Source organism: Folsomia candida, unplaced genomic scaffold, assembly GCF_002217175.1.
Source record: "Folsomia candida strain VU population unplaced genomic scaffold, ASM221717v1 Fcan01_Sc016, whole genome shotgun sequence".
In the NCBI taxonomy this organism is placed as follows: Eukaryota; Metazoa; Arthropoda; class Collembola; order Entomobryomorpha; family Isotomidae; genus Folsomia; species Folsomia candida.
The window spans coordinates 2,090,227-2,162,315 of NW_019091208.1; the positions used below are offsets into that span (position 1 = coordinate 2,090,227).

The following is a 72,089-nucleotide window of genomic DNA, read 5'->3' on the forward strand; positions in this document are numbered from 1 at the left end:
TGTTCGCAGGCGCAACACAATTCGGGTAAATTAACTGAGGACATATAATTCTATGCCTTTTTTACAGGAAGATGCATTATGTAAATACGTAACTTGACATACGTGTTATTCGAACGAACGAGTTAAAATTAGCCGGATTTCACTCTATTCTCTACCTATCAAAAAGTTATAATTTCTCGGAATGGATAAGCAACATGAGTTTGCCGTGCAAGAGAGGGATCGCATACCTGTGTAGACACTCTAAATTATTCAAATGCATGTTGAGCGAAAGTGAGTTTATTTACTTTCTTCGAAACATCATGCCCCTTTCTACTCAAAGTTGAATAACTTGTCCAACACACATCCGTGTTCTTTTAATGAACGAGCTAAAATTATCCGAATTTCCACTTTATTTCCACAGTCCATGTTCAATTAAGTTTCATTCGTTGGGTGACACATATATTGACATGAATTTTACTGTCGTTAAATACAAGATTGATGTAATGCAATTAGTATTTAAATGTCCCCTCATTCGCCACAAAGTATCTGCACCTAAAAATAGCATGTTTTTAAATCTCGATTTTAGTACTTTCAGACCCATTTCGATAGGTAAATAAATTTATAATTGTTTTAAACAGTGAAATCACTTTTAACTGGAAGCTGAATATCTGCCGTGTTTGTGAAACATGATTTTACTGTTCTAAACAAATTATTTATTTCTTTATTTCTCGATAAAACCTTGTCAAAATAATTGAGTGTAAGCGCTAGACGCTTTTTATTTCCTGGAAGTTGAATAACTTCACATATGTATCAATACGTCGAATGAACGATTTAGAGTTAACTACACTCACACATAAGCATTTTGCCACTCTGTATACCTGAATTAATGATGAATGAATAACTCAAATTCAGACATATGCATGTACATATTTCCCTTCCACTTTATGCGCCTCTGTTCTCCGACATATCGCGACAAATTTTGCTGTTATCAAGGAAAGAATTGATGCATTACAAGTGCCTAGCACCATCATACATACAAAGTCGATAGCAATTATGTTCGTCTTGAATTTGCATGTTTTACTAAATTTCAACTACTATAACTGCGGCGATAACAAAGTACAAGAAATTCCGAAAACTGTTCGATACCTTCAATTTGATAAATTGATAATGGTTCTACAAGCTTGTTAAATCAGGAAAATCGCCAATCGGGTAGTATATTGATTACCTCTTCGATTAGGACGCCTCAAATTCCTAGTAAAAAAATTTAGTGGATAAACTAATGTGCATGTCTGGACAACGAATGGCCGATGGAATTCGAAATAAAGTTAACCATCTCTTCGCTTTTTCACTAAGGCTTCCGTGTAATCCGATGATTTAATAAAATTCCTATTTAAATATCAAATCTCCCAAAACTCCGATTTAACCTTCTGTATACATCTTTAACAGGTTATCCAACCCTATAAAAGCCCGTCGCATTTTACAGAATGATTCAACCTTCACGTATGTACACTGATTCGGGCGATCGACCCGTTTTCCCAATTACGTTGCCGTGCAATTACCTTAAAAAAAGCTTGGTCAAAAGATAATTTTAGCCCCAAAATCAAAATTGGCTCAGGCTATTTCCATTCCTCAGAACGAAACCGATTATCCCCACGATTAAACAGAAGTCTCCATCCATTCTTCTAGTTCTGACTTATAAATAGTTCATTAATACTTCTAAGATACTTGACTTAACAATTATCCCCAGTCACGTTAAAACTCAGTGTGGAGGAGTAAAATTAAGTTGTCTTTCCAGCTTGGATTTTGGCATAAAAATCATAGCTGTGTCATTGACACAACTTTTATGCCATCATTTCCGTTGAAATTTCCTAAATAGTCGCCTAATTGAAACTCTGTCAAGAAAAGAGTGGCAATAAAATTACGGCCGAGCAGCCTAATCACCTCGCTGCACGATTTTAATAACCATCCCTTTTAGACAGGAGTTAGTTAAATCAGCCGGAATCCGGCTGCCGGATTACAGTAATTCATTGAAACGACTCAATTTCTTGTATTTTTATTACATACATAAATATCGATTTGTTGACTGTTTTCTTGGAATTTCTGCTCTAAACGATGGTGAAAACTGTGTCCACTTTCATACAAGGATTTAAAGCAGCCTAAACATTATACTTTACTCGATTTTAGTTAATACCCTGTCCTGCTAAATACAAGGTGCATACAAACATAGTCAAATTAAGAACCAACCAGATTACGATAATTGAAATGACGATTTTCCTTTTGCTTTTGAAATAAGATTGCTGGTTTCCTAACTTTATTCGCCATTTAAAAACTGGTTTCTCTTAGAAACGCTGGTGAAAACTAGGGTGTCCACTTTTTCCAAAAAGCTTTAAAAAATTCAAACTTTCAAAATGGATAACTTTTTAAGAAAACTTGCCAGCCCAACTTTTCACTCAGAAACTTCCTATCTTCCCGCGATGACCTCGACCACTAAGTGGTTGGTAAAGTCGTTTGCCATCCCGATAATTTCAGAAATTGGAGGCCAGGGTTACTCTATCATTAAGAAACCAAAACATTGGGCCATCTACTTTTTGACCTCTTTAATATATTTCTTGCACAATGTCACGTATGCGTACTGGTTTTACGAAAATATCTACAAATCAAATGGGACCGAAAGTCTTCAGGTTTGGCAAAAAGTAATTTCATTCTTCTTTCTTAGTAAGCACAGTATGGTAATTGGGATCCACTTGTGTCTCCTCTTCCGGAGAAGGGAACTGCTTCAAGTGATGAAAACTTGTACCTGGATTGAGACGACGTGCAGGGGTGTAGGTGGGTAGCAACTTTGCAACTTTATAATTTTGTTCGTAGTAACCGGTCGTAGATTCAAAATTTGTAACTTGACCGTTTGGTACGTTAAGAATTTTTAATTTGGTCGAACAGTACCTTCAGAATTTTTAATTTGACATAACCGTATATTGAAAATTTTCAATTTGACGGAACCACACCATCAAAAATTTTAAATTGCCCGAAATGTACCTTTTAACAATTTTAATTTAACAATCTAAAATTTAAATAATAGACGTAAGACACAAGTCTTTACTTGTATACTTTTTTTTATGTATATTTTGATAAAAGAGAGGATTCGTCTAATTAAATATCAACCACTAGCTAATTAATTGGCTCTAAAATCATAAATCGTGCAAATTTCAGCCGGTGGGAAGTCTCATCTTATCAAGTGGCAAATTTCAGGCTAATCAGTGAGGTGTTAAATTTGACCCTTTAAGATTTTACAATTTTCATTTCTAACCGCACCGAACCCGAGCCATTGTTTACAAATATTTTATCCGGGGTTCGTACGGCGCCAGAATCTTGCTTATAATATTCTCGTATCTGACAAAAAGCGACCGGAATCTTGCTTTCAAAATTGTTTTTATCTTCAGTGACCGTACCCGAATTAACCCTTGTTAATTGTTCAGTCCAACCGAAAGGTGCAATATAGAGTTCGAGCACCCTTCGGTTTCGAATAAAACAAACAATAAAAGTTCGACGACAAGTGTGGAAAGTAGTTACTGATTTTGAGATTTGCATTAAATTTCAGGGGCATCAGGATACACGAAACTCAGCATCCTTTCCCACCTGGATGCTTCAAAGTTTTCATTATTTGCGGTCCCTATTGTGCTCGGAACGCTGGGATTGTTCCGACCCTGTATGCCACCCTCAATCGCGAACACCTTAATCCTCGAATGTCGGACTGGATGGGGTGACCAGGACGCTGAGTTGTGGGTCCGTCTAATCAATGGTCTGGTGCAGGGGTCCGTCGGGCTATCGGTAGCAGCAGTTATTGTCACCACGATCAAAAGAATTTTCCTTTATCCGGCGGTAATGGTGGAATTGTGGATCAAAACGATTGAAAGGTGAGACTGAACCTTTAAACTGTAACGACGAAATAGTCGTTTTATAAGAGATGGTTTAATTCGGGAGTACCACAAAAGTCGTCCTGAAAAATCGTGGTCATGGCGCGGAAGGAAGACAATTGTCGTTTCTAGGAGGTCATTGATTTTCACCATTTTCTCTCCGCGACCTAAAATTTATTGCAATTTTGAAGGATTTCTCCTATGACAACACAATGCTAAATTCGAAGATCTTCTTAACAAAAATTTGGATATTTCCCTATACAACTCAATGTTAAATTTTTGATTTTGCAGTTTTTCGAGTTTTATTAAAAACTCCTGAATTTCTCCTCCTGCGTCATGACCACAACATACTTATGACGTCCCCGATTTAATGCATTTTCTTGCCGTTAATCATACACGTTAAAGGGTTAAAAGTTCCCATGGATCACGTGTGGTGACCCAGTCTGATAAAGCCCGATCAACAACATGAAATGTCAACTGTTTACATTGTGGTCGCTTATTCATAAAAAATGTGTTTCCATGTTATTAAGAAAAGCTAGATGATCGATTTATATACAAAGTAAAGGAAGTGGAATTTGTGTCGTTGTTTTTTAAATTCACGACAGGTTTTTGATTGAAAACGAAAATCCATCAAATTCCAATCTCACAAATTAAATCCCTAACTTTGTAAAACCATAATTCAGATTTGGATAATGGCAAAGAACGTAAACTTTTATGAAAAATTTCTCTTAGCGGTGGCTATCCTATCTTACCGTTCACTTTAACATGGATCTGATCCGATTCAAAAGTCGGATCAGGTCCAAGTTATATACAGAAATGTTACACTTCAATTGGCATTCATCTTAATTTTTCACCTTAATCAAAATGTTGCAATATTTAGAAAACTGGATCATGGCTTAGCGGGATTTCGTGTCGCCCAAGTATTCCAAAACCTGACCAACTCCGTCATGCGGAAGCCTCTCAACAACCTCTTCGTCTTGCTGTGCATCGTGTGCCAAGTAATCTCGCTCTACGTGATCATCACATCCTGGGCAAATATCTCTCTTGGCGTGTTCGCATTCTTCTACTTGATGGGATTCGATTTCTTCATAATGATCCATGTCACGCTGCATTCTCAGAGCAAATCGTATGTTGCGAGCTTAAAGTTTGCAGAAAATATGAAAAGTCTACAGTCCCGAAATCCATGGTTTAGGAAATTTTTGAAGTCGTGTCCCCCCTTAAAAGTGGGGATGGGCGATGGCAAGTTTTTCGATGCGTTATCAGCATTCGTCATTTTCCAGTTTTGCGTTGACAGGCTGATTAACTTGTTGCTGATGGAGAAATAACTTGATGTTCGGGATTATAGCAATGAAAATTATAGCGTATTGTATGTGGCTTAAGTCAATGTAGCTTCATTCTTACATTGAATTCGAATAAATGCTGATCCTAAGCCTAATAAGCTTAATGGATAATTTAACTCACAATGCAAGTCTTTTACGTGTACAATTCAGATCTCAATGGGACCAATTTTATTTTGTTCACCACAAAAAATAAGCATACCCGTATTTTTTCATTTTTTCTAATGCGCTAAATTGAGCGCTTGGCGCGAATTTTAAACTGTTTTCCAGCCAAAACCTCGATTTTTAAGAATTCTGTAAATTTTCTAATTTTCGCGCGAATCTAAAAATTTGAAAACATGTCTCTTCAGAATGACGTAGTTTTGATTTATAAAAAATCCACTTGCAATGGTTTTTGAAAATTTAAAAATTTGAAAGAGTTTGTAATTTTAATGAATTTCAAAAACTGGCAAAAAATTCTGAAATTTAAATTTCAAGACAATTGGATTTTTTATAAGTCAGGTAAATCATTCTGAAGAGAAATGTTTTCGAATTTTTGGATTCGCATCAAAATTCGAAAATTTACAGAATTTTAAAAAACCGAGTTTTTGGCTGGAAACCGTTTAAAATTCGCGCCAAGCGCTCAATTTAGCTCATTATGAAAAATGAAAAAAGACGGGTATGCTTATTTATTGTGGTGAACAAAATAAAATTGGTCCCAACCAGATCTGAGTTGTACACGTAAAAGACCTGCATTGTCAGCGCAGCTAATTCTATGCCTCTTTTTTACTTGAAGATGCATTACGTACGTATGTATGTTTGTAACTTGACAAACGTGTGCTTCAAAGGAACGAGTTAAAATTAGCCAGACGAAGCTCTATTCTAGATATCGAAAAGTTATAATTTCTCCGAATCTATAAGCAACATTAGTTTGCCGTGCGACAGGAGAATTGCATACACTCTAAGAAATTGGGTGATAGGCTTTGTCACCGTGCGGGTGGAGATAGCAAGGATCACCGTAATGGTGGTGGTAAACCTATCACCGAAATTTGTCACCATTGGTAACAGCCACTACCATCGTGTCCCTCTGCAGGTGGGGGCTTGGTTTGTTATACATATGTATTCCATGCATCAGGCACAAATAGAGCAGGAGACTAATTGTAAAATTACAAAATTTATATGTAACATGCCCAAATAGTTCTCGTGAAGTTATTGGCACAGGTAAAAAAATTAAAACGTTAAAATTCAGGTAATTTTGGCCAAGTTAATTTTATTTTGTTTCGAGTTGGGGAAAAGTTCGGACGTGGACACCGAGATTCGCCTGGATGACGAAGGAGAGGCAAACATTGACGAAGTATTTTGGCGAGGTAACGTTTTCATAAAATTTCTTTCTTTTCAACCGGTACATCGTTAATTAATATATTTTTTATCTTACTGTTCTAATTTATAATTTAATTTCTTATAATCCGCCAACTGTAATCCATAACTGACGAATGTGTGACGAATTTGTACTTCAAAAAATTGAAATATTTAAATAAAGCAATAAATTGTGATAAAATGTATCATTTTTGTATAAAGTAGAGATATTATTTATATTTATCTCATCACCAGACAGTGACAAGGCGAGCTAAATATGGTAGTCGTGTATCACCGAACGGTGACAGAAAATGTCGATTATTCGGTAGACGTCTACCACCACGATGGTGACGGCACTTTTTATCACTGCGCGGTGGTGAGTGACCACCATTGTGGTACATATTGTCACCGCTCGGTGATACATAGAATGGTGTTAAAATTTCTTAGAGCGAGAAGCAGCCGAACGTCCAAACTTGATTCGTTTAATTCGTTTTCCTTTGTTGGCTGATACATCACTTTTTACAGGAAGCTGAATATCTGGCGTGTTTGTTAAGCATGGCGTTCCAATGCATTATTTACATATCTCTCGATAAAACCATGTGAAAATACTTCATCGTAAGCCCCATACGCTTTTGATTTCCTAGAAATTTATTAACTTCACATTCATACATGTACGTCGCATAAACGAATTAAGGTTAACTACACACCACTCACACTCACACATTTTGCCACTTTACATGAATTTATAACCCGAATTCAGACATACACGTATTTCTCTTCCACTTTATTTGCCTTTGCTCTCGGACATGATTAGTTTTGCCGTTGTCAAGTATAAAATTGATGCAATATGTACGTATGTTCGCCTAGAATTCGCATGTTTTGTTAGATTCAGATTGTTATACAGGGGGGTTTAAATGTCAGGCTACAATGAAAAATTTTTCAATGGGAAAAATTCGTAAATTTCCATTAGTTACGGATTTGAGGTTGAGATTTTTATTAATTTTTACCATAACTTATCGAACACTGATGACAAAATTTGTAAAACATTGAATTTCAGAGGCAAAATTTCTGTAACTAATGGAGATTTGCGAATTTTTCCCATTGAAAAATTGTCCATTGTAACCTGACATTTAAACCACCCTGTATATTACTGTGCCGCTGACGAAGTACAACAAATTCTGAAAACTATTCGATAGTGTTAATTTGATAGATGAATACAAATATAATCATTCTGCACTCAAAATAAGGTAGTTATGAATCATTACCATGCGGAATGACTATGTGGCTCTATCACGTCGGTTATGATTTGTCGTAGAGATGGTAATAATAAGTTCAGGGAAATTCAAATTCATTACCAAATATTAAGGAAGTGAATACCATCATGTATTAAATTTGAATTCCCCTGAACTTATTATTACCATCTCTACGACAAATCGTAACCGACGTGATAGAGCCACATAGTCATTCCGCATGGTAATGATTCATTGCTACTTTATTTTGAGTGTATTTGCTCGTTTAAGCAGTAAAATATCTAATCGGGTAGTATATCGATCGACTACCTATTCGAATCGGACGAATCAAATTCCTAGTAAAAAACTTTAATTGATAATCTCATTTGCATGTCTTGATAAAGAATTTCACATAGCGTTCGAAATATGGCCCAAAAAGGCCAATATTCTCCTCGCTTTAGCCCTAAAACTTCTTTATAATCCAATTATTAAACAAAATTCCTATTTAAATATCTAATCTCCAAAAACTGTCCGATTTAACTTTCAGTCTACATAATTTACAAGTTATCCAACCCTACATATAAAAGCTAGCCACATTTTACAGAATGCTTCAACCTCATAGAATCGACCCGTTTTCCAAATTCGTTTTAATGCGATTACCTTAAAAAAGGTTCGACTACCTGACCAAAAGATAATTTTAACCCCAAAATCAAAATTGGATTAGGATATTCTCCTTCCACATAACGAAACCGATTATACAGTGTCGGGCAGATGTCTACGTCCACATAGTCGCGTCAATTTCATTTTCAAATTGTCACTGAACTACTGAACCAATTTTCATCATTGATATATCAAATTCTCACAAATTTAACGTAATTTCATAAAACATATGAGTTATTTCTGAAAATTCTGGGAAAACTGAGAATCATAGTGCAGAGCGAGAGAGGATGAAATTTGAGCGGACAAAAGTCTACGTCCACTTCACTTTAATTGTCAACAACAAAAATCTCTCCAATTTATAAAATCAGGTAACTTAATAAATCTATCAATAACATATGCCGCATTAATTTTTAAATAATTTTCTTCCAGAAAAATATGATGGCGTCGACACGCAAGGAAATTCCTATCGCTATTCGAGATCTTGTCATTCAGGACTGGAAGGGTGGACAAAAAGGGGGGCTGTCGCAGAGACAAATAGGGACCAAGTATAAATTAGCAAGGACAACCATCCAGACAATCATTAAGAACTTTAGAGCTAATGGTTCAGTCCAAAACAAGGTCAGAAGTGGTCGAAAACCGATTTTGGCTCACCGAGAAGTACGCCACGTGCTCAACAAAGTCAACGTTACACCCTCACTTAGTGCTCCAAAGCTATCTACCGAGATCAAGGAGATGTTCGGCAAACAGGTTAGTCCTATGACCATCCAAAGAACACTGAATAAGGGAAATTTGAAATCCCACAGAGCAGTCCGGAAGCCTCTTATTGTACCGAGGAATGCAACCAAACGAGTGAAGTTTGCCAGAGACCACATTTCCAAGCCACAAACATTCTGGGACATATTTTATGGACTGACGAGTCAAAGTTCAATGTCTTTGGGTCAGATGGGCGTCGTAGAGTGTGGAGATATCCAAAAGAAGCTTTGAATCCAAAAAATCTCAACCCCACAGTTAAGCACGGCGGCGGGTCGGTAATGGTGTGGGGATGCATGGCTTCAAGTGGGGCAGGAAAAATGGAATTTATTGACGGAATTATGGACCAATACAAGTACCAGGGAATACTTGACCGTAATATCCAGGAATCTGTTCGAAAACTTGGACTTGGACGACGATTTGCCTTCCAACAAGACAACGATCCGAAACACTCTGCCAAGTCCACCATGGAATACTTCAAGAAAAAAAATTCCGAAGCTAGAATGGCCTCCCCAATCTCCAGACTTGAATCCCATTGAGCATCTGTGGGACCACATTGAAAGAGAAATAAGAAAACAATCTTTTTCAGGAATTCCGGGCCTTAAATCCAGAATTCGTGAAGTTTGGGAAACCATTTCTGAAGATGTGACCAAGAATTTGGTAAACTCAATGACTTGACGCCTTGAAGCCGTCCTTAAAGCGAACGGAGGCCCAACCAAATATTAAAAATTAATTGTTATAACATTCCTTATAAATTACAGTTTTTTTTGTATGTTTTCTCTGACTGGACGTTGACTTTTGTCCATCCAATTGTTTTCATTTTGAATTAAAATACATCTCTGGCCTAAAATAAATTTTTTAGCGGAAAACTAATAATGTGCTATGAAATTACGTTAAATTTGTAAGAATTTGATATATCAATGATGAAAATTGGTTCAGTAGTTCAGTGACAATTTGAAAATGAAATTGACGCGACTATGTGGACGTAGACATCTGTCCGACACTGTATCCCCAACCATTAAAAATTCGTGTTAGAAGTCTCTACACTCTTAGAAAACTGGTATTCAAATAAGGTGGTAATGAATCATTACCATGCGGAATGACTATGTGGCTATTTGTCTTAGAAAGGGTAATAATAAGTTCGGGGAAATTCAAATTTAATACATAACGGTATTCACTTCCTTAATATTTGGTAATGAATGTGATTTTCCCTGAAATTATTATTACCATTTCTACGACCAATCGTAACCGACATGGTAGAGCCACACAGTCATTCCGCATAGTAATGATACATTACTACCTTAATTTGAGTGTGGTATTAAAATTAAATCATTACCGACCGGAGTAAATACATATGTGATTCTACCAGCACTGGAATCAGGGCTGTTCAATTACAAATGGAAGTAATTAATTCTTAATTCTTAATTACTCCGTCTGCGAAAATTGGAATTAAGTACTAACTACAAATACTTCTTTGTCCAGTAATTGAACTTAATTATCAATTACAATTACTTTGCAAGCATGTAATTGAATTCAATTACCAATTACTTATTAGTAATTGAAAGTCAATTACTTAATAATCACACTTCAAATTAATTAAACGCTATTTAAAGGCTAACTTTCGACCAAAAAAATCATTTTCGAACAGGATAAAACTTTTATAAATATCTTGGTACGGCAAACAGTTCATTTATATGATCCAAAAGTTTAAAATTGCCGCGGATCTTTACTCCAGAGAGATAATGGCATTTTCTTTCACAATTATAACATTAAAGTTGTTAATGCGTACATTTCTATCTATTGTATTTTACCTGACTAACGACATTGCTTAGGTAATTTTTGCAGCCCATGGAACCTAGCCAGTTGAAACAATTGTAATATAAAATTGTAATTAGCTTGAAGTGCAAAAGCTTAATGGGAATGATGACCAAAGTGTTCACAACAAAAGATATGTAAATATTTACATAATTCGAGTTCTTCGGGAGAGGGAGACTTGTCGTATTTCATTCCAAGTATGTTCGATTAAGTAATTGATCAAAGTAATTGAGTATTCAATTACTAATTACTACTTGGCCAAGTAATTAAGTACTTCCAATTTTAATTACTCCAGGTCCTTCAAGTACTTAAGTACTTAATTACTTTGACAAATACCGGAGTAATTGAAATCAATTATCAATTACCAATTACTTCAAGTTCGGTAATTAAGTAAGTAATTAAGTACAAAAGTAATTAAGTACCACAGCCCTGACTGGAATTATCCTTCAGTAATGAAAAATTTACCACTCTGGAACAATTTACTACCAATCCGATAGAAAATTCTTACCAAATCAATACCAGTACGGAGTAACTCTACTAGAATTTAGTAGTGTATCCATTCCTCTAATTCTTCCTACTAGTTCACTAATACTTTTACGAAACTTGACTTAAAAATTATCTAGCTATATTTAAAAGCACGATAAAACGCAGTAAAATTTTGGATGCTTTATTTTAGCATAAAAATCATAGCTGTGTCAATAAAAGAACTTTTTAAGCCATAATTTTCCCCGACAGTAACGAAACTGTTGCCCAGTTGACGGAATGGCTTTCCACGACTTGCCTAGTCACCCTGTTGCACGATTTAAATAAACGTACCTTTTAAACACGAAGTAAAATCAGCCGGATTACAGTAATTCATCGAAACTACTCGATTTTTTGTGTTCAATTTTGTCTTTTTATTACATTCATATGTATCGATTTGTTGACTGTTTTCTAGGAATTTTGGCTAAAACATAGATATAGAGTAGAATAGATCAGGCTTCTTCCATATAGTCAATGTTAAAAACTCGGCAATGTTTTTGAGGTGGGACTAAACCCTGCCCGTGTCTACAAACCAAACTTGTTAACCTCCGTATTTTATTATTTGACACCACTTATTTTTATTTTGGCGTTTGAATTATTCACTTTCGTATGATTTAAACGCCAAAATAAAAATAGCAGGTGTCCAATAATAATTTTTTAATGGTGTGCAAGCGTGCTAAGCATTCCATGCGCTACCGTGCAACCATGCGTTATCCCCAAATTATCCCCAAATTCTCCTCCATGCCGAGACGTATTTTTCAGAAGTAGCCGAATCTACTCTACTCTATATCTATGGGCTAAAATTATCTCTTCCATTTTCCCCGAAGGATTTAAAGCAACCTAAACATCATGTTGCTTAATAATCGTCCCTGTTAAATACAAAGTACTTTCATTCTCAAATCGAAAATCAGCAGGATTGTGGTAATTGAAATGACGCATTTCTTGTTTGAATAAGATGACTAGCTTTCCAATTTTCTTCGCTATTTAAAAACCGATTACTTTCCGGTACAAATTGAAAAGTGGAAACTTTCTCCTCCACCTTTTTCCAAAATTTTAAAGTTTTACGTTAATTTTTTTTAATAAACTTGCTAGATTGCGAATTTTCTTATTTATTCAACAACTGATTTAAACTTTCTCGTCCACTTTCTCCCAAAATTGTAAATAATTCAAAACATTGACTGGCAAAATGGATAATTTTTTACGAAAACTCGCCAGCCCAACTTTCCACTCGGAAACTTCCTATCTACCCGCAATGACCTCGACGACAAAGTGGTTGGTAAAGTCGTTTGCCATTCCGCTAATTTCTGAAGCTAGAGGCCAGGGTTATTCCATCATTAAGAAAAAGAAACATTGGGCAATCTACTTTTGCACCGCTTTAATATTTTTCTTTCACAATCTCATATATGCTTTCTGGTTTTATGAAAATATCTACAAGTCAAATGGGACGGAGAGTCTGCAGGTCTGGCAGAAAGTAATTTCCTTCTTCTTTCTGAGTAAGCACAGTATGGTGGTTGGGATCCACTTGTGTATCCTCTTCCGGCGAAGGGAACTACTTCAAGTGATGAAAACTTGCGCCTGGATCGAGAAGAAATGCAGAGGTGTAGGTGAGTAACAATTGTTCTGATTATAGTAACCGGTAGTAAAATATTTAGATTAAAATATTATTTAGATTTAGATTTAAAAAATTCGATTTAAAATTTAGATTAAAATATTTAGATTAGAAATTTAGATCAAAAATAATTAAATTACAAATTTTTAACTTGACCGAATCGAACCTTCAAAGCGAACCTAACCTAACCTTACAAAACTGATTCATGACTGAAGCGTGCCTTCTAAATAATTTCTTAATTGTACACAATCGCACCTTAAGAAGTTTTTTATGTCATCGAACCGTGCCCTAAAATTTATTAATTTGACCCGATCCTTCAAATATAGTTGAGCTGGATCGTTATTTTCTGAGATCCGATCCGTCCAAATCAATTTCATCCAAAAAATTCAGTTCCGGGAACACCTCAATTTTCACTTGTTCGCAGACTGAGCTTGAGCATTGAATTAAATTTCAGGGCCCTCAAACTACACGAAGATCAGCATTCTTTCCCATCTGGATGCTGCAAAGTTTTCCTTATTTGCGGTCCCTATTGTGCTCGGAACGCTTGGATTGTTCAGACCCTGCATGCCACCCTCTATCGCGAACATCTTAATTCTCGAGTGTCGCGATGGATGGGGCGACCAGGAAGCTGCGTTGTGGGTCCGTCTTATCAATGGTTTGCTGCAGGGGTCCGTCGGGCTCTCTGTGGCAGCAGTGATTGTTACCACGATCAAACGGATTTTTCTTTATCCCGCGGTAATGGTGGAATTGTGGATCAAAACGATTGAAAGGTGAGGATGTTTAGGTTATCCAGGTAATGTGTCTTGACGCAGTCTGATAACGCCCCATGCCCCATCAGCAAAGTTAAACTCCTAAGGTTTAAATCTCAATCAATTTTTGACCATAATTTTTTTTCTTTACTATTCTGAAAACCAAATTATGGATCTACAAGGTAAAGGAAGTCGAATTTGTGTTATTCTTTTTTAAATTCCACACACGGTTAATAATTTTCGGTTGAAAATGAAATTCTACCAAAATTATAACCCCTAAATATATACTTTTGTAAGACCATAATTCAGATTTTGATAATATCAAAGAACGTAAAAGCAATCTACACATACCAACTCAACAATACATACATATTCCTACATATTAGGAATCTGAACATTTATGATAAACTGACAAAAAAGATTAAGGTGCCAGCCTATTGAACGATAGGCAATGAGCATGAATTTTCTTTCTGTCGAATGACAATGACTAGCGATGCTTTCGTGTCACTAGTAGAGTCACGTGATAATTAGAAATATATAACTGAAAGGTTCGCCGTATACATGGCAACGTAAATTTATTTGCAACTCTGTGGAGGAATTCAATTGGAATTTGCGCAAAGCGTAAGCATAGATTTTGAATCAAAATTTATTTGCGCAAATTACAATTGAAGGAGTGGGTGCACAAATGGCGATCTGGGGCTAAAACTTTTTATTTCTTAATTTTGGAGATTATGATGGTACAAGACTAAATCAGTAAGCTCGACTTGAAAAAAATCACTTTCAACAACTTCTGTAGCCCAAAAACTGAAAATCTCGCTATGTTGATGTTTGGCGCCTTCAGAGGTAGGGTGGGTCCCATCCGATCCGATCGGATTATCCGAAATTATCCGACCACTTACTATAACATGTATCCGATCCGTCGGATCGGTTCGGATCGGATACTATCCGACCATGTTGTAGCAAATGGTCGGATAAAAATATTCGATCCGATCCGACGGATCGGATATTATCGGATTGGATGAGACCAACCCTATCCAGAGGGAATTATATCCAAAATGGCTGCAAATTTCTGAAGACAACCAATTCGTGAAATGAAGGTACTTACACAAGATTGCTGAAAAATCGCATACGATTCAAGTCTAGCTTACTGATTTAGTCTTGTACCATCATAATCTTCAAGATTAAAAAATTTAAAGTTTTAGCCCCAGATCGCCATGTGTGCACCCACTCCTTCCTACCCTGGTTTCTACACAGTCCCTAAATGCAATATCCTTATATAGGTATGTATGTATGTACTATATGTAGGTATGATCACAAATGTGCACATATTTACAAGTGCGTAAATATGAACGAAATAAAGCCAGCCAGAATTATGCATTTGCATACACATTCAATGCAAAATACGCAAACCATGCAATATCGGTTTCTTGCTTAATATTGAGTTGTAAATGGCTTTAAGATGAGCTGGCGATAAAAGCACAAATTGTCGCCAAATTGTGCTTAATTAACTACATACGAAAATTAATTGCGAAATTCACCTCTATTTATATTTATAATCTACGTGAATTTACTTTAGGCACTTGGGAAAAAACGCCGCTCGTGGTTTTATATATGTAAATTTACATACAATGCAATTGACAGTATCCAACCCGTCACTAAACCAACCGGCAATACCTAAATAAAATATACATACCTTTCCTACTTATTAAAGTCAGTATCTATCCTTGTCCTTGTATTGGAAACCATGTGGTTACCATATCAAAATAAATGAAAACAATATTGATTTTATCATCAGATGTTCATTACACCCAGTTTAATACTTTGGCACCAGCAGCATCGAAATATTCATCAGGTGTGAATTTACATAAATATGTACATACATTAAACAAGTACTTACAATATATATTTAGCATCTCATACACACAAATGGTTGTTGCTGCTTATCCAAGCGGACGATGCAGGTATGTATGCACGCAAAAGATAAGACCATATTTACGTACTTATCAACCTTATAAATTCATTTCCACACATATGTACATAAATACACTTCATAATCGCCACACATTATTAATTGTCCATCGTACAAAAAATACTTGCCGTAATAATAATTTCTTCTGAATTGGAAGATTTTAAAGTCTTGTCAAAATGTCAGATTTAATAACACCAAACCAAAAACTCTCCACAATTCCAATAGCTGAGCTCAGAAAATGGGACATCTTCACCTCTGTTGATGACAAGTTACTGGAAAATATCCGTCTTGCCTATGCCTTTGGAGAACTAGGATTTCTAGTCACAACGGAGGATATCGTCTATTCGCTTGGATCAAATAGACAGGGATGTCTAGGAATTGGGGATAGTACGGTTACCTGCTCGGTACAACCTGTGAAAGTTGATGCGGTTTGTGGTCAGTGTGTAATTGGTAAGGGATAATTTTCATACATGCACACTAAATAACATGGGAATAAATCGTGACCTGCGGAGGTACTACTATCGCATCGCATTATTAGTACCTCCGCCGGTTAATAATTGTGTTAAAACTATTTAAACTGTATTTATATCTGGACATAATTAATTTGCAATATTTTGAAATTACTTGCCCGTTACATTTACATTATGTATCCATTTTTACAGATTTCAGCTGCGGTGGGAACTTCGAGTACACGTTTTGTTTCGCACTAACCGCTGACCACAGAATATTTGCATGGGGTCGAAACGACTGTGGCGAACTTGGCATAGGATATTCAAATACGACTGAACTAAGCCCAAAATTAGTTGATTTGGGTGAAATTAAAATTGCTAAAATTGCTTCCGGTTTTGGTCACAGTTTAGCCTTGACTGCAGATACGGGAGAAGTGTATGCATTCGGGAGAAATTACAGAGGAGAGCTGGGCCTTGGAGATAGATCAGATCGATCCAATCCGTGCAAAGTGGAGGGATTAGGATCCGCGAAAATTATGCAAATTAGCTGCACCGCCTTCAGCTCGTTCGCCCTGACGGAGTTTGGAGAGGTTCCAAGATTTTGCAGAATTACTTATTTCTTATATATGGATAGATACATAGATATCTGATATTTTAAGGCTGAGTTATTACTTGGTTATTTATTATATGAAAGGTGTATTCCTGGGGAGATAGTGAAAATGGACAGCTAGGAATTTTACAAGTTTCCGAAAACACAATCAGCACACCAACCAAGATGATTATTGACAAACCCGTTAAAAAGGTGATAAATAAGTAAATAAATAAATTCATATACTTATTTGTTACTTTTAAACAGCTTTAAATTTTCATTAAAGTTTCCCTTGTTTCCTCTATAATTTTACCACATATTCAGATTGCTAACGGCGCAGCACACACCCTCGCCTTAACCACAGATGGTCAGATTTACGCTTGCGGGCTAAATTCGACCGGACAACTTGGCACCGGAGATGACGTAGATCGTTCTGCACTAACAAATTTAGGGGATCACTGGCCAATTTTTGACGACATCTGCGCCACCACGCAGACATATCAGAGTTTCGCGAAAGCCGGAAATAGAGCATATTTCTGGGGCGAGATTATTCCTGGCGAATCAAGTTATACTTCTCCAACTGAAATGGTGAATAACATGTCCAATTTTCCTAGTCCCGTTACAGTTTTCAACAAGCGACAATTCATGCATGCATCCATAAGTGTAAAGGATAAATAAGCATTAACATGAGACTGAATAAATATAAATAAATCTTGAAAATGCAATATTTTTATCCATGCTGGGCAAATATCTGTGGTTTGTTTGACCTTGGATGAATATGTAGTAACTCGAAAGCCAACGGTCACATTTACATACTCATAGAAACAATATAATTATGTATGAAAATATATAATATGTACGAAAACCTTAAAATATGGAAAATAGAGAACTCTACATGTTTGAATTTTTGCGATTGTGCTTTGATGGGATGTCCGTATATGTACAAAGTTTTAGTATGTACGATCTGGTTTGGTTCCTATAAAAAAGTTATGTGTAAATACATACATATCCGCTGTCTGGTCTGGTGATTTCATAGGTTCCTTCCCACACACTTGCCTTAGTGACTCAATACATACATACAGTTATCAAAATTATTGAAGGCACCATTGATAGTCATGGTACAAATCTTAGTGTTTTCAGGTTCTGGAAATGTATCATTGTTGGGAAATATAACGATTCTACAGGAAATTTAATGGAGATTTCAAAAATCACAACATTTTATTGCTAAATGTAAGTTTTCACAATATTATACATCGAGTCACAAAATTTGGGAAATGCATGCAAAATAATTGAAGGCACCTTTATCATTTTCTGTTGGATTTAAAGCTCCAAACTAAAAATTAGCAATTAGCTTTGAATTGTCACTGGTTTTAAATGTTGCAAATACAATTTGCCAATTTTTAATATTGACAAGGTCGAGTACTATTGTAGAAACTGGTTTATTTTTTCACACCTTTAACTGCTTTGAGCTGGATATTTATGACCAGATGAACTTGAATGCAACCAAATCTCACCATCTGCATTTCGTCAGTTTCTTTGTCATCCCACTTGTTCACCTCATGCGCTATTCCTTTAAGAAACGAAGCCATTTGATGTACAGTAAGCAAAAATTTAAATCGTACCTTATTCTGTCATGTCATAACTCTATGGTTTTCTACTTGATACAAACTGATTATTATTGTGTAATACATCATTCTTGTAGGAAATTTAACGTAGATTCCGAAAATGACACGCATTTTTGTTTTTCCCAACCGATTATGAATCACTAATTACAAAGTTGGGGAAGATATAAAATCCATGCAAAAAATTAAATCGTACCCTTGCGGGTTTTTAAAGAAAATTGTGTCTAATAATTAGTTAACACTTTGAAAGGCCTCGGTTTACTACACTTACAACTTTGACACGCCGCGGCATGAATTCTACCAATTCTTTGTCACTTCCGGTCAGACGTTTACCCACATTTCGCCTAAAATAACATGCAAGTCATGTTTGGGTTTCGATTTTCGGTTCGAAATCCTCCTCGCCAATTATGCCCATACATTTTCGATGAGAATGAGGCCAGTAGGTCACGTAACCCACGGAAGACCATTAATTCACTTTCACTCGAGGTTCCGATTAATAAACTTCGCACAAGTGCGAAGGATTTTGGGATCTGCGCCGAAGTGCAAAATTATTTTCAACATGAGTCTCAATTTTCTCGCTCAGCGGACTAAGTTTCCCTACAGAATTGTCTGCTGGACTTCCTTGTTGATGATTGACTCAGTAAAGATAAAGTTTCAACACCATTCCAAAATCTTAGGGCCCAAACAATTGCAATTCCTTCACTATGTTACAAGGTCTTTTTCATGCATATGGGTTTATGAGCTTCTCCAGGTTTCCTCCACATCATCACGACTGAATTTGACCTAAATGTGTTGCACATGTTGCAGTCATGCTGATTGACACGTTTTCAGTCATTCAGAATACTAACGCTGAGGTCCAGGGTCCATTTAGGACGCTGCGCCATATTTGACTCATAAATGAATGGCCTCTTGCTCCCACTTCGACCCCTTAAAACCCCTTTCTCGGATCCGGCTTCTGAGTATTTGAGTGGAAACCGTTCTTTTGCATCGCTCGTGCAGCTCAGATGCAATTTTTGGGGTCAAAAGTCCTCAGTTGGTCAAGATCTTGCTGATTATATTTCGGTGCTCACCCTGGTTGATTGCCGTTTTGTGTCCGCGTCAGTGAAGATTGCCCACCAATCCAGTTTCCTTGCATGTTTGGGCTATGAATTAGATATTATGCTCCTAAAACTTCGTCCTCAATGCAATTTTGTAGTATTATAGTCCTTTCCTATGCAGAAAAATAACCCCCTTACTTTCCACAGGATATAGCTATTTTCTGCCCATTTTGCGGAATGTCTAGCAGCTTCAACGTCAAAATTGATATTTTTTACATAAAAATATTAAAACCTGTATATAAATCGAACTTCAGTTAAGAATTATTGTTTTTGAATGCGGGGAAGAATGAAATGATCAAAAAACCGAAAGGGTACGATTTAATTTTTTGCATGAATTTTCAATTTTCCTCCACTTTTTAATTAATGGTGCATTATCGGTAAGGAAAACCAAAAACTGCATATGAAATTCGGAATCTACATTAAATTTCATACACAATGGATGTATTGCACAGTAAGAATTGAATTCCATAAAGCAGAGAACCATTAATTTATGATATCCCAAAAAAGGGTACGATTTAAATTTTTGCTTACTGTATGTATGTGTCACATTTAATGGCATCGCGTATTGATTATTATTTTATTTGCAAAACCTAAAAAAATGAAATGATCGAATCATTAAAATGGTACAGCTTTCCTCTGCCATAAAGGGATCATTTTCCATTTACTTAAACAGGGTGAGATGGTGTGCAGTGTAACCCTCCGATATGGTTGAAATTTTGAGATTATGTAGTCCACGTTAATATTTACAACTAACGTTTCTTCAGGCTGTTAGTGCGATGGTCAAATAATTTGCCAAAATATTTTAGGTTAAAGTTGAAAAATGTGAAATTTTTAGCACGGGAAGAGAACAGAAGTTGGGTTTGCTTCCTCCACCTGGTAAAAATCTAGCATTTTTCAACTTTGACCTAAAATATTTTGACAAGTTTCTGACTATCGCACAAACTGCCTGAAGAAACGTTACATAGTGGACAACATAATCTGAAAATTTCATCCAAATCGGCCCGTTACACTTTACACCAACGCATTGTTAGTCGCCAATTATCTACACAAATTGGAGTATGAAAGTTGCTTAGTAAGGCGTCAAATGCGTAGCAGATCAACTGGGACACGAAAAAATTGGTCTCTTCCTGGCACACAAATACATACAAGGTGGTTTAAATGTCACGCTACAATGGAAAATTTTTCAATGGGAAAAATTCGTAAATTTCCATTAGTTATCGAAATCTTGTGTCTTTCATATTTTGCCATCAGTTTTGATAATAATTAATAAGAATATCAATCCCAAATCTTGTAACTATTGGAGATTTAGAGGGCTTTCCCCTTAAAAAATTTTCCATTGTAGCGTGACATTTAAACCACCCTGTACATGTAACTAGTTACAGATTAGTCCAAATATTTATTTATTTTACATACATACATATGTACATATTTACCTATAAAGAAATTCCTTTATCCTCTCCCGATCGATCAACTCAATTAACTACTCAACCCACTAGATAGCATAGATCGGAGTCCTCCGGGCTTGGAGTACGTACTCCGGCCTCCGGAGGCCGGAGTACGCAGCTTTTTCTGGAGGCCGGAGTACGCGGAGGCCGGAGTACACGTGGCCAGCCGGAGGCCGGAGTACGCGGAGGCCGGAGTACGCACGGCCGGCCGGAGGCCGGAGTACGGAGGCCGGAGTACGCAAAACTTCCGATCGCATAGATAGGAGAATTCCGGGCTTGGAGTACGTACTCCGGCCTCCGGAGGCCGGAGTACGCGACTTTTTCTGGAGGCCGGAGTACGCGGAGGCCGGAGTACGCGTGGCCAGCCGGAGGCCGGAGTACGCGGAGGCCGGAGTACGCATGGCCGGCCGGAGGCCGGAGTACGCGGAGGCCGGAGTACGCAAAATATCCGATCTATGCTAGATAGACAATAATTGACAATAAATCAATTTTAATGTGTTTTTTTTTAGTTTTTAAAACTAAAAAATTTCGCTTTCTTTTATTCTACGTCCCCTTATTCGCCTTACGCAGGGCGGATTTTCGTTCCCTTTCCGCCGCCGTTTGCAGGTGGCCGTCTTACAGTCGGCGAGCGCTTTTAGATATCTCGCATCAATCTTTTCCCTGGCCGATGGGGTAAGTTTGTCCTTTTCTGGCTCAATTATTTTATTGGATTCCACCAAATTTTGGGATATTAGATCCAACGACTTTTCCCCGTTGACCTTAATGTCTCGACGCTTCCTTCGGTTGAAGGAAGCGTCGTAAATATGAAGATTAAGGTAGAAGTTGTTTTCGTTTCAGGAGCATGGCAATTCGCAAATTCAGTCAGGTTGGAATAATTTAATTGCATTATCATGGTCAGGATCTTTAAGATCATAAACGTCTCAACTCCCTTCCATTCATGGGTGGTATAGTGATAAGCGAAATAAACTCGTTTGTTTTATTTATAATTTAATCCAGGAAAACAGTGAAGGAAGAAAAAAAGCTGGAAAACCCATATTATTTTATGATGCTACCGATCATAGCGAGCAGGGGGACATGGTCCGTGGGACTAAAATGGTAATCCAGGGGACCGGGGACCATATTTTAGGATCGTCCGGGGGATTTTATTTTGAGATGGTCCAGGGGACCATATTTTAAGATGGTCCAGGGGATCATTTTTTTATGGTACCCCAGGGACCAGGGACCATTTCATTGCGAGCTATGTCACCGATTTAACCGACCAGGTCATTTCTTTTCTGTATGATTAGACTTGGGTGACCATATTTGTCGTGACCAAAATCGGGACATTTTTTGTAAAAAAAAAGATTTCCATACTATCTAGATGCGGTTCAGATATCACCGAATTTTTAGAAAAAGCCATGCAAAGCAATTAAGTATTAAAGTATTTTGTGCTAAAATCTACTTTTTCATCAATATTTTGGGTAGAAAGTGAATTAATTTAATTTTTTCTACGATTATAAACGATTTTAATAAAAACCGGGACACTTTATCAAAACCAGGACATTTTCTGGACAGATTTTGTGTACCGGGACAAGTTGTCACGGCTAAACCGGCACGTATGATCACCCTAGATGAGATGGTGAATTTTTTAAATGAAGCATCACATTGGAGGACAGGACCGGTTCGTGATCTGCCTGCGTTGCCATGTACCAAGTAAACTAATTTATGACCTTGTTTGTTTTGTCCATGCATGACTATTCTGTATTATTAATTTTGGGTGCAATTTTTTTTTCTGGGCATGAACACGATTTGTGGTAAAAGTTGTTTCGTTCCATCTGGAATGATCTGGAACTCTAAATACTTATCAGTAGAGCTGTGCGTAGGGTCGGGTTTACCCTTAAAAAATCCTACCCTACCCTACCCTATAGGGTTTTGGGCGGGCCGGGTTTTTTTGCCCAGGAAAATCCAGTCAGGCCGGGCGGGTCAGGCTTTTTGCAGTAGGATTTTGGGCGGGTCGGGCTTTTTTTGTAGGGCTTCGGGCGTTTTAATTTGCCCTAGTGATAAAGTACAATATGACAATTTGAGACAAAACTTCACTGTTTTATATAGTCCCAGCTAAAGCGGAATTGGGTTTATCCTAAAAAACCCCTACCCTATAGGGTTTTGGGCGGGCCGGGCTTTTTGTCAAGAAAAACCCAGCAGGGCCGGGCGGGCCGGGTTTTTTCCAGTAGGGTTTTGGGCGGGCCGGGCTTTTTGTCAAGAAAAACCCAGTAGGGCCGGGCGGGCCGGGTTTTTTCCAGTAGGGTTCTGGGCGGGCCGGGTTTTTTGTCAAGAAAAACCCAGTAGGGCCGGGCGGGCCGGGTTTTTTCCAGTAGGGTTCTGGGTGGGCCGGGCTTTTTGTCAAGCAAAACCCAGTAGGGCCGGGCGGGCCGGGTTTTTTCCAGTAGGGTTCTGGGCAGGCCGGGCTTTTTGTCAAGAAAAACCCAGTAGGGCCGGGCGGGCCGGTTTTTTCCAGTAGGGTTATGGTGGGGCCGGGTTTTTAAAAATCGGGCCCGTGCACAGCTCTACTTATCAGTCCATATATCTTTGCATGCATGGATAGATAGATAGTTAGCTTTTATAAAGTTTTTAGCCTTAAAGTGTCATAGTTTTTAAACAAGTTTTGTAAACTGATATCCATTAACACTTTAATAAAGGTTGACTTGACTTGACTTGCATGCATGCAGGCATTATGAAGCTATTATTTTATTTATTTCATGACCAGGCCAAGTCAAGTATTATTTGATGATGGACAGAATTTGTAGGCTTGTTTCTTCCCCTTAGGTGAGAAATCCGGTCGCAGACAGGCCAGCTTTACTACAAGCTACGGGTGGGCTTGTGTATGATGTATTTATGTACACACACATAATATTAACCCTGGTGAAAATCGTGTGTCGAATTTGACATAATTCTACACAACTGCCCGGACCAATGGTTTGTGCAGAAAAAATATGAACGATTCTGCATAAAACTTCTGACAGGTATATTCTGATAACAGGTATTGCACAATTATGCATACATAATTCTGCACAAATTGTTTCTGCATAAATTTTTCTGCATAAAATCCAGCCAATTCTCTGCGTAAAAATAGCCAAATTTATGCATAAAATCCCTTAAATTTTTCAACTGGGAAATTAAGCTTTTCAAATGCTAGTTTCAATATACCAAAGTATAGTAAAAGTATATACCAAAGTATACCTTGGTATTTAAAGTTAAAGCTCACTACATACCTTAACCAGCAATGCGAGGAAAGGTTAATTGATGTTTTTAGTATGATCGACAAATTTGAAAACAGTAGAGACTGAATTTAATCGTTATCCTACTTATATTATTAGTCTGACTTATCCATGCTTTTGTAAATGTATGTACATGCCTTGAGTCGTAATGACCCAATAATGGGTGTCTCATTTAATAAATGTTATTATAATTATTATCAATATGCATCAATTTATGTAGCGTAATAAAATGAAATGAATTTTGCATGGATGCATAAATCTCAGTATGAACAGATGAAGCAGTACATATTCTCGCAAAAAATGTTGCCCAAAAATACTGTTTCATTACAATTTGCTTTATTTTTAAAAAACGAGATTGAAACTGATTAAAAAGGAGGGACAAATTAATTCTTAATTAGTTTTTCTCCGTCGACTAATTAATTAGTAATTAGCTTCCGAGTGCTAAAACTAATTAATTGGTATCTAGTAATTAGTTCAGAATTAGTTGGCTAATTAATCGGGTTTGCTAATTAATTAGACAGCCCTGCTGATTCATTCATCATCTCCCTCCTCACCCAATCTGGGCTTGACAACGGAGTCAATAATATCACTATAGCGAATCTCTGACTCGGTTTCTTTATCCGGTGAGTTGACCACATCCTCTGGAAATTCCTTCTCTTGAAAGGCAAAGAGACGATTCGTATCATTTTTCGGGTTGGTGTCATCCACAATTGCGTTATATCGGGGAGGTGCCTCCCACTCGAAGTATTTCGAGCCGGTGAATATCCACGCCGTGTAAACGGACAGAAAAAGGATGAACAGGAGCGCAAACAGCCAGAAGGCGTATCGTCGCGCATTCTCGACAAGATTGACGTAGGTGTCGCTCTCTTCCAGGTGGCGTTTCTGGTGGTCATTCTCTTTTGGCCGAGGGGCCGCTTCTGAGGATGCGGTTGACTGCAGTGTTCCATTTGACCCGCCCAGTTCCCCCTGGAAAAGTACCAAGAAAGAAAGAAATTTATTTATTACATCATTAATTAGAGTTTTTTTTTGGTTTTTTGTACAAAACGAAACAAAATTATGTATGTGCGTAAAAAATTTCCATGTAATCTATGTATATTATAATCTGGAAATGTTTGTTCGCAACGGAAGTGAAAGTGAAGAAAGTTAAATTCCGCGAAAATTCAAATTCAAATTATTTGAGGATCTTTTAGAGTTTTAACTTTAGCGTTCGTTGCTTTCCTTCCGTTGGCGACAAATACTTCCCTTTAATAAACATCTAAAAAAATTAATTTGTGCAATTGTGTGAGGGAGACGGGCTAATACGCTAGTATACATATGCTTAAACAACCTGTGAATATGTATGCACATAAAAAATCTTTTTCAACTTAAATTTGTATACTATATTTATGTATGAAATATAATTTTGGGGAAACCTTAATTTCTGAATGAAGGAAAATACTTTGCATAAAAAATTTGGTGATATCCACCAAAATATTTTAACTTAAAACAATAGTATAATTATACAGGAAAATATGTATGTATGTATATGTACGAAAAATCCTCAAAATACATATGTATGAAAACATGTAATCTGTACGAAAACCCTAAAATATTTATGGAAAATATGGAAATCCATGTTTGAATTTTTGCGATCGCGGTTAGATTTGGGGTCAGTATACCAAGTTTTATTTTGTACGATCTGATTTGATAATAAAAAGTTTTAAATACATTCATTCATACCCGGCGTTTGTTAATTAGATTTTATTGTAGTTTTATGTAAAAAAAAAACGAAACAAAATTTTACATACATTGGCAGCCTGATCCTTCTTGGCATGATCTTCTTGAAATTTTTGAAGTTTCCTGCGCATCCTGCATATTCATACATAAATAAATATGTAAACATGGTAAGGAGAAGAGACATTTTTATAAATATTTTTTAAACATACAGTGTATAAAAAAAGTATTCGTAAATTTTCGGTTTGAAATTATTGATAGGAACCCTTGTACTTGGACGTCTGAAACTCCTCACACAGTTGCAGTAACTCATTGACAATTAATTCCGCCTCGCCGATTTTGGAGGTGACCCAAAGGTCAAAGGTCAGATTTTTTCTACAAAATCAAAATGAGAGGCCAAAAATAAAACTTCATGGATAATTTTTTCTGGACTTTCTTATATTTTTTATTGGGAGCGGTGAGGCCTCACGAAAAAAATGAGCTATGGTAGGATCGTATGCGATTTTTTTGACGCCCACAGGAATTTTTCGCCCAGGAGGAGTTTGAGGTCTAAAATCGTGACTGTGGAGAAATTCAAAAAATCGAAATGTACAAAAGCATATATTCGATGTCTATATAGTTTTTTACATTTCGAGTTTTTGAATTTCACCACGGTCACGATTTTAGACCTCAAACCCGTCCTGGGCGAAAAATTCCTGTAGGCGTCAAAAAAATCGCACACGATCCTACCATAGCTCATTTTTTTCGTGAGGCCTCACCGCTCCCAATAAAAAATATTAGAAAGTCCAGAAAAAATTATCCATGAAGTTTTATTTTTGGCCACTCATTTTGATTTTGTAGAAAAAATCTGACCTTTGACCTTTGGGTCACCTCCAAAATCGGCGAGGCGGAATTAATTGTCAATGAGTTACTGCAGCTGTGTGAGGAGTTTCAAACGTCCAAGTACAAGGGTTCCTATCGATAATTTCAAAACGAAAATTTACGAATACCTTTTTTATACACTGTATATGTACCTGACCGCTGCAAACATGGCGGTGAGCGTGAGTAAAGTCGTCATACTGATTCCGATCCGTGCCTGGACCATATCCACCGGAAGCAGGAAGCACAACCACGTGACCATCATGAGTAGCACGGCGGGAAGATAAGTCTGAACCAAGTGTTTTAAATATTAAAATACTCAAATTTTTGCTACGTATTTACATACATAAATACTCAATTACTTAAATAAGTACCTGAACCAAGTGGTAGGTCAGATTTCTTCGGATTTGCAGTGTAAAATGCAGCGCGGAAAAGTTGGCTATGGACATATTTAGGTCTAGTTTTAGTTTCGCACATACCTGTTCACATTCATTCAATTATACCGAAATGAATGAATGAATTAGTGAATAATTCATTGAAAGAATGAATAAATAATTCACTGAATGAATGAAGAATAAATGAATAATTAAAATTGAATTTCGAAGTGAAGGAATTTTGAATTTGGAAAAAAAATTGAACAGGTATGGTTTCGCAAGCAAAAAACGGTATCAATGAAACTGAATTAAAATTTGGAAGTGAAATTTTTGCAAAAAATGTAATGCATATTTACATACTATTAAGTTCTGGGTAGCGTTGAATCTGCGATGTGACAAAGAAATTATCCAACTTCCCTCCTGGCTCGCACAATGGGCCAGGAGCCTAAAAATGTGGCCATTAAGGCGGTATCTTGAATTGGCTATTCACATATTTCAACGTGTAGTATAGAACCAACATGTCCTCCATGCAAAATATAAAACCAAATGTTACACCCACTCGGGTGTACCCTTGGGGTAAACTTTTCATAATACATTACGAAGATAGGGCGAACACATTTTCTAAAAACTTCACAAAACTTCACGCATTGCGGACTCAAAACTCATGCCATTAAATAGCCCATGGTGTGCTAAGTATACCCTGCTGCGACCGTCTGCGACCATCAAGCTTTATTCCAACCACACCCACTTTTAGTCATTAAAGTTAAAAAAATCAAATTTAAGTTGAATTGCCTTTGCTCAAGTATGCTTTAAGTATACTCACTCATTGGACTTTCTCAGCAAACTGAGGTGGTAGCAGGAACGTATTTTGGGTATAAACACCACACCCTCTGGTAGGGGAATCAAAATTAAAGACATTTCTTGCTGAAAGGCTTGATGGCCGATCTTGTCATGCTTAACAACATTGAAAGTTGAAATTCGGATTACTTTTCCAATTGTTGACCGATTTTCAAAGTGGCGACTGTTTTGGAAACCTTGGGTCAATTGGCGAAATATATATTTCCAGATTTTCTAAATTCGACCACACCCCCTCGAAATTAGAGTTGCAAGGTCAAAGAAATTATAAAATATAATTAATGAATACGGCCCAAATTTCAAAGACTAAAAATCGAACTGCAGATCGAAAAAATACCTCGAAACCGAGGGCACTACGAGCAATGTTCAATTGGTCATATGCCACACCCCCAGTGGGTGTGGCCCTCGGCGACTTTTCGATTTTAACGGAGCCATGTCATGTGATATATCATTTTTCTCAGCTTGACAAGGGGGTTTCTACGGAGTACCTAAAATTGGGAAACCGCTCCCCTAGTGGGTGTGGTTCTCAAAAAATTTTCTATTTTAATAAAACCATGCGATGTGTTATGTCATGTTTCTCAGCTCGACGAGAGGATGTCGACATAATAATTGAAACTTAAAAACCACACCCCCCGTGGGTGTGACACTCTGCGATTTTTCAATTTTAATGAAGCCATGTCACGTTATATAGAATTTTGTCAGCTCAACTAGCGGATCTCGACAGAATTATTAGAATTTTGAAACCACGCCCCCAGTGGGTGTGGCGTTCAGCGACTTTCTCCGATTTCAAATTTCAAGTTGTTTTCTCCGATTTCAAATTTCTCCAACACCGAAATAGCACCACCTGTATTTTTGCGTTTCCATGTAGGCTCGTGTTTTCGGTTGTGGCGGTTTTGAGGCAATTTTCAGCTCAAATTTAAATTTGTCAAAAAGTTGTAATTAATGTTTTGTAATTTTAACGCTATATCAAAAACGAAAGAAGTACAACATTTTTTCCCGAAAATTATCCTATTTCGGAATTTTGAAAAATGCAGCAAGGAATTGTGAAAAACTAAATTTTTTTAATTCTTTTTGAAAGTGGGTTTTTCTTAATTTAGGTAATGCAATTCTAATTATTTTGTAAAAGTCCCTTCATTTAGTTAAGAGAAATGATGACACGACATGACATGGTTTAATTAAAATCGAAAATTCGCTGAACGCTGATTTAAGGTATACGTTAGAAACCCCCTTGTCGAGCTGAGAAACATGACAACACTTGGCATGGTTTTATTAAAATCGAAAGTTTTCTGAGAAACACACCCAGTGGGGGTGCGGTTTCCCAATTTTAGGTATTCCATCGAAACCCCCTCGTCGTGCTGAGAAGAATGATATATTGCATGACATTGTTTCGTTAAAATCGACAATTTGCTTAGAGCCACACCCACTGGGGGTGTGGTGTCAAGATTTTAATGATTCTGTCGAGATCCCCTCATGGAGCTGAGAAAAATGATATATCACATGACATGGTTTCGTTAAAATCGAAAAGTCGCCGAGGACCACACCCACTGGGGGTGTGGCAGGTGACAATTAAAAATTTCCTCATATACTATATGCTTTAGATTATTGTTGCACACCAAAATCTAATTTTTATTTCTTCAAATTCGGCTCATATATATTTTTGGCCAAAATTTAATAAATCTGGCCCACTGTGGCTCGGCGGAAGAAATTTGAAAGTCAAAATTGGAATCGGCCAATTTATCCAGGTAGATGGAGTGAACTAGGTCCCACATGAGGAAGAGTTTGTCTTGCGTGTAAGAATCTGTGTTCGTAAAAATATTATTAGTTTTTGAAGTTCATTGCATTATTATCCGAGGGCGGCTATGTATGTACGTAAATAAATTCTGCAAAATAAATATGTAACATGTGCTTAAAAATCGGAAAAATTTACATAAAAAACGTTTCTCATCTTTAATTTTCTAATATGTATATTTATAAAATATAATTTTGAGGAAACCATAATTTCTGAAGGAAGAAATGGACGAAACCCCTAAAATACGTACATGCGTAAAATATGGAAAACTTTGTTGGAATTTTTGCAATCGTGCTTAGATGGGATGTCAGTACACGAAGTTTTAGTGCGGTCTGGTTTGGTGTGAAAAGATTTATAAATACATACATATCCGCGGTCTGATTATTATGCAGACATAACTTACAGCTTCGAATGTTATACTCGCACGTCTGAATATCGGCGGGGTAGTAGTGAAAATCCATGTCACACCTCAGTTTCAAGGTTTGTCTATATAAACGGGCGTGCAATTAATCGCCCCTCTAAATAATTTAATTTTGCCCCATAAATAAATGGACGCATGCTAAAAATTTGTATTTTCCCGAAAATAGAGCATTTCTATGGTAATCAATTACATGGAAATTTAAGTTTAATTGGGGGACGAAAAAAAATTGTCAACTGTGGGAATTTACGATCATTTAAGGGGGCAAAATCAAACCGTTTAAGGGGTTCAAAAAAATTATCACGTATAAACGTGGACAAAATTATTTATTTCAAAGGTTGAAATGAATGGAATTAATAACATCCCAAAATCCCAATCCATTAATTCTGCCCACCCGCCCGACCAAAATTCGTAACTCTTCAGTATATAATTTGTAATTAAATACCTTACCTTGATTTAAAGGAAATAATTCCCGGAAGAGCTTTATTGTTTACTAGAAATCTTAACGTGATTAATTTGGAGAGAATCGAGGTCCTATCGACAGATGCCATTTCATCTGTTAAAAGCAAATTTAAGAGAAAATATATTTGTGCAAATCAAAATTTCAAGATTGACTCATAATGGAGATCTCCCAACGTATCCTCACAGATTTGGACCAAACTAACCTCAATTGATCACAAATTTAATTAGGATGAAAGTTGTAAATGACATTATCTGCCAATGCTCAAATTTAGCGGAGATACATATTTGCCTAAAAAGAAGAGAAAACGTAACCACAATTCTGGCAAATTTTTCATGTTCCAAATTTGTTTCGCATTTTTCCCGCTTTGGATGCGCTTTGGATATATCTTGCGCATTGGGAGATAGTGCCATTTGCAAATTTCTTACTAATTATATGTGTGATCAATTGACGCTAGTTCAAAATTTGCAAATGGAACTACCTCCTAAAGCGCAGGTTTGCCGGAGATATTTGCACCCAAAGCGGGAAAAATCGGCAGTAAATTTGGAAAATGAAAAATTAGTCAGCCTTATGGGTGCATTTTCTCCTCTTTTTATGCAAATATCTCCGCCAAACCTGCGCATTAGCAGATAGTTCCATTTGCAAATTACACACTAATTATATTTGTGATCGATTGACGCTAGTTTGCTCCAAATCTGTGGGCACACGTTGGGAGACCTCCATTCTGAGTTGATACTGAACTCGGACAAAATTACAACAATGGTGAACGGACCGATATAAATGTCCGGTTTCCAGATATGTCGCAGTACTTCGGAGTCCAGTATGATTTCTTCGTCTCTAGTCTTCGCCTTTTCCTGGGCCTCCTTGTCCTCCATGAAATTAAGCCAGATGTCCCAATCTATCCAACTGACTCCTACTTCCGTGTCAAGTTCTACGGTCTACAAGAGCACAATTATTAAGGGGTGAAAGCCCTATATGGGATCGTTATGTCCGTCCGTCGGTCCGTCTGCCCGATAACTTTTGAACGAAAAGACATAGAGACTTGAAATTTTGAACGTTAACTTTACATAAATGTCAAAGGACAGGACGAGTTCGAAGATGGACACTGTAAGTTCATGGTCAAAAGGTCATGAAATTTCATTAAAAGGTCATGAAATTTCATTAAAAGGCCAAATTGTGGGATATATCATTTTGATCTGAAATTTAACCCAGAATTCAATGGTGACCTCCATTTTGACCTCAAGGGCACAAGTGGTCACTGAAGGATCAAGTTTGATACATAATTAATTTTGAACTAGAATTTTACCCCGAATTCAATGGTGACCTCCATTTTGACCTTAATGGCCACAAAACGGTTAAAAAATTGGTGACAATTTAATTGATTACGTAGTATTAAATTGTCACCAAAGCTAATACATTTATAACCAGTTGGTGACAAATTCATAACCAGGGCGGTAGAGTCACATTCGTTAACTTTTTGGTTATAATCGTAACCCCATTTCTAGTAAGCGCTGCTAATTGGTCGGGTTATTTTTTTTAAAAATTTCGAATTCTGAATTTACTTCCCCTTTCGTATCCACGCCCAACACTTCACGAATGCCCAACTGGACGTTGACGAGGGTCTCATTGCTCACACCACCGCCCGTGGGAAGGATCAATTTGTCATAGCCGGCGGGAATGGTTAATGTTCCAATGGTGTAACTGCCATTTTTGGAATTTTTGGGATTTGCATTGTTTCCTGGCTCAACAAGCTCGTCCCGTCGGTCGTGATCTCCTCCGATGAGGGCGGAATCTGTGTCCAGCGGAGATGTGGCACTCGGGAGGATTGTAAAACTGTTTGTAAATGGCGGGAAGAGTCACATGTGGAGGAAGATTGAAAAATATGTACAGGGTGGTTTAAATGTCAGGTTAGAATGGAAAATTTTTCAACGGGAAAAATTCGTCTCCATTGGTTAGTGAAATTTTTTCTCTGAAATTCAATATTTTAAGAATTTTGATATCAGTGTTCCCTAAGTTATGATAAAAATTAATCAAAATCTTAATCCCAAATCCGTAACTAATGGAAATTTACGAGTTTTTCCCATTGAAAAATTTGCCAATGTAACCTCACGTTTAAACCACCCTGTATGCGAATGAAGTTGATCGTTTAAAAGGACTTTTCTTAACAATTAAATTCAGCTAGAGCTACTTTAGCTACTTTATCATACCTGAATAAAATCAGTAAGAGTGGAAGAATATAAAGAATAGTACCAAGCAACCGATTCCTTTTTCCTGCTCGTCCCTTCATAATGGAATTACTTCCCTACCACAAGGCGCAGCGCTCAAAATTATTCACAAACTTTTGAAAGAGTTTTTTTGACGGGAATATTTATTTTTAACTCAGCCAACAAAACACTCCACCAATAGTACTTAAATAATGAGTAGAATGAGTATATATTTATGTATGTATGCTTAGCTCAGGATTAGGAAAATAAATGAAAGAAAACCAAACTGCACACAAGTTAAGAAAGATGCAGTACAGATATTATTATGAAGGTGAAATTTTTTGTGCAGATTGAATGAAATAAAATAATAAATACGATGAGATCCTTCAGTGAGTGCATGTAATGCAGAACAGATTTGCATGCATATGCAGATACAAAGGTACGATATGATTTTTCTCTTATTTAACTAGGCATCCGATCTGCACTCGATTTATGGATGGGGTGGAGCTGGTTTCTTGAAAACTGGAAATAATTCTTTTGCACACTTCTCCTTCTTTTAATTCTCTGCATCTGCACCTAAACATGTAAGTAAGTCTGTTGACACGATCCCTCACACAAAAAAAGTAGGATCACGACGATCGATTCAACTCAGAATGGAGGTCTCCCAACGTATGGTCACAGATTTGGAGCAAACTATTGATTATTATGGAATAAGAGATGGCAGGATATTTTCGCGAAATAAAATTTAAAACAAAAATAAAAAATTAAATAAAATTAAAATTAAAATTACATTAAATTAAAAATAAGAATTAAAAATTTAAATTAAAAATTATAAAATCACGTGCCCACTTGATTACATTGGGAGCGGGGTGAAATTCAATTTAAACCTGTGATCAGTTATTCCTAACTGCCCAATAGTGTCAATCCATCACAAATATGAGAGAGGATATGTGTGTACGTCTTTATAACTTTTTCATACCAAATCAGATCGTACTAAAACTTTGTAAAGTGACATCCTACATATCTATGCACCATCGCAAAACTTCAAATATAGTTTTCCACATTTTTTATATTTTAGGGTTTTCGTACATATTCGTACATTATTCCATGCATATTTTGCGGATTTTACGTACATATTCATATTTTCTTGTATTTTTCTAAGTACAAATATTTTAGTCGATACCCTCACCCAAGTCTTTTTATGCAAAAATATTTTCCCCCATTCAGAAATTTAGGTTTCCTCAAATTATTTTTCATTAATATAGTAGAAACTTAAAGTAGTTGAGTAACGATTCTTACGTCCATATTTTCAGGAAACTTAAGTACCTATTACCTACCCGAGCTGCCAAATCCTAGTACCGAAAAACTAACGAAATTGAACACCATAATGTAACGATTCGGCGCCGAAATTTATCAATGGTACCGATCAGGTACCGATCTGGTTGGGTATCAACGTTCACTAACGAGCACCGATTATACACCTACATTTCGGTGCCAAATCCGCACGGAATATTCAGTACCAATGAGTAGGCAATGAAATAGCGTTGATTTGGTGCTAACTGCGAAATTTCGGTACCTTTTCATTAACGAAGTAGCGTTGCATTTCGGTACCTTTTCGTCGGCGCCTAATCGTTACATACTGTGTAGCTCGGGTACATATTTTACGGAACATACGTATTTACATACATATCCGCCCTCTGATAGAGGGTGTTCCGGAAGTAATGCAACTTTGGTAAAATGCATATATCCAAGGGTATTAATTTGCCCCAAATTCGAAATTGGGTGAATATTGTAGTCCACACATTTATCTAGTAGAATCCGAAAACCAGAAGTCGATATCTCTATCCGTTCCAAAATGAGGTCAAATACCACCAAGCAACTCGCAACCATCGTCTGCCACTACCTCGAAAAAGTGGTTACGCGCTCCAAGAAATTGAGCTGTGTTCACTTTAAAAAATAAGAAATTCCAAAAGTGACGATTTGTTGTGTTATACTAAGGTATGAGCTGCAAAAAACGACTAATCGCAAAAAATATCTGGTCGGTACATTCGTGTGGCAGCCCCGAAAGTAATAAACTTCGTGTAGATAAAAATTTGTTATGTCGGAGCGAAATTCGCTGAAGTACTTGAAGTTCTCACCGAACACCATACATTATTTGAAAGCTTAGAAGTTGGACATCAAATCCTAGAAGGTTCTAGAAGCTTATAAATATAGTCAAGAGTAAAATAAAAGTAGCAAGCAGGAGGGCAGAAAAAATGCTTGACCTGAAGTAATTAAAATTAACCAAAATTGATCGTCCTGTACAAGACGATTTACTGCTCAGATTATCAAAATGCTTTTATTTGCACATAGTACAACTCTCCCACCTTCAAGAAAACCATTTACGCAAAACTGGAAATTAAATATAAGCCAAAGTATCACGCTCCGCCTTAAAACGGATCAAATGCAATTAACATGGGAGAGGTGAACGTTCCCAAATTTGCCAAATACAAGACCTATTGAAAAATTTTAGTTCCTATCCTAGAAAAAATATTGTAATCGAAAAACTTCAGTCAAAAATTTGAACTTATTTCAACACATGTGGTCAAAAATCTCAAAAAAGGTGACCAAAAACAGTGGCGAAGCACTAATTGTGAGCGCCCAACAAAAACGTCTCCAAATTTGGCGGAAGGGGTGTACGGACCATTGGAAGCAAAACTTAATTAGCTTTAACCTTTGTCCCTTTCTGACCAAAATTTCGCTTTAAAAAATTCATTCGTTGAGTTTATATGTGCATTTGACCAAAGTTGCATTACTTCCGGAACACCCTCTAACTTGTATGAAATTTGCAAATGGAACCAATTACCTGCCAATGGTAAAGATTAGCGGAGATATTTGCATAAAAAGCAGAGAAAGCGCAACCATAATTCTGGTAAAATTTTTAATTTTCCAAAATTGCTGCGCATTTTTTCCGTTTTGGATGCAAATATTTCCGCCAAACCTGCGCATTTGGAGATAGTGTCATTTGCAAATTTCATACTAATTAAATTTGTGATCGATTGAGGCTGGTTTGCTCCAAATCTATGAGCATGCGTCGGGAGACCTCCACTGTGAGTTTGATTGTACCTGCCTGGCTTCCATGGTGATTAGAATATTTACGTGCAAATATGTAAATACGTATGAATACGTTTGTACTGGACAGAGACAGACACCTGGATTCTGCAGGCCTGGATAAAAGCCGGATTCCTTCAAACCATTTAAAAGCAAAAATTCCATCCAGGTAGGAGGTGCAAGTAATAAATCGTAATCATCTCAAGGTACATATGTATTTACATATCGCTGTAGTAATTAAGCAGAGATATGTATGTATCGCCTGAATATTCAACTTTGCCAATTATAAGTGAATTAATATATTTAACATTTTTCCAGCCAAAATCCATGCATGACTGACAATGCAAGTCTTTTACGTGTACAACTCAGATCTGCATGGGATTAATTTTATTTTGTTCACCACAAAAAATAAGCATATCCGAATTTTTGCATTTTTCATAATGCGCTAATTTGAGCGCGGGGCGCGAATTTTAAAACATTTTTCAGCCAAAACCTTGGTTTCTAAAAATTCTGTAAATTTTCGAATTTGAGCGCGAATCCAAAAATTCGAAAATATGTGTCTTCAGAATGACTTACTTTACTAATGAAAAATCCACATGCATTATTTTTTGAAAAATTTAAAACTTGAAAGGGTTTATAATTTTAATGAATTTCAAAAACTGGCAAAAAATTTTGAAAATCAAATTTCTACACAATTGGATTGTTCATAAGTCAGGTAAGTCATTCTGAAGAGACATGTTTTCGAATTTTTGGATTCATGCTAAAATTCGAAAATTTACAGAATTTTTAAAGCCGAGGTTTTGGCTGAAAAATGTTTTAAAGTTCGCGCCCCTCGCTCAAATTAGCGCATTATGAAAAATGAAAAAATAAAAGTATGCTTATTTTTTGTGGTGAACAAAATGAAATTGGTCCCTTTGAGATCTGACCATGAGTTGTACACGTAAAAGACTTGCATTGTGAGCATTGTCGCAATTTCTTCCCATTTAAGTAAGACTAAATTACCTACGTATGTACATTTTTGTCCAGGATTCTTCCGAGTGGCTACGGCCACCTGGCGAGAATGCAGCCGAAATAACTTTGTCCTAAAAAAGTATTGTGCGCATACATGTTCACAGTCATTCATTCAATATTCAAAAATTGAATGAATATGGAACGAATATTTTAGTCTGATTTGTTAAGAAATCAATATTGAACGAATATCTACCTATATTAAAAACTAACTATAATAAATACAAATAACAACTATTTTGTTGTGAGCTATTCCAAAAACTCGTCTCCAGATTGAAAGCGTATGGTTGCAACAGGTTTAAAATAATTCAAATTTGCCCGAACTATATATGGTAAAAAGTTAAATTTCTCGAAACTAGCCCAAAAAACGCACATTATTGCGTAGATCTCAAAAACTGCATGTAGACAAGGCCAATATTATCTATTTCAGATTCTGCATGTGCACAAAATTATGTACAGAAATTTTAAGCTATCATATGCGAAAATTGTTGAAAGCTGGAAGGCACTATTTCATTGTATTTATATGTCGTTTTTAAATAAGTTTTCCATTCATATGACAGCTTCACGTGGAACCCAAGAGTTTCAAAATTTCATAAATCTCAAGTCTACACAATGGCACAGAATTGAGCATCCCTTCCAATATTTCGTACATTACTCCATTCTCGCGAATTTTATGATTCTTGTCCTCACTTCCTGCTCCTCTGAGAAGGTCTGGCAGATAACCGGCCAAATTTTCGGACTCTCTAATTTGTGAAAATACCTGTATCTTTTTCCCACTGTTGGTCACTTCGGGAAGAAGGATTTCCAAAAAGACGAGGCCCATGCTGTAAATGTCCGTTTTGTAAGTGTAATTTAGCCCCTTCGACATTTCTGGGCTTCTGCAATTAACATTTCCCACGTGGGAGAGACCATCGTCGTCAAGACTGCTCTCTTCTCCGCTGGAACTGTTCACCTTTTTGCTGAGTCCGAGATCTCCTATTTTCCAAATTTTCTTATCATTTTCCTCCTTGTAAAAAATATTGTTGGATTTAATATCCCTGTGAAGGATATCTTTCCGGTGGATGGCATCGAGACCTGTTCAAAAATATATTGAATATAAAATTCATTTGGCTTCATAATTGGAAAAAAACTCCGCATTTACATATTAAAAATTTGCAAATAAATAATTGTTCGTTTCTAATTCAATTTATCTCAAATTTGCTTCATAAATTTCTTGAAATATGGCTATTTTTTGTGTAGTTCGTAGAAAATCTTTGTTAAATGGTGGAATTTTTGATATTTTTCCAATTTTGGAATTTCCCAAATACCGATAACTATTATGTAAAAAGTTAATTTTTTCAAATTTTTGAAATAGGTTCGAAATATAAAAAGAGTTAAAAAATATTTCCTCTTTGAAAAAAAGCCAAGAAAACATGGCTAGTTGCTGACAGATTTATCTACGAAATTAATATCGTACACTAAGGAGAGGGATTTTTATTAAAATTTTGGTCGCACTAAGGTTAAATAAATGACCGCGAACCTTGCAACATCTGGACGAAAATGGAGACCACACCCTCCCCTTGCCTTTCCTCCTTGGTGGGCCTCTCCTTCAACCACACGTCCAGCGTCGAATCGAAAAACTCCATTTGGATAAAGAGACTAAATTCGTCATTGGTCGATGTCCACTGAGAAATTCCCATGCTTTCCACCAACCGCACCATCCCTTCCGGCCCTTCGATCCAGCAGTGGTAAAACACTTTACCACGTTGGCATGCTCGACTTGGCGCATGTGCTTAATTTCGCGGAGGAGCAGGTCCACATTCCAACTGCAGGCTTGTAGCGCTTTAAACAGCAGGATATGTTTAACCGCCATTGGTTCGTTTAGCACGAGATGCAGAGCTTTGTACACTTTGCCGTAGTATCCCGTCCCCAGGGGGACTTGGGACAGGAGTTGGAGGGGTTGGGGGGATATCCAGACAGTATTTTGGAGAGAAGATGGCGCCACTTTGGCACTGAAGGGCAATTATACGGACAAAAATACGATTTCAGAGCAGACTTACAATGTAGGTCTCTCAGCGTATGCTCTCGGATTTTGACCAAAAATTTATGTCAATCGGTGAAAAATTTAATTAATTTGAAATTTTCATAGTAATCGATGCGCAAGTTTTCCGGGGAAATTTGCATCCAAACAGTTAGCAAGCGTTGCACTTTTTTAATTTAAATGCTTGTTTTCTCCTCTTCGTACTTATGTATATAACGTACTTAAGTATATAAACACACTTGTATGTATCTATACCATACCTGCACAGATCGTTGTTTCTTGCAAATTTCATACTAACAACATTTGTTACAGATTGACGATTGCGAAATCCAAGAGGAATAAAAAATTCTTTGACCACGAAATGTAACAATTTGTCCACGAATTCCGAGCGTGCTGCAATCGAGGGCTGTAGGCCGCGTCTTCAGCTCTGCATTAATGCTCTGGGAGGAAATTTCGGAAACCAATTATTGTTTCCTACTTAGAAATTAACTGGCTTTCCATTAAAATTTACTAGAAATTTGTAACAGAAAAACTGTTGAAGCTACAGCGCTTCATTTCACTTACAGTTACTGAGGGCCACCCTGTATTCAATTCGTGTAAATGAATATTTTTCCATCATTCATTTTTGTGCTCAATGCTTAATACTTCGGGAAAGTAAAAAAATTCATCTAATACTGTGAATTTTTAATAAAATAAAAGATGAAGGAATAGTGAATAATGAATAAATATTGTATACTTAATGAATATTTTTTTTTACAAATTATTCAGAAATGAATATTTTTTGCAAGGCTTTGAATCAATGAAATTTCAATGCATAAATATTTTTTTTATTATTTTTATTATTTAATTTTTTTTTAATTTTTTTATTGTGCATGACTGTTTGAACTGCGTAAGCATAAAAAGAATTAGAATAGAAGTGATGCAGCCGTGGCAACGCTCAACGAACGTATGGCTTTCATAATACCGTTTTGTGGGATTGTGTCGTGTAATCCATTACTGCGACGCAAGTGACTCTTCTGGTGTGATTTACATAATTAATAAATCGTTGCAAACGAAATGTAGCAAAGGGGTGAAAACATACCGAATTAATTGTCTCAAAACCTCTTTCAGCACTTTCACGTCATTGTCGCACATCACCCCGTCTCATTTTTCCCGGTTTTGACACCCCACAAACGTATTTTGAACCATACCTTTCAATCGACACCCACATCGACATGACAAGTCATTTTTCGACCTTCGACACCGCCCTCACGGTCATGGGGTCCTCGCATGTCGAAACGATGTCGACTTGTGAAATCCTCGCCTAAAAATACGTCTAAAACGGTGGAAATAAAAAAATTCGACACTTTTGACCGTTCGCGTCATCACCGTGGCACCGTGACCTTATGACCTACAATCTCCATCTTCGAGCTCATCCGTACTTCAAAAATTAGAAACACGTTGGCGAAAACCGCATGTCGAAATTTGTATCCGTTCTAAAGTTATTGTGCATATGTACAGACACAAAGACAGACGGACAGACAGACGAGACATTTCCATAAAGTGGTTTCCACCCCTTAATAAGTAAATTACTTATTCTCTAATACGCAGAAGTTGGGCTTCAATTGGGCAATTGACATATACGTATGTACGTACTATAACATCGATATTAGCATTACTAGCAAAAGGCCCTACCTACTGTGGGAGAGGAATAAAATTATTGGACATGAAGGATCCTTAAATTAAATTGTTATTAAGCTTAAATTTAAAATTGCTGAAATTTTGAAAAAAACGAAATTTTGCAAAAGACTAAAAAATATAATTTTTCGAAAAATATTATTGTACAGGGTGGTTAAAATGTCACGCTACAATGGAACATTTTTTGATGGGAAAAACCCCTAAATCTCCATTAGTTACAAGATTTTGGATTGAGATTTCGATAATTATTATCAAAACTGATGGAACATTGATGACGAAATTCTTAAAATACTGAATTTTAGAACCAAAATTTCGGTACCTAATGGAAATTTGCGAATTTTTCCCATCGAAAAATCTTCCATCGTAGCGTGACATTTTAACCACCCTGTATATGAAACGTAAAGTCATAATGTTTGTCAAAAATTTTGAAAATCCGTCGAAGATTTCAGAAGCTATGGCTGTTTTAAAAATAAAAAAGCTTCAAATTTGGCGAATGTCGCGCCACGGCACGGCGCTAATATAAGTTTTACACAGAAATATGAATCGTTCTTGAATCCTAGTACATGCTAAAAAACTAAGTGGGTACACGGGACACGATAAGCAGTCGGGAACCTTCCCTTGTCAGTTAAATCACTTAAACGATAAGCCATCAATCTCGTCGCATGTCAAACCAATTACAAAACAAAAATCTGACTAGAATTATTCTCGAATAAATCCATATTCCATTTTATTTCATAAAACATCACAACTGCTTTAAATTACTTGCTCTACTTTCCCTTAGACTTATTTTGCGCTCGCACTTTTTCCCTTTCCGCAGCAGACTTGCAAGTCGCCGTTTTACACTCATTGATCGCTTTTCTGTACCTTTCATCAATCTTATCCTGCGCTGATGGGCTAAGTTTGCCCTTTTCTGGCGCAATATTATCATTGGATTCGACCAGCCTTATGGAGGTAATATACCCGTGGTTGAATTAGTCTAAAATATTGATCACAGAAATTATCAGGGTGGTAGCAAATTTACCACAAGTCGGTATAAAAATACTGGGTAATCCAATTAGTTAAGTAATGCTTATGTTCTTATAACCTTAATTCACTCTCAATATTTTCACAGGCAGATAACAAGTGCCCAAACAATTCGGGAAATTCAGGCCGGCATCAAATTCTACAGGAGGATCCAGATCGTCGAAAAACATCTCAATGTTTTCCTGATGACGCGAATCGTCCCCACCATCGTGGGTCTGATTCCTCTGTTGCAAATCGTCTCGCAATACGTCTGCATCAAATTGCACGACACCATAGCGATGCCTGGTTTTCTCATCTTTCCCCTCATCATGTTGGAAACCTGGGTTTGCAACGTTGGCGCCATAACGCTCGCGTCGTGGGTGAATGGCGCGTCGTCTCACGTGTTGCAGCTTCATGTGAGGCAGTCCATCCAATTTGGTGGAACGCGATCCATCCTACGGCGGGAAATAAAGGCTTGCGCCGTGCTTAAGATAAAATTCGGATCGAATTTCATCGACGCCGGGAGCCCGTTGGTTATTCAGGATTTTTGCATGAATCAAACCCTGAATTTGCTTTTGATCAGTGGAGGAGGACAAAAAGGGGAGATCGTGAAGGGCTAGCAATGTTTAAGATCTTAACACGTAATTCTGTAAATTTTGACCTTATTCGTTGATTAACCGGATGTTCAGTATTTTCGTAGGATTGGGTATGAACGGGGACCCGGTCATAATTGGGGACCCGGCTATAATTAGAGACCCGGCTAAAATTTTGAAATCTTGGTCTCCAGACCCGGCTATATTTGGAGACCGGCTATAATTAGAATGGGGCTATAAATAGAGGTTTTACGGTGTAAATAGTATAATTTATGTAATGCTACGCAAAAACACGATACCATCGCTTCAATGCTATAGACCAGCAAAGCGTCAGCGGGAGGGCTATCGTCGCATGAATTTTTCGTAGGAGGATGGCAGAACATAAGATAATGGGGGTGACAACTATCCTGTTAATTAATAATTTTGGTGACAGACAAAGTCTTGTACGGGTACAACTCAGATCGCAATGGAACCAGCTTTATTTTGTTCACCACAAAAAATAAGCATACCCGAGTTTTTTCATTTTTCCCATTGCGCTGATAATCAGCGGCTGATTTGAGCTCGAGGCGCGAATTTTAAACTGTTTTCCAGCTATATATATATACATACAACTTCGTATTTTAAAAATTCTGTAAATTTTCGAATTTTAGCGCGAATCAAAAAATTCGAAAACATGTCTCCACACAAGGACTTAATTGATTTATAAAAAATCCACTTGCCACATTTTTTTTAAATTTAAAACTTTGAAAGAATTTATAATTTTAACTAATTTCAAAAAGGGGCACAAATTTCTGAAATTAAAATTTCAAGGTAATTGTATTTTGCCTCGACCATGTCCGTCTTTGCGACGACGCAATCTTTAAAACTTTGAACATTTTGTTGCTCCGTGTCAATTAACGCAATTAACACAAGTAAGTCAATTAACATGATACGCCACGCTTAAAGATAACTCATGTACTATAACTATGTATTGAATACTTAACACTTAGGAATTATGATGGATTGGTTGATGGTTATCTGAAGCGTTGTTTGTAAGCTAAATATTTTTACGTCCAAAATGAGTTACCAAAGCACATAAAGTGTGGAATGGATTTATACTTCTAAATGCTGATATTCTTTAAACATATTTGAATAAACACAGGCTAATCCTAAGTAAGTATATGCGTGTGTATCGTTGGTAGATATTTTATAATTTTTTAATAGTGTTAATAAATTAAGTGTAAATTATGCATTTTTTGAAATGATGTTTTGATATCTTAAACCTCACAAATATGTATCTAAATTTTAAAATTTTGGAAAGAAATAAATTATTAATCTAAGCCAAGATCGTCCTGAAGTTTCTTGTTTTGAGTTGGTTGTTGATTGCCAAAATACGTACTTGTCGAGGGGTTCGCTTTCTGATAAGTCGGGCTAGATTTATTCTGATAAGGAACACCAGGTGGTGGTAGATTTCGATGAGAATGTGAACCTGCCCTTGAAGAATCTTGATATTTATCTTGTTTCAAGTGGTTTGAAGGGCTGCTACTTTTTCCAAAAAACCATTCCCTCAACCCCATTGATTTTGTCTTGTTTAACGCCATTTCCACTCGTTGATTCTGTTCTTCTATTTTTCTTTTGGTTTCCTCTCTTATCCTCTCAATCTCTTTGTCGGTGTCTGACTCGTACTGATTTTTCTGTTGGGTCGCCATATCTCTCATTTCCTCGATCTCTCGTCCGGACCTTTCTTTTTCTTCGTGAACCTTGGAAGCCTGTTGATTTGTTTTAAAAATCGTTTCATCCTCCATGCATTGCATACTTTGTGCGTGTTTTCTATCCATTTCGATTTCCAGTCGTTTCTTTTTGTCCACTAATTGTTGGGCCTTTTTTCTTGTTCTAATTTATAGCGCTTCAATTCCTCTGCTTGAGCTTTAATTTCTTCCTCAGACGCTTCCATAATCTCCCCGATGGCTTGTTCAGTCTCCAAAAAATTATTGAAGCGGTCCTGCTTCCCAGTTTGGTCGTAGTTCTTAAAAAGTATTGTCATTTGGTAATGGAATTTAGTTATAAAAACATTCTTTATGTGGAAAGCTTCAAGTCGTTAGAAGAAGTTTTAACAGAGACAGACACGGACAAAGTCAAACGGTGGTTAAATAAGCCCTCGCTGCAGTTAAAAGTAGTTAAATATTTTAAAACAAACATGACCCACCATCCAATCCCTATGGCCTTCATTTCTTCTGTCAAACATCCGTTTGTAGGCACCATCAGCTTCAAGAGCCACTTCTTCATTTATTTTTCTTACTTCCGTCGCAGTTTTTAGCGTAGCTTCTAACGCTTCCTAAAATATGTATTATTTATAAAAACAAACCATTTATAACTCAACTAATGGTGTGACCCCGCATGTAAAAATACCTGCGCCTTTTCCTCAGCATACGAATACCTTGGCACAAATTCTTGACTTGACTCCATTGCTTATGGTATGCGTACTTGTAACTCAACTTCCAAAACTGTTATGAATCCACTGAAGTAAAAGTTGCGATTAAACATTGCACCACTGACTCACTGCCCAAATACTTTCCTGACTTTACTTGTCCTGTGTGAAGTTCCGTTTATGGGGGGGGGGGGGGGTTCACTGCATTGATGGTGGTGGTGAGGCAGATGAGACGATCGTCGTCGTTGTTGTACATGGAAATAAATTGCGTCTTGGAGGCAAGGTGAGATTTGGTGAGACAAAGTCAGGACAGGTTTTATTGCACGTATCAAGATACAGGCAGTCGACTCGCTGTCGATGGTCACTCTTGTTCTTACTTATATACCATACGTATACCTATTTAGTCTACTTATATGTCTAACCGGTTATTGGGTGGTAAGAGTTGTAAGAATTATAAGAGTTGCCTTTTGACATAGTGATCATTGATCACTAACACAACTACGAAAAGGAGATAGTGAGAGTTGCAGATCTAAAGAACCAGTTTTACAATAAGGATTTGGCAAAGATCACCTCTTCACAGCTCTCATGTTATGAAGAGTCGGCCCGACTTATGAAGACTTATGGGTTGGGACGTTTTCCACTATGTGCAGGGGGCGTCGAGGTGAATCCGGAGGTGCGCAGGAAGGTTCGGCGGTGCTAGGAGTCAAGTTTTTTAGAACTTCATGGTGAGTCCGGAATGTTCGAGGGAGTGGGTAGTCAAGTAGGGGTTACTATGGAGTGTTCGACGGGGTTGGTAGTCAAATTTTTGAAATTCGGGGTGATTCCGGGGTGTTCTACGGGGTTGGTTGTCAAGTTTTTTGGAAAATTCGGGGTGACTCCGGGGTGTTCGATGGGGTTGGTATTCAAATTTTTGGAAATTCGGGGTGACTCCGGGGTGTTCGACGGGGTTGGAAGTGAGGAGGTCTACGGTGTAAAGAAAAGAAATATCCGTTGTAAATTGAAGGGGGCGTGGTCTTTGGAGGATTGGAACATTGTTGCGCCAGGCCGTGTGAAAGAGCAGGTTTGGTCAACTTCATTAATGCCAAACCCCTTAATTAGTATGCCACTCACCTCCATCATCTCTTACAAACAAGAGACGATGTTGCAAACCAGCTTCGTCACAACCTCATCTGAGATATCTCTATTCAGCGTGGCCAACCGGTTCATAATCGGTCAACACATAGGTATCAATTAGGTGTTGCTACGATATATAAGCAAAAGCGCAGCCACCAGACGGGGGAACGGTGGAGGACGAGTCGAGGTAGTATTTTGTGCTACTGCATGTTACCTCTGCCAATATTATTGGGAGAGGCCGAGTTCTGCCTGTTGTACAAGTGATAAATAAAACCTCTATAAGAAAAGTGCAACCAAGTCTCATCTCGCCTCCCAATTATTACGCACACACCACAACGACGACGACGATCGTCTCATCTTCCTCATCACCAACATCACTGCAGTCAACCCCCCATAAACGGAACTTCACATTGGTACCCACGGCGGCCTCTCCTTGTCAGAAGGAGAGAAGGACGCCGCACCCCCTCACTCAACTCGCCCCATCTTCACGACTGCAGTGTGACGAAGTGTCAACGACAAAAACGCCCCATTCCCTCTCTACCCCCCATCTTCACGACGTCGGTGTGACAGACTGTCACCGAGGTAAGTAAAAAAAAAAATTTCCATGACTTTCTAACCACCCCCCCCCCACACTCTCCCCCCTTCACCATTTTACACGATCCACCATTGGTCGGTACTCCGTCGATATTTTACAGCAAAAAATTTGAGTTCCCACCACCGACCATACGTCCACAATTCCCTAGAATCACGTACCTGTCAGAAATGAAAAGGACGGGGAGAAGTTTGGGGAACACTTCTTGCCCATAGGGGCCCCTACATTTCAAGTACACATAGAAGACTATGAATTTATTTCCCTTGACTGCGGAGACAGCAAGGACGAGGTCGTTTTTCAGTCCTTTTTGCACGTAGTAGGCCACAGTAGCCATTTTTTTCTCGCCATTAAGCGTATTTTTCTAATTATCGGTTCACGCTCCGAGGGGCGCCGATATATTTTGAAAATCATTTACCCTGTGACAGTAAGTCGTACGCACCCCGTTGTTCTCTCCAGCCGTTAGGGCATCCTCCGTTTCATTTAGCGTGTTGGTAGTTATAGCTCTTTTTTCCCATACCTGACACACAGCACTTTGTAATAAGAGAGAGCGGCAGCTCGTTCAACTCGACCGCATTGAGGATAATTTCATTTCTCGACATCGATATTACACATCCCAAACCACTAACCCCACATCGGCCTCCCCGAATCCTCGTTCTCCTCCTACTTACCGGTTACCTATAACCACATACGATCCACATTTTCATCCGGCACGCCCACTAGACCAATATTTTTCGGCGGACGAGTCGGCCTTACATCTGAATTAACCCCAGCATCATCTCACACTCTTGGTCCTCATAATTTTGGTGCCACGTCGATTGGCCAATCTCTCCCATCAGCGAGGAACTTTCCAATTTCAACATCTCGACCCCAAATCGAGGTTGTTCCGCATACTTTTGGTGCCACGTCACTTGGTCAATCTCTCCAACCTGCCACCCCCTTTCCAATTTCAACATCTCCACCTCAAAACGAGGTTGTTGCTCCTCACCACGATATCATTTTGAGTCCAAGACGCTCACCCCAACCAGAAACTGCTTCTCTCTCATCACCTCTCTCTTCTGACCCCGATAGCTAAAATCCAGTTCCGAGTGCAAATCAACTACCTGCAGCATCCATCCCTGCGACTTTTTATCTCAAAACTAGTATCTTGTCTCCCGCTACTTTCTATCCTCAACCAAACGCCAGCCCCCAACGTCTTCCATCAACCACCACACTCCACTCCAAACCGCATCTCAAACATCGTAGTCTACGAAACCTCCTGCACAACGACTCCGTGCCCATCAACCCCTCAATCCTTATTGGTACCACAACATCTTTTACTCCACCTCCCAGCAGTGGTTGAGACCCTGCCCAAAACAACCTTCAGCTCCTCAACCACCACCATTTTTTCCTTTCATTATTGCATCACCCACTCTTTTCCAAATGGGGACAACTATCAACGACATCACCATCTCTCCAGGATGTTCACCCCCGACAGACACTAACTCTCCTCTTTCTTTCCCACAAGTCTGTCCTAATACGGAGTTGGAACCTTTACCAACCCCCGCGGCACCTCTCCCTGCTAACATTTTTGTGCCACCTCACATTCTACCTTCCTTCCAACCTGTACCTCCACACCATACCAACGCATTCTATCGACCACCTTTCCCTCCCTCGCATATCTCGACCATTGATGGCGACTTCTGCGCCTGCCCACCACACATCTCTCACATCGACAATTTGACGGGGTGGCCCACACCCGCTACATCTTCTTCCTACGATGCAGTTTTCGCCCACCTCATTCAAGCCTTAAGGTTTACTTCCATTCAAGACTGTAATGCACACCCCCCATTTGTCAATCCCCGATCGACCAACGACCCGCACTTCGTCTCTCTCTTAGCCCAACAACTTCCTTCCCAATTACAACAAGGGATTGGTACATCCGACATGAGGCCTCATGTAGTCTCTGCAGGTTCAGATTCTATTCATATGTTAGATGCACCTCGCCCTCGTTCCTCGGGTCAGCACATGACCTTCGCAGATTCCCCACCGACGGGTGGTTTTAGACACAATAACTACCAACAGCGCACCTCACAGGGTAACCGTAACCGTAACCATAGGGGTAGATCTTCGTATTCCATCAACCGTGGTGGCGTTTTCTCTACCCGCCAGAATGTACATAGCCAATTCCACATCACAGCACCTTCGAATCACTGGCAATCCAGGAATACAGAATTCCGAGGCACACATCACATACAGGATGGTGACGGCCGTAATTTTGGTGGAGGTGGGAGAGTCCATTCTAGACGACGCTATAACCCCAATACTAACCGACCTCGTAGTGAAAATCACTCGTTGTATTCTTCCCCTAACGCACACCCCCGCCAATCACGTTATAACTCACTGCCTATACACACTAACTACAATCCAAATCGCTCCTCCTCACATATCCCAAATACCTGCCGACCAGATCTATTAACTCGACCTAATCTACCTACCAACCTCTCCCGACCACTTTCCAATTCTAACCCTCTACCTTCTTCACCCAGCCAATGCCTCGCCCCCCACACCGCCGTACTTCTCACCAATAACAAACCTCTAGCTACTGAAAGTACCCATTCCCACGCTTGTCAACCGGACAATGGGTACTGCCACTTCCGGGAATATTCGGGAACCTCCAAAAATTTATTTTGCCTCACTCGTCTTGTTCGAGGAGCCACCAACGACGTCATACGTGATTCCTGTCCCTTTTCCTGCCGGCCCTCCTTAGGCTCTAGCGACATACACATTACGGAACTCGGGTATCAAAACTTCGCCCTGACCAACCCGCCTCACAATTCCAGCATCGAGTGCACTTTTCCGGATGGGCGCATGACGCAAGAATTTGTCAAACCGGAGCATACGGTCGGCTCCCAAATCATTCATCTCCCGTGCTCGTGTAGGATCAACATCCCCAGCTTTTCCCCGGTTTTCAACCCCCTTCCGTGCATGAAATCCCACTCACTTTTACCCGAGGTTTCCCTTGTCATTCCTACCTTCTGGGCTAACCTCTCATACGACCAGGTCACCAAAATCATCATGGTAAAACCTGCCCTTCTTCCTAAAACATCCTACGAAAACATGTCCTCCATCTTTAAGCTCGAATGGGCCGATGGCAAACTCCAACACCCCGCACAAATCACCGACCTGCCTGATCTTCCCGCCTCTTACCATTTTTTTAATCATCTCAAAGAGGAATCACACGTCTACCAGGACTTCCTCGCCTTCCTATGGCAAGTCGCCATCTCCTTCGCGGTACTATACCTATGGGCCCGTCACACCCCCTCCGTCCTACCCTGGGTAGCCACCACCGCGGCCTATACCCCTGTCGTCAAGGCTGCCTCGCTATTGGAATCAGCCGTTCCCCTGTCCCCACCAACCGACTGTGGCACAGAACAGAAATTCGCTCATCGCATCTTGATAGCCCTGATAACGACCTCCGTCCTCATCACCTTGGTTTTAGTGATATGTATGTTCGGATGTTTTTACATCTGTAAAAAACAAAAACTTAGACAAGATTTTACCCGAATGGACAAGGACCGCCAACTTCGCTCGGCCGAACGACATCGCCGGCGTGAACGGGAAATCCAGATGCAACCCCTCCAGGACCGGAACTCCGCCCCCAACTTTCGTCCTCCTCCTCCCCCACTTCCTGGTGCACAGGCTTATTATATACTTCCCCCACCACCTCCTAATACCCCCCGTTAAAATTTCCGCGCCACTTCCTCCCCTCGGTTAACAACCCCAATCACCCGGATCACCTTGCTGTACACCAATCTCATCCTCGATTTTTAAATACATATTCCGAACTTCATATACGACCATCTTTTCGAGCACAGGGCCCGCACCTAAACGATCAACCACTCCTCATTTTTTTTAAGTACTACTAACCCCAAAAATATTACATAAACCATAAAATGCATAAAAACACTTTTGTTCAGTAAAATAGTTAGTCCATATTACACCTTATACATTTTTAATTTTAAATTCCGTAGATATACTCCATGGTGGATCCATGTTTACCATACGCTAGGGTATCACACCCGATGCATCTTATGTACATACATACACTTTTAACTCATTTCATATTCCCCCAACCAAAAATTTGCTCTTGCATCAGAGACTCGCCTCCACTGCACGACAATTTTTGGGGAATCGTACCAGTAAGTATTACATTATAGCGGGAACCTGATGGTCCTCTCGACTCATCACCGCATTTTTTTAGGAGAACCAAAGACGGGTAAAATCGAAGAAAAACAAACAGGAGAATTTATTCTCCTGTTCCCTTTCTTCACATGTATATAGAATAAATTAGCCATATAGCATAGCCATAGATTTAACAATCCACCACAGAATTCTTTCTGCAGTGTATTATTTGCACATGGATTTTTTTTTAGATAATTTAGACAATTTTGATATCTCACATAGGGTACCCATAGTACATAATACAACTCATCACGCCCTACGCTGTGATAGCTACTTTGTACCTTCTCGGCATTTCATGCACCGTGTACACGGCCCAGAAAGTTGTATATATATCCCTAGCAATAATACTAACCCCCGACACATTTTCGCCTACACCAACTCTCCCCCTCCTCATACGGATTCTTCATCTCAACACGTAAGCCCCGTGCTCGCCCCCGTACATCAATTTTCCCATCCAGAGACATACCCATAACTACGTGCCAACCACCCTTCCCCCGATGAATCTCACAAAACCTGTTTTCAACGTGGACAATATTTTATGCCTACGTGCCAACTCACCCATGCCCTCCCTAATCTTCCCCTGCTTGCGGCTAAACTTAAACTAAACGGCGACTCCATCCCTCTCTCCGCCGTCCATCTGAAACCCCACACCCCACCCTTCTCGTTCTTTCAAGCAACTCAGACACCCGTTTTACCCACTCAGCACCATCAATTTCATTCAGAAGACCAACGATTAACCACGGTTACAAATTATTGGAGATATTGGAAATTTTGTCAATTTTATTCCGTCAACAAAAACAAATTAACCACGGTTACAAATTATCGGAGATATTGGAACTTTTGTCAAATTTATTTAGACAGCAAACAATTAACCACAGTTACAAATTATTGGAAATAGTGCACATTATTGGACACAACAAAAACTTATCTACGACGACGATAATCTACTTCTGGATTAGGATTTCCTTGGCATCCTATCAGATGACATCTTCCTATATTGCAAGAACCCCCATTGCAGTTCTTCAGATGATACCTCCATCGGTCCCTCGCGATGAAGACATGGCCACATGGACACCTCCTCCGAAACCAATGAAATCATTTACAAGACAATTAATTATTATCTTCGCCATTACACCTCTGTCCAACCCCTCCAACAACGGTTCTCCCTTACTTCCACTTACATTTTTCGACCTGGCCTTTATCCTCGTTTTTCCTCCCGCCATCACCCTCCCGCTCCCACCGGCCTGGTTGGCGCTCCTCTCGGTCTCCTCACCTGCACCAGTGGAAGACTTCTTCTCCTTCCGGACACGTTTCACCTGCCAAATTCAAACAATATCAGACCATCACTTTTTCTCTTCAAGCAAGTACGCACCCCTTCATCCACACACTACTAGCCCCGCTTCTTACCTTAACAAACAACGCCTCCAAGTCGTTCTCCTCCTCCGAAGACACCGGCCCCGAATATTGGACCTACATACAAACCATTTCCGACAGTCAATCTTTTTATCAGGTCATCTACTCAGGGGTTTCATCTTTATTAAATTGGCAAACAACTCATCCCTTACTTGATGATTCCTGCCGCCTGTTGCCCCTCTTCCACCACTACTACCCGGCTGCATCTCAGTTCTGGGGCCCACCTCCTAAACACATGTCACCATTACTTCGCAAGGAAGAAGAAAAATAAACCAACACAAACACAACCACCCCCCAAACAAAAAACGACATAAATAATAATAAAAGCAACAACTAAAAAAAACAAATAAAAATCAATAAACACAGACCCAATCTACAGACATCTCTACGATAACCACTTACCACCGTACCAACTGCTGCGGCGTCATCATCTAACAAGAAGCATAGATAATTAGATAATTAGATAATTTAATAGCAGTAGATAATTCTTCGATTACCACCATGGTCTAAACACATCAACCAACACATGTTACTTATAATTTTTTTTATCATCATTATAATCCCATCTTAAGAACAGGTAACCATAACTACTCATAAGGACAATATTAATTTCCGTAATTTTTAGCCCAGTATTAATCACCATTATTGTTTACCAATTTTTTCTTTAATTGTTAGAGTACTTTTTATTTTACATTAATTTCTGTTACATTCTAAGACATTTTAATTGTAGGATCTATGAACTAATTTAGATAACTCTTGGCACTCATAACTGATCGTCTATTACTTTTAGTATTTTCGTCATCACACCATTGTTTTCACATCTGGCACTCCTCTGTCTTTGGCTCACTCTGCTTCGACCTGCCGGGCACATATATATTTTTCAGACAGCTCCAATCCGGTCCACAATCGACTACACACATACAGTCCTCCTCACCCAATTTTAACAATTTTCCTATCTAAGAATTTTAATTTTTACAATTTTTCAAACTCCCAATTATAACAATTTTCCTATCTAAGAATTTTAATTTTTACAATTTTTCAAACTCCCAATTTTAACAATTTTCCTATCTAAGAATTTTAATTTTATCAATTTTTCAAACTCCCAATTTTAACAATTTTCCTATCTAAATCTTAATTTGTTCCATCAAAAATCTGCTGCCTCAGTTTTTATTTTTTCGTTAATGATTTTCCGACTTTCGTACATAAGTTTTAAAATTCTGTTTTAGTTTTACCAGCCATGCACGCATTTATGCATGCATTTTATTCTGCTAAAATACCTCCCCATAATATTTCATTCACGAACACACTTTACGTCAACAAAGCTTACATGCAATTGTCCATCCACCACCATCTTGGGGGAATACATACCTATCCATTCTTAATTGAAAAAAAAACAAATTTTCTTGGATTTCTTGGATTCAACCTGGATTTTTGACGAATTTTCCCGACTTTTCTGAATAAGCTGACGCCAAGTAGGTACACAGAATCTGACTGAATTACATCTCGCATTTGTTCGCTTGTTGCGGTAGGGCCACCGCTTACTAGAGGTGAATATTGTGAAAGAGCAGGTTTGGTCAACTTCATTAATGCCAAACCCCTTAATTAGTATGCCACTCACCTCCATCATCTCTTACAAACAAGAGACGATGTTGCAAACCAGCTTCGTCACAACCTCATCTGAGATATCTCTATTCAGCGTGGCCAACCGGTTCATAATCGGTCAACACATAGGTATCAATTAGGTGTTGCTACGATATATAAGCAAAAGCGCAGCCACCAGACGGGGGAACGGTGGAGGACGAGTCGAGGTAGTATTTTGTGCTACTGCATGTTACCTCTGCCAATATTATTGGGAGAGGCCGAGTTCTGCCTGTTGTACAAGTGATAAATAAAACCTCTATAAGAAAAGTGCAACCAAGTCTCATCTCGCCTCCCAATTATTACGCACACACCACAACGACGACGACGATCGTCTCATCTTCCTCATCACCAACATCACTGCAGTCAACCCCCCATAAACGGAACTTCACGGCCGGAAGTGTGTAAGAGTCTATGGCGTGGTCGATATCTGATGGGACGTGTAGAGTGACGACGAGAGGCGGAATAAGATAGAATTCCGGGGCGTGTCTTAAAATTCGAGGGTAGATTTGAGGAAGGGGCGGCCGTGGGGGTGATAACTGGTGACCCATGTGCCTCACAAGTATTTTGGGCTGAGGAGGGGAGGGAAAGCAAAGCTTGATTGTGCCTGCTGCAGGTGTCGAATGCGCCTTGGTGGGTGAGGACTGATGGGTGGGAGATAATTTCTGGGTGTCTATTGCAAAATTCGTCGAACAACGCAATGTCAACGGTTGAAGTGGCGTGACAAAACTTGTTGGAGCGTGGGGGTTTCACTGTTGTGGCGAATACATAAAAAATTTGTTTAAGGTGAAGATGGGTGAGGTGTCCCATTTTGAACAGGCGACGTAATTCTGAGACCAATAAAAGTTCTTCCTCGGCTGTCAGCATAAAGATAATCGAGTACGGGCGGTTCTGTTGGGAGAGATAAGTGATGTCGGGTAAGCATGGCAGGAGTGGATCCATGGTGGGGTGTTTTGGTGTTTGGCAGCGCACTGGCAAGTGGTTGTAGTCCAATGGTTGAATGTTGGGTTATGCGGTTGGAGAATGATCGTCGTGAAAAAAAAACTGGATTGGAGCCGATGAGGCGTAGTTGAGGATCACCGATGTGTCTTCACTTTCAGAGTCGGGAAGACTGGGTTACTTGTTGAAAACGTTGAAGTAGGAGAAGGGAGATCGGGAACTTCCAGAGTGAATGGAAGGCGAGAAAATAATGAGGCCAACTTATGGTGAGTGGAAGGTGTCCTTTTGATTCAAAAAAAATTGAAAGAGGGTTGTGTATGCGGGAAGTATGTACGTAAAGGGGCGTATTTAGGCAAGGAGGATCCGATGCATGTTGTGGGATATGACTCGTATCCCATATGAATCTAGGTGTCGGAACGTTGTCACGCTGGTTGGGTGAGGTGCAGAAGTGGGGTGAGGAGATGGGTTGGATCTATGTAAGAGAAAAAGAATCCGTTGTCGTTGGTTGTTAGAGAAAGTGTGATTGGCGAATCCGTTGTCGTTGGTTGTTAAAGAAAGTGTGATTGGCATATGTCGGCGTGGCGGCGTATGGCAACGGATGGCGCGAAGAAATTATAAGTATTTTTATTGTTGAGGCGGATCGGCTGGATGAGATTGCATTGATGGAGAGAATGGCGTTGAATCTGGGGGTGGGGACGGCCTACTGTTAGCCGGCACAGGCCTTGAGGGAGTGGATGGAAGTGGTGGGGAAGGTTTGGAGCCGTCGGCGGGTATGTTCGGGTAGAGTGGGGGGATTGGAGAAGTTTCCTCAGTTTCGATTGTTTGTTCGGCGTGATCTTGATACGTGGTATGACGCGGTTTAAGTCGCGGGAGATAGCGGGGGGAGTGAGAACAAGAACAAAGTTGGTAAGCGTATGACAGGAGGCCCCTTTTGGGAGGGCGTGGAGGTAGTAAACGTAGGTTTCCTGGCACCGGTAGGAGTTTTGAAGGGGGAAAAATGGTGAGTTTTTCATTGTTTCGTGTGCAGAATCCATAAGCGCCATAATAGGTGAGGAGATTGATGTTGGTGAATAATTCAGGGTGTAGGGCTGCGAATTCGTTGAACCATTTCTCATCCACTGCTGTAGAGTCGGTGAAATTAAAGGGGCGTGGAGGTGAAAGGCTGGACGTAAATTTTCCACACATTTGGAGGAGGTGGTTGGGGGTGAAGAAAAAGTTCGCATCAAAAAGTCGAAGAAGTTCGGAGGCCAATTGCATTTCTTCTAGATAGGTCAGCATGAGGATTGAGTTGTTGTACGCCCAAAATTGGGTGGACGAGAAGGTGGACTTCGGCGACTTGGGAACTTGGTGGTCCATGGCACGGGAGTATGAAATCCTCCTCTAGAGAAGTTGTGTGGTCTTGATGAACTGTTCGTCGTTCACTGTCACAGGGTGGAAGATACAAGACGGAGGAGCCAGTGTCTGGGGCGATACTGCAGGTTGCGAGGAGAAGAGAGTCGTCTGGGAGAAGAATATGGGTTGGTGGGTGATGGGTGTTATGGCCTGAGGAAGGGTCGAGTGGGATGGTCTGCAGGATGAGTATGCACAATTGAGGCAGGAGGGAGACTGGTTTTGAGGGGAGAGAATCAGGTGAGAATGAGGGCGTCCCTGAGAGGAAGGTCGTTCTTCCTCGTGGGAGATATGAGATTGGCCGAGCCGTCCTGTCGATGCGGAGAACAGGTTTGGTGAGGTTCAGGTGTGCGATAAAAGGTAGAAGGTGGGTTGGAACTAGATTGTGGTCGGTGGGTCGGATCGTTGTAAGTGAGACGGCAATTGTTTGAACAGCATGGGAGATGAGCCCTGAAGCGAGGAGAGTAATATTGTGGTCCAGTAGGTCCAAAAGGTATATGGATTGAGAATAACATCGGGGGCGAGTAAAGTGTTGAGTCAACCGGTGAAGTGAGATTGGACAAAGTGTTGTAGCAATTGAGTATATAGAGGTAGAGTAGAAGATACCGTTATACTAAACGTATTGCTGAGTCGCGTACGTGGTTCGTGGACAGACGGGGCGGTACGTAGTAGCGTTTAAGAAAGAAAACTAATGTAATTGAGCTGACAATTCGCTACTGGTTGAATGACAGATCGAAGGTTGCCTAATACTGGAAAAATGTGTAGACGAAGGTGACCAGGAGGAGTTTACTAGTGTTAAATCTTAAGGTAGGGGAGTGAGGGTACTCATTAGGGGAGATGCCCATGGAAGTCTATATGCAACGTAAATGCACAGGAGAAGGAACTCTCCTGTGGATTTATGATTATCGCGTCGTTAGTTCTCTTATATATTTAATGCGGCGAATGGTTGTGGGGACCATAGAGCGACCGCTGTATAATATGGTAGACTATCCGGTTTTCGCTTCTAAGTAATAGTTATGTGGTACAAAAGAATGTGGGATGTCTACGTAATCCTAGATATCGAAAATCACCTATGGAAAAGCGCAAAAAAATACACAGGAGAAAGAATTCTCTTGTGGATTTTTGTTTTTGTAAATCCTATGGGTGGGTTTTATAATGCGTATATATATTTATCTGGGTGACCGGTAAGTATTACTATTTATTACTATTGTATTAATGGGTATAGTCAAGGGGACCATCCTAGGTTCGCCGTGATACGTATATACGTGTATACGTGTATACGTATATACGTGATACGTATATAATTAATACAGCTATCTGGGTGACTGGTAAGTATTACTATTTATTACTATTGTATTACGGGGATAGTCAAGGGGACCATCCTGGGTTCGCCGTGATACGTATATAATTAATACAGCTAGGGTAACAAGGTTATCTAATTGAGAACGTTGCCGAGGGGCAGAGGGTGGTCAAACTCTGCCTGGTTTAAAAGTATGTGGGATAGAGAAATTCGTGTGTCGTGAGGCGACGCAATCGGGGCATGAAGGAAGAGGAATGTTGCCACCGGCGGTGTGGGGGGCGAGGCGTTGGCTGGGTGAAGAAGGTAGAGGGTTAGAATTGGAAAGTCGTCGGGAAAGGTTGTTAGGTTGATTAGGTCGAGTTAATAGATCTGCTCGCCAGGTATTTGGGATATGTGAGAAGGAGCGATTTGGATTGTAGTTAGTATGTATAGGCAGTGAGTTATAACTTGATTCGCGGGGGTGTGCGTTAGGGGGAGAAGGCAACGAGTGATTATCACTACGAGGTCGGTTAGTATTGGGTTTGTAGCGTCGTCGAGAATGGACTCTCCCACCTCCACCAAAATTACGGCCGACACCATCCTGTATGTGATGTGTGTCTCGGAATTCTGTATTCCTGGATTGCCAGTGATTCGAAGGTGCTGTGATACGGAATTGGCTATGTACATTCTGGCGGGTAGAGAAACCGCCACCACGGTTGATGGAATACGAAGATCTACCCCTATGGTTACGGTTTCGGTTACGGTTACCCTGTGAGGTGCGCTGTTGGTAGTTATTCCCCGTCGGTGGGGAATCTGGGAAGGTCATGTGCTGACCCGAGGAACGAGGGCGAGGTGCATCTAACATATGAATAGAATCTGAACCTGCAGAGACTACATGAGGCCTCATGTCGGATGTACCAATCCCTTGTTGTAATTGGGAAGGAAGTTGTTGGGCTAAGAGAGAGACGAAGTGCGGGTCGTTGGTCGATCGGGGATTGACAAATGGGGGGTGTGCATTACAGTCTTGAATGGAAGTAAACCTTAAGGCTTGAATGAGGTGGGCGAAAACTGCATCGTAGGAAGATGTAGCGGGTGTGGGCCACCCCGTCAAATTGTCGATGTGAGAGATGTGTGGTGGGCAGGCGCAGAAGTCGCCATCAATGGTCGAGATATGCGAGGGAGGGAAAGGTGGTCGATAGAATGCGTTGGTATGGTGTGGAGGTACAGGTTGGAAGGAAGGTAGAATGTGAGGTGGCACAAAAATGTTAGCAGGGAGAGGTGCCGCGGGGGTTGGTAAAGGTTCCAACTCCGTATTAGGACAGACTTGTGGGAAAGAAAGAGGAGAGTTAGTGTCTGTCGGGGGTGAACATCCTGGAGAGATGGTGATGTCGTTGATAGTTGTCCCCATTTGGAAAAGAGTGGGTGATGCAATAATGAAAGGAAAAAATGGTGGTGGTTGAGGAGCTGAAGGTTGTTTTGGGCAGGGTCTCAACCACTGCTGGGAGGTGGAGTAAAAGATGTTGTGGTACCAATAAGGATTGAGGGGTTGATGGGCACGGAGTCGTTGTGCAGGAGGTTTCGTAGACTACGATGTTTGAGATGCGGTTTGGAGTGGAGTGTGGTGGTTGATGGAAGACGTTGGGGGCTGGCGTTTGGTTGAGGATAGAAAGTAGCGGGAGACAAGATACTAGTTTTGAGATAAAAAGTCGCAGGGATGGATGCTGCAGGTAGTTGATTTGCACTCGGAACTGGATTTTAGCTATCGGGGTCAGAAGAGAGAGGTGATGAGAGAGAAGCAGTTTCTGGTTGGGGTGAGCGTCTTGGACTCAAAATGATATCGTGGTGAGGAGCAACAACCTCGTTTTGAGGTGGAGATGTTGAAATTGGAAAGGGGGTGGCAGGTTGGAGAGATTGACCAAGTGACGTGGCACCAAAAGTATGCGGAACAACCTCGATTTGGGGTCGAGATGTTGAAATTGGAAAGTTCCTCGCTGATGGGAGAGATTGGCCAATCGACGTGGCACCAAAATTATGAGGACCAAGAGTGTGAGATGATGCTGGGGTTAATTCAGATGTAAGGCCGACTCGTCCGCCGAAAAATATTGGTCTAGTGGGCGTGCCGGATGAAAATGTGGATCGTATGTGGTTATAGGTAACCGGTAAGTAGGAGGAGAACGAGGATTCGGGGAGGCCGATGTGGGGTTAGTGGTTTGGGATGTGTAATATCGATGTCGAGAAATGAAATTATCCTCAATGCGGTCGAGTTGAACGAGCTGCCGCTCTCTCTTATTACAAAGTGCTGTGTGTCAGGTATGGGAAAAAAGAGCTATAACTACCAACACGCTAAATGAAACGGAGGATGCCCTAACGGCTGGAGAGAACAACGGGGTGCGTACGACTTACTGTCACAGGGTAAATGATTTTCAAAATATATCGGCGCCCCTCGGAGCGTGAACCGATAATTAGAAAAATACGCTTAATGGCGAGAAAAAAATGGCTACTGTGGCCTACTACGTGCAAAAAGGACTGAAAAACGACCTCGTCCTTGCTGTCTCCGCAGTCAAGGGAAATAAATTCATAGTCTTCTATGTGTACTTGAAATGTAGGGGCCCCTATGGGCAAGAAGTGTTCCCCAAACTTCTCCCCGTCCTTTTCATTTCTGACAGGTACGTGATTCTAGGGAATTGTGGACGTATGGTCGGTGGTGGGAACTCAAATTTTTTGCTGTAAAATATCGACGGAGTACCGACCAATGGTGGATCGTGTAAAATGGTGAAGGGGGGAGAGTGTGGGGGGGGGGGTGGTTAGAAAGTCATGGAAATTTTTTTTTTTACTTACCTCGGTGACAGTCTGTCACACCGACGTCGTGAAGATGGGGGGTAGAGAGGGAATGGGGCGTTTTTGTCGTTGACACTTCGTCACACTGCAGTCGTGAAGATGGGGCGAGTTGAGTGAGGGGGTGCGGCGTCCTTCTCTCCTTCTGACAAGGAGAGGCCGCCGTGGGTACCAATGTGAAGTTCCGTTTATGGGGGGTTGACTGCAGTGATGTTGGTGATGAGGAAGATGAGACGATCGTCGTCGTCGTTGTGGTGTGTGCGTAATAATTGGGAGGCGAGATGAGACTTGGTTGCACTTTTCTTATAGAGGTTTTATTTATCACTTGTACAACAGGCAGAACTCGGCCTCTCCCAATAATATTGGGAGAGGTAACATGCAGTAGCACAAAATACTTCCTCGACTCGTCCTCCACCGTTCCCCCGTCTGGTGGCTGCGCTTTCGCTTATATATCCTAGCAATACCTAATTGATACCTATGTGTTGACCGATTATGAACCGGTTGGCCACGCTGAATAGAGATATCTCAGATGAGGTTGTGACGAAGCTGGTTTGCAACATTGTCTCTTGTTTGTAAGAGATGATGGAGGTGAGTGGCATACTAATTAAGGGGTTTGGCATTAATGAAGTTGACCAAACCTGCTCTTTCACACGGCCTGGCGCAACAATGTTCCAATCCTCCAAAGACCACGCCCCCTTCAATTTACAACGGATATTTCTTTTCTTTACACCGTAGACCTCCTCACTTCCAACCCCGTCGAACACCCCGGAGTCACCCCGAATTTCCAAAAATTTGAATACCAACCCCATCGAACACCCCGGAGTCACCCCGAATTTTCCAAAAAACTTGACAACCAACCCCGTAGAACACCCCGGAATCACCCCGAATTTCAAAAATTTGACTACCAACCCCGTCGAACACTCCATAGTAACCCCTACTTGACTACCCACTCCCTCGAACATTCCGGACTCACCATGAAGTTCTAAAAAACTTGACTCCTAGCACCGCCGAACCTTCCTGCGCACCTCCGGATTCACCTCGACGCCCCCTGCACATAGTGGAAAACGTCCCAACCCATAAGTCTTCATAAGTCGGGCCGACTCTTCATAACATGAGAGCTGTGAAGAGGTGATCTTTGCCAAATCCTTATTGTAAAACTGGTTCTTTAGATCTGCAACTCTCACTATCTCCTTTTCGTAGTTGTGTTAGTGATCAATGATCACTATGTCAAAAGGCAACTCTTATAATTCTTACAACTCTTACCACCCAATAACCGGTTAGACATATAAGTAGACTAAATAGGTATACGTATGGTATATAAGTAAGAACAAGAGTGACCATCGACAGCGAGTCGACTGCCTGTATCTTGATACGTGCAATAAAACCTGTCCTGACTTTGTCTCACCAAATCTCACCTTGCCTCCAAGACGCAATTTATTTCCATGTACAACAACGACGACGATCGTCTCATCTGCCTCACCACCACCATCAATGCAGTGAACCCCCCCCCCCCCATAAACGGAACTTCACACAGGACAAGTAAAGTCAGGAAAGTATTTGGGCAGTGAGTCAGTGGTGCAATGTTTAATCGCAACTTTTACTTCAGTGGATTCATAACAGTTTTGGAAGTTGAGTTACAAGTACGCATACCATAAGCAATGGAGTCAAGTCAAGAATTTGTGCCAAGGTATTCGTATGCTGAGGAAAAGGCGCAGGTATTTTTACATGCGGGGTCACACCATTAGTTGAGTTATAAATGGTTTGTTTTTATAAATAATACATATTTTAGGAAGCGTTAGAAGCTACGCTAAAAACTGCGACGGAAGTAAGAAAAATAAATGAAGAAGTGGCTCTTGAAGCTGATGGTGCCTACAAACGGATGTTTGACAGAAGAAATGAAGGCCATAGGGATTGGATGGTGGGTCATGTTTGTTTTAAAATATTTAACTACTTTTAACTGCAGCGAGGGCTTATTTAACCACCGTTTGACTTTGTCCGTGTCTGTCTCTGTTAAAACTTCTTCTAACGACTTGAAGCTTTCCACATAAAGAATGTTTTTATAACTAAATTCCATTACCAAATGACAATACTTTTTAAGAACTACGACCAAACTGGGAAGCAGGACCGCTTCAATAATTTTTTGGAGACTGAACAAGCCATCGGGGAGATTATGGAAGCGTCTGAGGAAGAAATTAAAGCTCAAGCAGAGGAATTGAAGCGCTATAAATTAGAACAAGAAAAAAGGCCCAACAATTAGTGGACAAAAAGAAACGACTGGAAATCGAAATGGATAGAAAACACGCACAAAGTATGCAATGCATGGAGGATGAAACGATTTTTAAAACAAATCAACAGGCTTCCAAGGTTCACGAAGAAAAAGAAAGGTCAGGAAGAGAAATTGAGAAAATGAGAGAAGTGGCGACGCGACAGAAAAATAAGTACGAGTCAGACACCAACAAAGAGATTGAGAGTATAAGGGAGGAAACCAAAAGAAAAATAGAAGAACAGAATAAACGAGTGGAAATGGCGTTAAAGAAGTCAAAATCAATTAGCTGGATGGAACGGGTTTTTGGGAAAAGTGGCAGCCCTTCAAACCACTTGAGACAAGACCAAGATTCTTCAAGGGCAGGTTCACATTCTCATCAAAATCTACCACCGTCCGCGGTTCCTCATCAGACTGAATCTAGAACGACTTATCAGAATTCGAAACCCTCGACAACTACATCTTTTGGCAATCAACATCAGTCTCATGAGGATGATATTGGCTTAGACTAATAATTCATGTTTCAAAAATTTTAAAATCTAGATATTTTTGAGGTTTAAGATATCAAAACAGCATTTCAAAAAAATATATAATTTACGCTTAATTTATTCACACTATAAGAAAACTAAAATATCTACAAATGATACAGACGTAGGTACTTATTTACCCTGTGTTTACTCAAATATGTTTATAGAAGATCAGCATTTCCCACCATTCCGCAATTTATTTGCTTAGGTAACTCATTTTGCCCGTTACAATATTTAGCTTACCAACATCGCTTCAGATAACCACCAATCCATCATAATTCCTAACAATGCGATGACGCCAGCGGTCTCGCTCCGATTTTGATGAAATCACGATAATTATGTAGCGTTAGTTAAATAATTGAACACAATATGTTCAAAATCCCGAAACATGTGTTCAACACATGTTACGGGATTTTTCATAATGCTCAGCTTAAACAAAGTTATGATGGTATAAGTGGCCAAAAATTTGCAATTTTCTCTCTGAAAAACAAACAACTTCACGAGAGAGAAATGCGAATTTTCGGCCATTTATACCATCATAACTCTGTTTAAGCTGAGCATTATGAAAAATCCCGTAACATGTGTTGAACACATGTTTCGGGATTTTGAACACATTGTGTTCAATTATTTAACTAACGCTACATAATTATCGAGATTTCATCAAAATCGGAGTGAGACCGCTGGCGTCATCGGATTGTAAGTGTCAAGTATTCAATGCATACATTCATGAAGATATCTATGTTACTACATATCTACTTATTTGACCTGAATATTTTACGGTTTTTCTTTAGGTTCACCTTTATCATCTTCCTGTTATGGTACAATTGTACTCCAACAAAGGTCTCAAACGTGGAACAGAGTTTCTGAATCGTTCGTCAAATCATTTTCTCTGGACTCCCATGTAAACTCCATCCCACGTTACTTGAGTTCATCACATGGACTACATTAGCGGAATGAGCCGAATTATTTTACTATTTTACACTAGTTTATTATATGTTGGCGTTTAAATTACTCAATTTCGTAGGATTTTCACGCCAGTTGAGGCTGAATAAATATATGTAAATCTTGGGAATTCAATATGTTAGCCTAGCTGGACAAATAATTTGTTTAACTTTGGATAAAAAGTAACTTAATATCTGAACCTGAAGTTTTTTAAATTAAAAGCTTTACAATTCGTAAAATAATTTTAAACAATAATAAGACAACAATAATAATAAGATACAAAATACCATCTGCTTACAACTTATGTAGATAAGCTTTCCAACCAAACAATAAGCCTAACTTACATCTGCATAATTTGTACATTTAAACTATGCGTAAAAATAACAAAATTAATCTTCACAATTCACTTCCCGAACAGGTTTTATTTGAATAACGACATAAGTAACCTCCTCTAATTATCCAAGTGATTATAATAAGCGCGATTTTATAGAATTGCTACAAGCTAATCGATAAACAAGCAACGTTCGTATAATACAACATACTCCAGTAGAACATTGCTTTTGTACATTTGTTTAAAAAGAACAAAGTATAACTAAAAATCCCTCCACTCAACTGGGCCACTTTAACCGCGCGAATCCTTCGCTTCATATAGCCCACGGTATCCTTCCTCATTGCGATGTGATTGTTACACGCGGTCTTCAAACGTCTCGTGGTTTCTCCAACATTTACCGCGTCTCCCAACAAGGTGTACGAAACCACCGGAATTGCGAAGCCGAGAGATGGGAAAATCGGGTAAATAGCAGCTGGAACAACGGCTCGTCCCTTAATAGCCAAAAAAATTGTACAGACCTCAATCACACACGCGAGCCCCATCGCAAGCGCAATTATTGTGGAAATCCCGTCATTCAAAATGCTCAGAGTTATAGCAAAAATATTATAAAACATTAAGACCAGAGGTGTCAAGTGGCCTGTAATGTTATTCCACTTGCTTAAAGAGTGAATCAAATTTTGGACACAGTTGAGCAACAAATGTCCAAAAATTATGGCCCCTATGGGACTAAAGGAAATTGCGCGACAGGCAAAAATACAACTAAAAAATGTCATGCAGCTTAGGAATATTTGAATTATGCGATATATCCCTAGGAAAGGGTGGTTTACTAACAATTTAAAAATTATATGATGGAACACTTCTGAATATGGGTCCATCTCGAAATATATTGCGATAGGGACGCTCAAGAATGGCATTATAGCCAAATAGTATAACAATGAAAGTAATACTGGTCCCACAGTGTCCGTTTCTGGGGTCTTAATGGGCTTCCTTCCCCAACTTCGGCTCTGTCAAAAGATTAACGTATTTAATTAAATTTTGCACAGTACAAAAATTTTATCAGTGGATTAACATCGACAGGTAAAATCTGGTTAGTAATCATACGTCTCGGCTCAATCATTGTTTAATCACCCATGGAATTAACAGATTTACATCACAAGAAACCGATGAGTAGAAAAAATTAGAGTGAAAACCAATGACAGGATGCTAGTGGAAGTGAGCATAAGAGGAAAGAGCGTAAAAAACATTGCTTTTCGCACTCAAAAATAAAGCGTTTTCGCCAACTTTACTTCAGGATAACTTTGCTAAATCTGTGCATTCAAAAAATTGATCAACAAAACTTCCGTGTTATTGAGTTGGACTATCAAACTCAAGGGGTCCCATTCCAATATTGAATAACCACGTCCAACCTCATTGTCAGTAATCACGTAGAAGAACGTCACCCCAAAACGACCACAACGGCCTTATTTTAATAAACTTATTTTAATCACCCAAATTCTTAGAGTGCAATTTTATAAGGCTGTAACACTATTACACGAGTACTATTTATGGCAATATATCGTAACTTTTGTGATTAACTTTTCCGGAGAAATTCTAAAACTATAAATTTGTCTTACTTTGTCGCGACTCCCACTCAAGATGCTTCAGTTCGTTCGCCACTGCGGCCAATGTCTCTCCATACAGGAGGCTACTACCTTCTTGCATTACAGCGAACCCCAGAATCCCATCGATTGCTGCTGTTAAAATAAAATTTAATAGACTCAGCTGCACAATTCCGTACAATTGTAGTAACATCAGTCCCGAGCATATCGTCACGGTTAGCGAAGAATACAACAACACAATTGCCCACCCCACTAGTTTTCTTGGGGCCGAGATCCACACAAATTTGCTCCGTTTCGAATCCCATTTCAACGGACTTATCCAAATGTGAGAGTCAAGTTGATCAAATGTATCCAGAGATTTCCACATTAGTGGTGTCACGACCATTTTGTAATTGTTTTCTATGGATCAAAGTGTTCTAATTTCAAAAATTACATCAAATGAAAAGCGTTTTTTAATAAATTTGAAATTGTTATTTTCAATTCTAATTTTATATTACTATTGATACGACACAAAATGTTGCTCTCAAGTTTCCAACAGGCTATTTTACTTATGTGCAGAATAAGAAATCAGGAAGTTACGGTACATCAAAGATTCTCATTAAGTGCTAATTTTGCTCAGGCTCCAACCACCAATATATATTGTACAGTAATCTGTGTAATAAAGATTTTCTCATAGCCACGATTTTTTACCTAATCAACCATTCGTCGAATAGATTATTAGTACCCTAAATGAAGTAGTCACTCACTTATGCTGCTACATTTTAACTAAACTTCATATGTAGTATCGAGCTATCACAAAATTAATTAATGCATTAATTACAAATTACTCAATCTCTATAGGCGCCGGTTCAGCAGATATTTGTGCTCGAAGAGGTAAAGAACTAAACTTCTAGAGTTTTCAGGTTTTACATTTTTCACATTTACTGCGGGTATCGTCAAGCATATTTATTAAAAGGAACTAATACATATCAATAATTATTTTAATAACGTAACTACAACGCGTCAGACTCTCTTTTGCATGAATTAAATAACATAAAGGATTTGGTCTAGGTCGAATTATAAAATACAAACATTAGTAGTCCAGGTTTTACTTGGAACCCTTATGGCAACTAATATGAATAGCTGCTGCTAGGTAATGTATTGATGCGGAATATATATCCAACGATGTAGCGAATAATTCACGTACCATTCCTGCTTCGGTCTATGCAAAGCGGCACTCAGGCATAATTTTTACCTCGGTTGCTTAATTCCCCACTTTAGAAACTTATGCTTACAAATAACACACAAACTCACGAAACCTTTTTGATGATCCATTTCAAAAATAATTCGAAATATACCCCGCTTATTACATAATGACTTAATACATAATAGCCCTTAAAAACATTTTTGTTCATAATAAGCACTGAAATTATTGCGCTTTAATCGTACCGTTCTTATGGAGACGGTTCAACTTTTTTCACCGAGGATGAGACATTACAATTCCACAGAGTATTTATACATATATCGGATATTTATGTCTTTACATTTCTTTGTACATTTTAATATTCATAATTATTGTTTAATTAAAGCATTACCTGATGATAATGAAGTACAATGAAAATGATCTAGAAATGAGGAGAAAGCATGTCTTCTTAATTGCTACCAGATGTTGATGATACTATTTATGCAATTTAGATTTTTTAAGGATACTGTTCTTCATCCACCCATTAGTTTTTATTAGCATGCAATCTCCACGCGTTCACAGATTCCTATTCACTTGATTGAACCTGTAAGAAAACAATAGTTTTTTAAAATTGCAAAACATGTTATTAAATTCATGAGTGGGCCAATTAAAGCAAGATTGCTTCACCGTGCTTGGAGACAATACCTTGGTAGCAGAATATGCCTAAATATGTATGTCGATTTTCCAGTTATTAAAAAATCTATTACTTTTTTTAGAATTGATAAGTTACACGTGGAGTGAGTGACTCATAACATTGGCATTCTAAATTAATAAGATTTCGCGATACGATTCATCGCACACGTACACCTTTCCGTCTGTTATTGGAAATTGTATCACCTCTTCAACTTTGCGTTTAACTTACGTCACTTAAAAGAGTTCAAATCAACTGCATTCATTCACACATATATACATATGTACGATTACCAAATGTCAATTTTGTTCAATTTATAACCTAAGAACAACCCAAGGTTCAAATTGGACGAATATGTACATATATCTTTACTTCATTTTATTTACCTTCATCCGCTGATGTGCCCAAAGAGCGCATCGAATCTTGACTCCATCAGATATAAAATTGATACAATGGTTGTACATAGTGCGTTAACGGTAGGAAGAAATTCTTCGCCTACATATGCAGAATTTCGCATGCTTTTCGTATCTCGATTGATATGTTGTGACAGTTCACAGAATCTAAAATACTTCGGAAATCTAAAAATCTAAAATACTGGAATCGTCAAATAAAACAGGTGGCATGCCGGCTATACTGGATCGACAAAACCATTCCGACTAAAATTTACATGTTTTTATTTATGTAATTTGCCCCGGATTGTACGAGAAACACATTCGAAAGAACTATTTGACAGCGTAATGTTCATAAATTTATCAACGTTTCACATGTTCGTTTAGGCAAGACAGTCACAAATTGGGGAATACGTGAGACCTCGTTAAATTGAAAAGCTTATCAAATTTCTATATATCTAATCCCCAAAAAAATACGAGGTTTGACGCTGAAATCTTTAAAGAGCTATGTATTCAGCTTGATATAAACTACTCACATTTTGCAGAATGTTTCAACACTCGTACCCACTCATTTAGACAATCAACATGTTTTCAAAATTCGCTTTCGGTGCTTTTTCCCGATTTTTCGTCACGCTTAAAAAACTTCACTTTCTCCCCCCATTGTGTGGAATCCAGCAGAAAATAAATTTGAAATGGATCCAAATCCCAAAAAAGTTCGGTGGATATTGTCAAATCTAAATCTCACCCTTGTCTTCGTACTGATCCCGGCATACGTTATGTCGACACGTACTGCCACGCTAAATTCGAGTCAGATAGTGTTCCTATCGCTGGAAATGGTCGTCGCGATTCACTCGGTGCCGCTATTCCTTATGGCCGCTGTTGCAGGATCAGAGCTCTCTAAGGCCAGGTTCGTATCTACATTGGGTTCTAGATAAGTTAGGTGTTAGGCAAAATTTAGGGGCAGGAGTTTCGCCATATTTTTACAACCTTGACCATATTTTTATAGCTTTATGAAACGTTGAATAATATGAATAAAATATAACGAGTTTGGAAAAAATTGTACTAGACACAAGAATAGAAAAAATATACAACAAATTTGTTATGCTGCCAGAGTACTGAAAGCAATTAAGAAATTTAACCTTATGTTGATTCACAGAAAATCAAATAATTTTTAAATCCCGCACATTCCCAATCTGGTACCGAGACCTATTCGGTTTGCTCTTCAACGCTCTTACTCTAACATTCATCTCCTTCATCATAACCGTACCGACCGTTCTCGTGCTGCCGACGCCCCCTAAAACCTCCTCTATCCTCGATGCCGTTACGACACTTCACGAATTGTTTTTAGAGTAATCATGTGTACTCTGGTTATAGCTGAAATTGCGTCAACTGTAGGGCTAGCACACATTTCTTTGGTTATGTTATTGTTGTACTCAAAAATGTGCATCAATAGCATCAAGTTTCATCGCAAACCTATTTCCGACGAAACTGTGATACAAAGATTAAGATGGCGGAAACACAAGAATTACCTAACAGAAGAAACAAAGCCCAAAATACTACACGGCTTATCCGACTTGGATCTCTACTCTATCCTTACGGTGCAATTCCGCCTTGTCCGTCATTATTTGGATATTGCAGCCGTGTTCATAATGGGGCCAGGATTTCTAATTGTTGTTATTGCCAACTATGTCGCGATCATGCTACATATTTGGAAAGTTACCATTACTTCTATATCTTGCCATATCCATTCTAGCCGTCCTAGGCCCGATCCTTATCATGGGCGAACTTCCACAAGCTAGGAAAAGTAATACGTACTCAATCAGTTCCTTCTTTTCAGTAAAGAAGCAAACGTTGTCAATTTATGTAGATGGGATTCTGAATACATCGTAAACGCTATTATGCTATTATAACCTACATACACGCAATGGATTACTGCGGTGTTACATTGTGAATCATAAGTTACATTATAATCCCACGAATACATAACTTATGAAATAGGATAAATTTAAAACTTCATCAAAATTTCGGCTTCAACAACCTCCAATCTGTTTAGCCGTTAAGTAACTATTGTTGCGTAGGAACGTGGCCGCGTTAGGTATTCTATGTGAAAACGATTAGATCAATAAAACGTTTTTGCATAGATTAAAATTAATGCAAATAATCTTCCGTCACCACAGGGCAAAATTCTTTTGTAAAGTTAATTATGATTATCCCTATTTGCGAATAATTATAATACAAAAGGGAAGCAGGTTCCTTCACGCATATGTAGATAAATTTTTTTGACACGACGCGACATATTTGTACCGGATTGGATGTGAGCTTTGGAAGAGTTCTCGCAACCAAGGTTGGAAAAATTGGTTTTTGAAATGAACTTTGTGTTGATCCGATCATCTTATAATTATGGAGGACTTGGTAAGTTGAGTTGACAACGGTATTGCAAAATATGTGTATATTTCTCACTTGTATGTACTTTCTTATACATAAACATATTACTCTACAACTTTCAAATTTAAATTTTTAATTTAGGTATGGATATTCATTCCCATATTCGTCACTGCATAATCCAGGGCAATTCATAGCAGACGATTCATAGCCATATACCTCGTAGCATACAATTCATAGCACGTACATACCATAGTCGTTATAATTGATAGTAGTATCCATACACAGCGCATCTTTTCGTAGCACGTACAATACATATTTATATCGCTACGTAGCAATACATAGTGAGAAACCAGATACAAAATTTTATCAACTGACTAAGCAAAAAATTTTTGACTCGAATGGTTATGCACCTGCCTTATCCGTTTGTCCATCTACCTATGGCCAACATAACCTTAGCTGAACTCATCTTATTCACTTGAAATTTTTTACACAACTAAAAAAATGTTAAATGTATCTGTAAGCTGATAAATCACTACTTGGTCCAGCTTTGGGCCGTCCATGATCCGTCGATGGATCATCTCGTGCACAAATGAGATATAAAGTTTTAAAATGAAGTTAAGTTTTTAATTGGCTGGATCCTGTTGGGTGACCCACACTGATTATTCCAAATACTCCAATCAATCTTCTACGTATTTTGTATTGGGTTTGCAAAAGTCTCTTAATAGCTTCACATCGCATAGTTTGAAATTTACTGAGAAATTACGACATCGGCAAACCTCATTAGGGGTACATACATAATTTGTGTGTAAGATTTGGGATCCAAAACGTACAAAATCACTCTTAACTATTTTCATTCGTTTGGTACGTACAAAGTTGGGTGCGACGTTGCCACGTTCTCTTTCGCTTGCTCGCTCGCTCTCTCTCCCTCCCTCCCAACCTTCTCAGTCGGCAATGGCAACCTTGCATTTTACACCGCAGGATATGTATGCCCATCCCCAAGTATGCCTATATGTACCCTTCCCTTCTTTACATGTACTACTCATGCTGCTCGGCGACTGGGTTATAAAAGTGCAGTTCTTTAGTTAACAAATGATCACAATGTATTGAACAAATACTATCCCTACTTACAAAACTGAAAATTAAATTGCAAAAAAGTATAAATTGCAAAAAACCTGAAAAATAAAGTGCGAAAAAAGTATAAAACTTAAAATAAAATTGCAAAAACACTTAACATAAAATTTCAAAAAAGCATAAAATTAAATTTCGAAAAAGTATAAAATGAAATTGCAAAAGGCTGAAAATAAAATTCCGAAAAAACTGTAAATTCAATTTCGAAAAAAGCTTAAAATAAAATTGCAAAAAAGCTTAACCTAAAATTTAAAAAAGCCTAAAATTAAATTCTGAAAAAAGTATAAAATAAAATTGCAAAAAATCTGAAACTAAAATTTTCAAAAAAGTTTAAATTAAAATTGCAAAAAGCGCAAAATAAGAATTGTAAAAAGCTTAAAATAAAACAGCATAAAAGTATAAAATGAAATTGCAAAAAAACTGTAAAATAAAATTATAAAGATGTTTAAATTAAAATTGCAAAAG

The 72,089-nt window shown here is 38.8% G+C and overlaps 4 protein-coding genes and 1 long non-coding RNA gene across 5 annotated transcripts; 2 read left to right on the forward strand and 3 right to left on the reverse strand.

The window, feature by feature from the left end:
* Positions 1–3,586: 3,586 nt before the first annotated feature.
* On the forward strand, positions 3,587–5,254 carry LOC118437830. The gene is made up of 2 exons (XM_035857222.1): positions 3,587–3,890; positions 4,771–5,254. The coding sequence occupies exons 1-2, from the start codon at positions 3,685–3,687 to the stop codon at positions 5,213–5,215; spliced, it is 651 nt and encodes a 216-aa protein (XP_035713115.1). The 5' UTR covers positions 3,587–3,684; the 3' UTR covers positions 5,216–5,254.
* A 10,579-nt stretch (positions 5,255–15,833) lies between these two features.
* LOC110856492 (RCC1 and BTB domain-containing protein 2) lies at positions 15,834–17,595 on the forward strand. The gene is made up of 4 exons (XM_022104972.2): positions 15,834–16,315; positions 16,528–16,904; positions 17,009–17,116; positions 17,228–17,595. Exons 1-4 carry the CDS (start codon positions 16,042–16,044, stop codon positions 17,579–17,581), a joined length of 1,113 nt encoding a protein of 370 aa, XP_021960664.1. The 5' UTR covers positions 15,834–16,041; the 3' UTR covers positions 17,582–17,595.
* A 12,114-nt stretch (positions 17,596–29,709) lies between these two features.
* LOC118437794 (gamma-aminobutyric acid receptor subunit rho-1-like) lies at positions 29,710–33,229 on the reverse strand. Its single transcript, XM_035857167.1, has 6 exons — positions 33,039–33,229; positions 32,351–32,621; positions 31,561–31,726; positions 30,779–30,884; positions 30,314–30,396; positions 29,710–29,919 (listed from the first exon to the last, which is right to left on the reverse strand). Exons 3-6 carry the CDS (start codon positions 31,661–31,663, stop codon positions 29,756–29,758), a joined length of 456 nt encoding a protein of 151 aa, XP_035713060.1. The 5' UTR covers positions 31,664–31,726; positions 32,351–32,621; positions 33,039–33,229; the 3' UTR covers positions 29,710–29,755.
* Positions 33,230–37,652: 4,423 nt separating this feature from the next.
* Positions 37,653–38,769, reverse strand: LOC118437753 (interferon-induced, double-stranded RNA-activated protein kinase-like). The gene is made up of 2 exons (XM_035857081.1): positions 38,610–38,769; positions 37,653–38,164 (listed from the first exon to the last, which is right to left on the reverse strand). Exons 1-2 carry the CDS (start codon positions 38,767–38,769, stop codon positions 37,653–37,655), a joined length of 672 nt encoding a protein of 223 aa, XP_035712974.1.
* A 13,162-nt stretch (positions 38,770–51,931) lies between these two features.
* On the reverse strand, positions 51,932–52,872 carry LOC118437813. Its single transcript, XR_004836380.1, has 4 exons — positions 52,531–52,872; positions 52,281–52,355; positions 52,123–52,185; positions 51,932–52,031 (listed from the first exon to the last, which is right to left on the reverse strand). It is a non-coding gene; the product is annotated as an uncharacterized LOC118437813 (long non-coding RNA).
* Positions 52,873–72,089: the final 19,217 nt, after the last annotated feature.

What these genes read in the sequence shown, in the direction of transcription:
- LOC118437830 (XM_035857222.1), top strand. Translation starts at nt 3,685, where the DNA reads ATGCCACCCTCAATCGCGAACACCTTAATCCTCGAATGTCGGACTGGA. An exon ending in TGGATCAAAACGATTGAAAG is followed by an intron (nt 3,891 to 4,770) that starts GTGAGACTGAAC and finishes TGCAATATTTAG; the next exon opens with AAAACTGGATCATGGCTTAG.
- LOC118437753 (XM_035857081.1), bottom strand. Translation starts at nt 38,769, where the DNA reads ATGGGAATTTCTCAGTGGACATCGACCAATGACGAATTTAGTCTCTTT. An exon ending in TTTCGTCCAGATGTTGCAAG is followed by an intron (nt 38,165 to 38,609) that starts GTTCGCGGTCAT and finishes ATTTTTGAACAG; the next exon opens with GTCTCGATGCCATCCACCGG.
- LOC118437794 (XM_035857167.1), bottom strand. Translation starts at nt 31,663, where the DNA reads ATGGAGGACAAGGAGGCCCAGGAAAAGGCGAAGACTAGAGACGAAGAA. An exon ending in GAAACCGGACATTTATATCG is followed by an intron (nt 30,885 to 31,560) that starts GTCCGTTCACCA and finishes TGCTTTTAACAG; the next exon opens with ATGAAATGGCATCTGTCGAT. An exon ending in CGAGTATAACATTCGAAGCT is followed by an intron (nt 29,920 to 30,313) that starts GTAAGTTATGTC and finishes TTACGAACACAG; the next exon opens with ATTCTTACACGCAAGACAAA.
- LOC110856492 (XM_022104972.2), top strand. Translation starts at nt 16,042, where the DNA reads ATGTCAGATTTAATAACACCAAACCAAAAACTCTCCACAATTCCAATA. An exon ending in TTGTGGTCAGTGTGTAATTG is followed by an intron (nt 16,316 to 16,527) that starts GTAAGGGATAAT and finishes CCATTTTTACAG; the next exon opens with ATTTCAGCTGCGGTGGGAAC. An exon ending in CCCTGACGGAGTTTGGAGAG is followed by an intron (nt 16,905 to 17,008) that starts GTTCCAAGATTT and finishes ATTATATGAAAG; the next exon opens with GTGTATTCCTGGGGAGATAG.